Below are 72,089 nucleotides of genomic sequence, written 5' to 3' on the forward strand. Positions count from 1 at the left end.
GTGGCTTGTGTAACCACTGTGGCCTGAAAAACATTGATGGGCAACCCACACATATACACTCCAGGTGGGGTCAGATAATTTTAGAAACAATGAGGGAAAGAGAGAAAGAAGCATTTTTAAGAGAGAGAGAGAAATGAGGCCAGACTTATCAAAGGAGGGGAATTCCAGGTGGACAATTCAGAAAAAAATTGATTTTTCCATACCTACACACCTATCTTCATAAATACATAAGTGCAGGGTTATACAGACAAGGAAGAAGACTGGCATACTATGATGGGTAAGGAGCTGAGGGTTTAAAGAATGAGGCATGGCATGTGTTTGGCCTCAAGGGCTCTGAAAAGGCTTGAGAGTGAAATAGCCCCACTTCAAAAAGCACTCTTCTTTGTAGTTTGCATAGAAAGCAGGGGTTAGGAGGCTAAGAGGCATCTCCCCTGCCACCTGCCCCTGGCAGTGAAACCCCTGGGGACTGCTGAGCCAGAGAGATGAGTAAAGCCTGAGAGTGGCTTTAGAGCAGAGGTACACATAAGGAGGCTAGAGGACCTTCCGGCCCCATGTGCAGCTCTGAGGCTCTAAAAGTGCAGGCTCAGCTTTGGGCTGATGGTGTTCTTGAGTGCATCAAAAACAGGCACACCGGGGAGCTTGGGTGTTTCCTGGACCTCAGGGATTCTCTGGTCCAGAAGGCTCATGGCAGAAGTGTCCTTGAGCATTTGGAGGGTAATGGGTATCCTGGTTGGGCGGCAGTGTGCTTTGAATGCTTGAACCTTCACTGGGTTTTGGATGCCTTGGGTTCCCTCGGGGGCAGGAGCCGAGAAAACACACAGCATCAATGTGGAATCATGAGCTGGCCATTTCCAAGTGCCTGACCATCTGGCCTTTAGGTAGGTGGCAAAGAGTGGTGCTGATGACTAAATGGGGGCGCTTTGGTGGCATGAGTGTGAGCAGTTGGCTAAATCCCTGGGCTTTGTTCACTCAAGGGGCTAGGGATATTCCTTTCTTGCCTTTCGAGATGAGCCTCACTTTTCAGGATGGTGCTAGGGTATGGAGGCTGACCAAAACCAGGATTGATGAATTACGCTGGGTTGGATTGGTATCATCCAGCAAGCTGTCAGGGAGTTCCCTTGTGGCTTGCCTGGCTTAAGAGGTCTCTCCATGTGACTGTTGTGCCTGTGGCAAGAGCTGCATTGGCAGATCAACTTTGGCCAGCTATCATTGCAAAGTTGAAGGGGCACCCATTCATTCATAAATGACAACCACAATCTTAAAACAAAGATCTGAGTTGATAAAGAAGTCAGTGAATACATACATTCCTCTCATAAATATATTTATTTATATATACACCATGTATATTTATTCCTACAGAAAGCTAAGGACTGGAAAGTAAAGCGTCATAACTGCTCCCTGGATCCAATATCTCCAGTGGCAGAGTTGGATAGGCAAGCCTGGGGAGGTCAATCATAGGAGTGGGATTCATTCCTGGGCAGAGTGTATCTGCATGGCCACACATGGGTGCAATAAAATAACTTGGTCATATACAAAAATAAAAAGATACAAATATTTTCACAGAAATAAATTCATACATGCTAGGGATCTGGTCTGGTCTCTTATCACTGTTAGGAAAGTCTTGCCAGGTTCAGTGGAGTCAGTGTGCCTCTTTCTTTTCCTGAGAGTCAGGGGAATCGACCCTGAACACCTTCTCAGATGAACCCTGAGCCTCTAATTTGTTGGGTTTTGTTAATCATTTATTACTTCGTGAATCTCAGTGATTCCTGGGGCTCCATTTTCACTGTAACGATAAGCCATCCAATCGTACCTTGATACACATTCACTTGTCTTGGTTTTGGGCATGCTTTGTGTTCCCATGGAGAACAAGCCAGGGGCACACAGAGCATCAGTGTTTTTAGTGTGGTGCTGGCCATTTCCAATCACCTGACTGTCTGGTGTTTAGGTAGGGTGGAGAAAGAGGGTGGTGCTGATGACTCAATGGGATGGCTTTGGTGGCATTAGTCAGGGAAGTTGGCTAAGCCCTGTGCTTTTTCTCTCTATGTGCTTAGGGATATTTCTTGCCTCTCAAGATGAGCCTCTGTTTTCAGAATGCAGCTCAGGGTACAGAGGTCCTGATGGAAAAACAAGATTAACAATTAACCTAGGTTGATTGATAACCATCCAGCAAGATGTCAGGGAGTTCCCTCATGCTGCCTGGCTTAAGAGGTCTCTCTGTGTTACAGGCTGTGGCTGTGGCAAGAGCTGCGTTGGGCAGATCAAGCTTTGGCCAGACCTCATCCTAATGTCACAAGGGGTACACAATAAATTGATAAATGCAAGATATTTAAAACAAGGAGGTGAATTCATAAAGAAGTATATGAATACATACACGCATATGTAAATATAAGTATTCATATATATACACAGATATGCACATAAGTATTTATTCCTACAGAAAGCCAAGGGAATGGATAGGTAAAGTAATCATAAAGGCTCTCCTGTCTCAATATCTTGGGTCACAGAGGATTTTATGTGTGACCCTAGGAGGTCAAGCATAGGAGTGGATTTATTTCCCATGCAGAGTGTATCTCCATACCACACATGGGTACAGGAAAATAACTGGGGAAGTAAAAAATAAAAGATAAAAATGTTTTTACAGAAATAAATTCATACACTCTAGGTAATTTGGTCGGTCTGATGTTGCTAAGCTAGGAAAGTCTTGCCAGTTTTCAATGGAGTCAGTGTGACTGTCTCTTCCTGAGAGGAAGCCGTCTCGACCCTGACACCTTCTCTGATGAATGCTGAGATGCTTATGTAGTTGGTTTTTAAAAAATCATTTATTATTTGCCATTATCCCTGATTCTCGGGGCTCAATTTCATTTTAATGACAAACCGATCCAGTTGTACATGGATATACATACACCTTTTCTCCCATTATCCTCCTTTTGCTTGAAAAAGAGTGACTAGATATAGGTCCCTGTGCTAAACAGCAGGATCTCTACACTTACCATCTCCACGGGCAAGAGTTTGGATGTATGACCTTACAAATCCCAGTCCTCCCCACACCCACCCCTCCCTTCTGCCACCCCCACATCTCTCTTCCAGTCCATGTGTTTCTTTCCTGTAGAAAGGTTGATGGGTGTCATTTGTCAGAATCCAGAGGTAAGGGGTTTCCTATGTACTTGTCTGTCACATTTGGACATATTTCATTTACTATGAGAGTTTTTCTTTCTATGTGGCTTCCAGTGGCATTTTCTTCACCTTTTTAGGGGGGTTGATTATTGTCCCTTTGGGGAAATGGACATCCACTTCCAAATCCATTCATCTGTCCATGGACATAGAATGTGCTTCCATGTGCTGCTCTGGTGACTACTGCTGCGTGACCATAGTGCAGCATTTAACTTTGCGAAAAAGAACACTTTCAGGATATATGCCCAAGAGTGGAATTGTGGGGTCATTTGGTTGTACTTGGTGGATGTTTCAGATGACCTAGATCCTGTGCTCCTTAGTTGTTGTACAGATTTACCTACACACCCTCAGTGTAGGAGGGCACCTTCAATGCCTAATCCCATCCAGGATTGTTTAATTGAAGATGTCCTAATGATGGCCTTTCAAGGGGGGCGAGTGGGTACCTCAGCTTCATTTTTATTTGCAATTCACTCTTAATGAGTGATGGTGTTCATGTTCCTGGTGCTTGTTCCCCTTGGTATATCTAAATTAAGGAAAGGTATCTTCAGGTCTTTTCTGCATTTTTCAGTTGGGTTGTAGGTATCGTTTTGATCTTGGGTGGGATCTATCAGTTTAGCAGTTTTTGTTGGAAGGCTAGTCTGACTTGGGTGTTGGGATCTGGATACAGTGCCTGCATATTGTGTGGCAAGTGCATAAACATTGATAATTTGGACAGCAGCTGTGCCAATCACTGGGCATTGCCTCTCATGAGGTCTCATGAAACTCCATCCTTTTCTTTGCATGTGAGCCTCTTCTCTTATTTCTATGCATCTGATATGCAGACATGACCTAAATCCAGTTTGGGAATTTAAGGCTGGTTGATTGATTGATATAAAGAAAGCTCTCCCTGAGATCCATCCTGGCACCTTGGGTAAAAGATCTGCCTTTGCTCTTGGTTTGGTTTGCTACCTACTGTAGCTTGAAAAACATAGATGGGCAAAGCACTCACTGCATGCTCCAGGAGGGGTAAACATATTTAGAATGAATGAGGGAAAGAGAGAAATATAAGGAGAAAAAAAAACTCAAGAAAGAAATGAGGGCAGACACAACAAAGGAAGGAATCCATGTGGAAAATTAAGAAAAATCAATCTTTCCATACCTACACACATATCTTCCTAAACATGTAAGCACATGATTATATAAAAAAGGAAGGAATCTAGAATGACATGATGGGTAGGGAGCTGAGGGCTTAAACAGCGAGGTCTAGCATAGGTTGGCATCAGGACTCTGGGAGATTTTGAGAGTGAAATAGAGCCACATCTAATGGCACTTCTTGATATTTCAAAAAAGCGGGGGAAGGAGACCTAACCCACATCTTCTGCCCCCCCCTTCCAGTGCAGCCCCCGGGTCTGATGAGCCAGAGAGAGGAGGAAAACCCAAAAGTAGCTTTTAGAGTAGAAGTCCATGTGAGGGGGCCAGAGGACCTTCTGGCCCGAGGTGCAGCTCTGAGGCTCTAACAGGTGAGAGCTCCAAGGCTCTAAAAGTGCAGGCTCAGTATTTGGGCTGATGGTGTCTTGAGCAGATCCACAACAAGCACCCAGCTGATTATCAGTTGTTTCCTGGATGCCAGGGACTCTCTGCTAAAAGAAGGATCACGTCAGAGAGTGGGAAGAGGTGTGCTTGAGCATTTGTAGGGGGATGAGTAGCCTGGTTGGGTGGCAGTGTGCTGTGAGTGCTTGAAGCCTTCACGGTGTTTCAGCATGCCTTGGGTTCCTCAGGGGCAGGAGCTGAGACCCAAACAGCATCGGTGGTGGTATCATGAGCTGGCCATTTCCATGCCCCTGGCATCTTAGCATTTAGGGTAGGTGGAGAAGGAGGGGGGTGCTGATGAATAAATAGGGGGGACTTCCATGGCATGACTGTGGGCAGTTGGCTTATCCCTGTGCTTTTGGCTCAAGGGGCTTAGGGAAATTTCTTTCTTGCCTTTGGAGATCAGCCTCACTGTTCAGTACAGCATCAGGGTATGGAGGCCTGACCAAAACCATTATTGATGAATTAACCTGGGATGATTGGTATCATCCAGCAATCTGGCATGGAGTTCCCTCCTGGCAGCTTGGCTTAAGAATCTCTCTGTGTCACTGCTGTTGCTGTGGCAAGAGCTGCATTGGAAGATCAAACTTTAGCCAGACATCATCCCAATGTCGCAAGGGTCACCCAATACATTCATATAAGCAGATGTTGAGAACAATGAGCTGAATTGATAATGTAGTCAATGAATTCATATATACATATATAAATATAAATCTGTCTTCATATGTATATACACTAACACAGATATATATCATATATATCTCTACAGAAAGCTAAGGGAATGGATAGGTAAAGCAGTCATAAAGGCTCTTCTGACCCAATATCTCAGGTGGCAGAAGGTTTTATGTCAAGCCTGGGGAGGTCCAGTGTAGGAGTGGATTCATTTCCTGGCCAGAGTGTATCTGCATGTCACACATGGGTACAGAAAAATAACTGGGGAAGTAAAAAAATAAAAATATAATAGTGTTTTTACAGAAATTTCATACAAGCTAGGTACACCTTCTCTGAGGAACCCTGAGCTGCTAATATTGTTGGTTTTTTATATCATTTATTATTATCAATTATCACTGATTCATGTGATCATAAAACAATCCCATCATACGTGTATGAACATAAACCTTTTCTTACATTATCCTCCTTTTGATTCCAAAAAGAGTGACTAGTTATACGTCCTTGTGATAAGCAGCAGGAACTCTATGTCTTGCAGTATTGAACATCTTGTGGTATGAGAGTTTGTCTTATCATCTATGTGGCTGCCAATGGCATTTTCTTGCCCCCCCCCTTTTTTGGCTGAGTACTCTTCCATTGGGTATTCTATTCTCTATGGATGAGCGATGGTGTTCCTTGTCCCAGTGCTGGATGCCATGTGTATATCTAGTTGAGGGAAAGTTCTATTCAGGTCTTTCCCCCCTTTTTTTCATTTGGGTTGTTGATTGTGTGTTTCTTTTGTTTTGTATCAGTTGTTGAACTGTTAATTCTGGAAGCCCATCCTGGGCTGGGTTTTGGGATGTGTATAAAGTACCTGTGCCATGTACATGGTCAGATGCAAAAACTGATATTTGGGAGAATAATTGAGAGAATTGTCTCTCAAGAGGTCTCATGAAACTCCATCCTTTTATTTCCGTGGGAGCCTCTTCTCTTCTTTCTATGCATCTGGTATGAAGATGTGACCTAAAGCCAGATTGGGCATATTCAGGATGGTATATGGACTGTTAAAAAGAAAGCTCTCCTAGAGATCCCTTCTGGCGCCCTCAGTAGAAGTTCTGTTTTTAGCACTGTGGTTGGTTTGGTAAACACTGTGACTTTAAAACACCGATGGGGAGATATTTTATGCACCCTCCAGATGGGGTCAATACATTTAGAAAGACAGAGGGAAAGAGCAAAACCAAAAAAATAATTTAGGAAATAAGGACAGATTTTACTCTGTGAATGAAAGAATCGCAGTTTGGAAAGTTATGAAAAAAATCAAATGTTACATAACTACACACCTATATTCATAAATACATAAATGCAGGGCTATATAAAAATGGAAGAAGGCTGGAATCACATCACTGGTCGGGAGAAGAGGGTTGACACAGCCAGGCATTGCCTCCAGGCTCTGAAAGCCTTTGAGAGAGAAAGAGCCCACATGGAAGGGCACTTCTTTGTCTCTCCTGAAAGCAGGAGATGGAGACCCAACCTGTATATGGGCCACAGAATTGAAGCCCTGGGGAGTGCTGAGTCAGAGAGAGGAATGAAACCCCAAGAGAGGCTGTTAGAGCCAATGTCCCACGAGGGCGCCAGAGTCCCTTCTGGCCAGCAGAGTGCAGCTCTGAGGCTCTAACAGGTTAGAGCTCCAAGGGCTCAAAATGTGCAGGCTCAGAGATGGAGCTGATGGTGTCTTGACTGGAACCCACAGCAAGCAAGCATATTTTTGGGTGTTCCCTGGGCACCAGGGTCTCTCCTCCCCAAGATGCCTCATGTCAGGACAGAGGGCACAGGAGTCTCTTCAGGATTTGGAGGTGGATTGGCAGCCTGGCTTGATGCCAGTGGCCTTGAATGCTTGAAGCATTCCCTGGGTTTTGGCATGCCTTGTGTGCCTCTAGAGGCAGGCCCCAAGACACACACACAGCATTGGTTTTTTATTGAGAGCTGGCCATTTTCAAGCTGCTGACCATCAGGGATTTATGTAGTGGAGAAAGAGGGTGGTGCTGAAGAATCAATGGGGGACTTTGGTGCCATTAGGGTGGTCAGCTGGGCTAATCCCTGTGCTCTTTTCCATCAGGAGCCTGGGGGAAATTTCCTTCTTGCCTTTCTACCTGAGCATGGGGGGTTTGAACAGAGAGGCATGGCTGATCCAGAAATACCTGGCTTGAGACTCTTTTCCAGAATTGGCAAGGAGTGAAGCTTGACTTCAGGAACACTTGGCTTCTGGTTGTGCAAGGTAAAAGTGTTTAAAAACTGTGGTTTTTTGGGATGGTCTGTGATCTTCCCTGGGCCTTTTCTCTCCAGAAATCTCCTCCTCCACAAGCTTCATTATTCCCTGCCACCTGAGCCTCTTCCTCCTCTGTCAACCCCAGTGACAAAGAATGCAGCCAAATCCAGGTAATGTGTAGAAATGCTGGTGATCCTTGGTTTCAAGCATGGGTTCCAGGCCTGAAGGGTGCTGCCTGATTCAAATCCTACATGCATGACTTCAAAGGTGTGTATTTTGTCTGAGCTTAAAGAGTGGGTGTGGGTCAGTGTGGGGATAATTCCCTGCTGAATTTGAGATAGTCATAACCACACCTATAATGTATTTCAGGAGGCAGAGAGGGAGAGAAGGAAATTTCACTGGCAGGAACAGCAGGCCAGAGCAGAGCAGGGTTCTGCTGAGGGATGCAGAGGAAGGGCTGGGAGCTGCTGTTAGAGCCCATGTCTCAACAGATGGCACTAGAGCACCAGCAGAGCCCCACCTGCAACCTCCCTGGCTGGACATTCAGATTCAAATATAAAGTTGGAGATGGACTGGGGAAGCCAAAAGGGGGCCCAGAGCTGGTTCTGGGTTACAGGGCACCTCCAAATCTCTGGGAAATTTGTCTCATCTCAAAAAAAGGGCCATAGTTCTGCAATACATGTCAGGTTCAATTCCTCAATGCTCACATGGCCCAATGGCTAGGGAATTTGACAGGCTGATTTGGGCTGAGTCTCTTTTGTTTCTTTGTTTTTTGCTTTTTAGGGCAACACTCACAGCACTTGTAAGTGCCCAGGCTAGAGGTCAAATTGGAGCTACAGCTGCTGACCTATACCACAGCCGCATCAACATGGGATCAAAAATATGTCTGTGACCTACACCACGGCTTGCAGAAATGCCAGATCCTTAACCCACTCAGTGAGGCCAAGGAAAGAATCTGCAACCTCCTGGTTACAAGTCGGATTCATTTCCACTGCTCCACAATGGGAACTCCTCCTGGAACAACTCTGGACCCAGAGACCACCTGGCTTGCTTTTTGCCCGTACAGTTTGCTAGGATCAGGCTGGTCCTTGTGAAATTGAGCTTTCAGGTAAATGTATTTATTTTGAGTGTACTGTGTCATCCCAGTTGTTTTGGGGGTCAAGATGTGCTCATACCCATGCTCTTCCTCTCTAGAGATTTCCTCATACTTTTTCTTCCCTCCCACCTGAGACTCTTCATCCTCTGCCAGACACTAGTAACAAGTAAGCTATCTGCAACAAGATAATGTGAATAAAGGCCAGGTGGTTCTTAGTTTCATGCTGATTCCTAGGGCTTGAGAGAGCTGATTTTTTCAGAACCTGCTCACATGTCTTATTAAGTGGGGTCATTGATTTCAGTTTGTGTGATGTCATGGGGGGTGAGTGTCTTTCCCAAATGTGAGATAGTCATACCCCAGCCCATAGTATGTTTCATTGCTCCAAAAGGGAGAACAGTAAGGACATCCTGCTGGCAAGTGCCCCAGGCCAGAGAAGACCAGCTTCTGCTGAGGGAGGCAGAGGAAGGTCTGAGAGATGCTGTTCGAGCATATGTCCACCAGAGGACGCCAGAGCAGAGCGGAGCACTATGTACCTGCTTGTTTGTTTCTCCAGGCTCAGAAGGAATTGGAGTTTCACTCATGGATCTTCAAGGGTGATTCCTGGAGCCTGGCATTTGTATTCCTGATACCGCTCACCCTGAGCTCAATTGGCCTCAACTCATTGAGGGGACAGAGTTCTGCCACCACAAGTCTAATTGAATTCTGGTCTGTTGGGGTGACCACAAGATGAGAGAAATGGACAGGTTTCCTGGGGTCTGAGTGTCCTTTGCTTGTTTGGAGGCAGTTCTGGACGCAGAAACACCTGGCTTCAATGTTAGACTTGCAGATCGTTCAAATAATCCTGGTGGGGAGTTTGGCTTCTGGAAAGCTGGGATTCCGGTCATGAATGCAGTGTCCACCTGTGGTGGTTTTGGGGGTATGGGCTGTACCCATGGCTGGGTTTTTCTCTCCATATTTCTGCACAACTTTCATCTTCCCTCTGCACTTGCCTGAGTTGCTGCAGCCTCTACAAGACACATATTTGAAGGAAGTTCTCTCAATCCATGTAAGGTGAATCACAGCTGGGTTTTTGAGGACTCCAAGCAGACTGCCAGGGAGGAAGGCTGCCAATTGGAAGCCTGTTGCCCTGACATAATAGCAGGGTTTTTTATTTCAGGGAGTGAGCTAAAGTAATGTGGGTTGAGTGGCTTGGCAAACTGTGCGAGTGTCATGCCCCTGTATATGATGCATTTGAGTGTGCTGAGTGGGAGTGGAGGAAATAAATCTCACTTGTGATGAGTTCCTGTTGTGGCTCAGTGGTTAACAAATCTGAATAGGAACCACAAGTTTATGGTTTTGATCCCTTAGTGAGGAGCTCAGTGGGTTAAGGATCTGGCATTGTCATGAGCTGTAGTGAAGGTCGCAGATGCTCCTCAGATCCCCTGTTGCTGTGGCTCTGGCGTAGGCCAGAAGCAACAGCTCCAATTAGACATCTAGCCTGAGAACCTCCATATGTCACCAGCGTAGTCCCTAGAATAGACAGAATGACAGCTGCAGGGAGCTGAGGCAATGCTTGGACTCAAAAAAAGGACCTTGCCTGATGGCAAAAAAACCTGAAGGCATGTTCCTAACCAGGGAAGGGAGCTCACCTGAATGGTACATGCCAAAGGTGGGCCTCTGGACAGGATAAAAGCCTGCCTGTGTGGTACAAGCTGAGGACAGGCCTCAGGTTACACAGCTCTCATTTTGATATTGATGAAAAAGAATTGGGGCTTTCTTGGTAAAACAATTTCCATGTTTGCACTGGAGAACATGGATTGTTTCTCAGGTGACCTACTTTTTCCTGTTGTTTTATTTGTTATTCAGGTTTCCTCCAGCTATCCTGATTATTTACTTATTATTCTTATTTTCCATTCTTATTTTCCTGTGGTGATTTGTGATTTAACAAAATTACAATAATAATATAATAAGAATTTCATTCTATGGGACTCTCCCCTATTTAAATCCAACTGAATTAAACATAGTGTTTATCTACTAACCAGTTATACAGTAAACTTTAGAGTTAGGATTTTAATGAGGTTCATAGAAGTGAGACATATATTATTCTTGATCAAAAAGAAACCCAGGAGTTCCTGTCGTGGTGCAGTGGTTAACGAATCCGACTAGGAACCATGAGGTTGCGGGTTTGGTCCCTGCCCTTGCTCAGTGGGTTAACGATCCGGCGTTGCCATGAGCTGTGGTGTAGGTTGCAGACGCGGCTCGGATCCCGCAATTGCTGTGGCTCTGGCGTAGGCCGGTGGCTGCAGGCTCCGATTAGACCCCTAGCCTGGGAACCTCCATATGCCGTGGGAGCGGCCCAAGAAATAGCAACAACAACAACAAAAAAGACAAAAAAAAAAGAAACCCAGCTGTGAGTTTTTGTCCTTGTCTTTAGAAACTTTTAGTGGCAGCTGGCTAAGTTGATTTGTATTTTCTCACAGTCTCCCTTGCCAAGGACACTTTGAAGATAGACACTATTCTAAAGACAGGATTTTTTTGTGTTTATAACTTCTTCAGCTTGTGGGAACTAGGTGGCCATGAGATGGTTTGTACTGGGTCTCCTCTTTCCCACATAATACGCTGTGTCTGTTTGTCCTTGAATTGTTCTCACTAAATTTAGTTAAAGATTTTAAAACATGACATATTGCTGCTGTACATGTGATCAAAAAAAAGCCTAATAGTTAACCAATGTACTTTTAACACTATGAAGTAATTTGTAGTGAAAAACTGTCTATATAATTAACCACTTATGCCAATAAAATTTGAGCAGTCCAGCGCCCTAAAAGAAGGGACAAAGAGGCTGTCTCCGTTCTTTTGCCTATGCTGTCCATCTCCGATTGGGATGTATACTCCCTGGCTGCCAGAGCTGGGAGTAAGAAAGGGAAGGAAGGAGAGAGAAAGGGAGAGAAAGGTAGGAAGGAAGGAAGGAAGAAAAGAAAAGAAGAAAAGAAAAAGGAAAGAAAAAAGAGAAGGAAGGAAGGAACGAAAGGAAAGAAAGAAGGAAAGAAAAGAAAGAAAAAAAAAAAAAAAAAAAGAAAGAAAGAAAGAAAGAAAAGAACAAGAAAGAAAGAAAGAAAATAAATAAATAAATAAATCTCACTTTCAAGTGCTCCAGGTGAGTGTAGAGCAGGTTCTTCTGTGGGAGTTGGAGGAAGGACCAAGATTTGGTGTTAGGGCCCCTGCCCAGCAGATGGTGCCAGAGTGAGAGCACAGTTCCTGCCCCACCCAACCATGTCCTCTCCACAGCTCCATGGCTGCATCAACAGGCTCAGATTCAGAGTGGAAAGTGATTGGTGGAGGCCCAATACGTTCAGATATTTTCCTTTGGGTACATGGTTCAGTGGACACCATGGCCCAGTGTGCCTCAACTCAGAGAAGGACTGAGTTCTTCCACCCCATCTCAGGTTCAATCTCTGGACAATCATGTGGCCCAATGTCTAGAGAGTTTGTCAGGCTCCCTGGGGCCTGAGTGCCCATTGCTTGTTTGAAGTACCACACTGGACCCAGAAAATCCAGAAATTCCAAACATGAAGTGTTTTGGAATCAGGATGCTGTGAAATTTGGTTTCTAGAAAACTGGGGCCTTTTGTTATGAATGCAGCATATCAATGCACTTGTATACTGGGGGCAGGTCTCAGCCTGTCCCTATGCCCTTTCACTCTAGGGATCTCTACATCCTCCTCTTTCCCACTCCACCTGAGCCACCTACACCTCTTTGGGGGACCCTTGTGCCAAGAAACCTACCTTAATCCAGATCAAGTGAATGAAGCCTGGGATTCTGGATCTCAAGGTGGGCGCAGGGCTGAGGGATGCTGATTGAGGCCAGCCAGCTCTGTTGATTTACCAAGTAGGGTGTCTAATTTAGGGAGTGGGATGGTCTCAGTTGGGGTGAGTGCTCTGGCCAACTTTGAGATAGTCCTATGCCTGCCCATCATGCATTTCAATGCACTGCCAGGGAGAGAATCAGGAAATCAGGCTGGAATCTACTCAGGCCAGTGCAGACCTGGATTCTGCTGGGGAAGGCCCTCGGAGTTGCTGTTAGAGCAGATTATCACCAGATGGGGGCAGGGCACCAGCAGAGCCCCTCCCCCTGAGCTTATAGACCTCACCTCAAGCTCAGGGGCAAGGTTGGAGATGTGCCCCTGGCACCACAAGGAGGTGCCCCAGAGCCTTCCATTTTGGTACATTTTGCCCCTGAAACTCTGGCCAATTTGGCCTCCTCTGAGGGTGGGGAAATAATTCTGCCCTCACATCTATGGTAATTCCTTCCTGGTCAGTTGGCCAAAGGCTAGAGACTTTGACAGACTGGCCTGGGTTCTGAGTGCCCTCTGACTGTCTGGAGGCAGATCTCTGGATCCACAGGTACCTGGTTTGAGGCTTGGGTGTTCAGTTTTCTAGAATCATGATGGAGTCCAGCTTGACTTCTGGAAAAAGTGGACATCAGGTTATGAATATGACCAGATGATCCAAATGGCAGTTATCTTGGGATATACAGTGCTGGTCTCTGTGCTTTTTCTCTCCAGAGATCTCCTCCACAACCCACTCCTTCCCTCCCATGTTAGCCTCTACTGAATCCAGTGACAAGGAACCCACCCAAATCCAGGTAATGTGAAAAAGGTTGGGTGATCTTGATTTCAACTTGGGTCCAAAGTTGACGGTTACTGACTGAGTCAAAAACTGCTCACTTGATTTCAATAGGGGTGGGGGGGGCTTATTTCAAGGAGTGGGGTTGTGTCACACCTGTGGGTAATTGCCCTGATTGATGCCCTTGAGACAGTCATAACCCACTTGTCATGTGTTTCAGTAGGCAGAGAGTGAGAGGAATAAAAAGTCTTGCTGGAAGGTGTGCCAGGCCAGAGCAGAGCAGGGTTCTGCTGAGGAGGCAGAAGGGCTGGGAATTGCGATTAGAGCACATGTCCACCAGATGGTGACAGAGCACCAGTGTAAACTCCCTCTCCCCTCACCTGAGTCTCCACAGCTCCCTGGCTGCCCCTTAAGACTCAAATATATGTTGGAGATAGGTTGATGGAAGCCCAATGTGGTGCCCGGAGCTGAGGCCTGTTTATAGGGCATTTCTAAGTCTCTGGGCAATGTCCCTCCTCTCAGAAGAGGGGATGGAGTAATGCCATCACATCTCAGGTAAATTCCCTCACCGTCTGGTAGCCCAATGCCTAGAGAGTTTGACAGGCTGTCTCAAATTTGAGTCCCCTTTGATTGTTTGAAGGCCCAACGCTGGACCCAGAATTCCCTGGCATGAATTTTGGCTATCCAGTTTGCTCATGACAGGCTGATCCACATATAGTTGAGCTTCTAGAAGCTGGCCTTCTGGTTGTGAGTGTACTGTGTCAACCCAGTGCTTTAGGGGGCAGGCTGCACTCATACCCATGCTCTTTCTCTCTCCAGATCTCCTCAAACTTCTTCCCTCACACCCCGAGTCTCTTCCTCCCCTAGGAGTCTCCTGGTGCATGGCACTGACCAGAAACTGGGTAATGTATATAAATCTGGGTCATCCCTGGCTTCACACTGGATCCAAGGGCTGAAGGGTGCTGGTCAATGTGGAGCCTGCTCTCATGACTTACAAAATGGAGTGGATTTCAGGGTGTGGGGTGGTGGTGTGTTGGGTGAGGGTCTTGGCTGACTGTGACATTGCACCTGACAGGGAGAGGAGGAAGAATATCATGCTGGCAATTGCCCCAGGCCAGGGCACACAGAGACATTTGCTGCGGGACACAGAGGAAGGTCTGAGAGTTGCTATTAGAGGACATGTCCTCCAGAGGGCGACAGAGCACCAGCAGAGCCCACTGCATCTCTGCATCTCGAGGCTCAGATTGGATTGGAAAGGGACCCATGGAATCCCAAGGAGGTGCCCAGAGCCTGGGGTTTGTTTTCATGGTGCTCTGACACTGCAGCCAATGGGACTCCATTCAGTGAGGGGATGGAATTTTGCGATCACGTATATAATTAATTCCTGTCAGTTAGGCAGCCAGAGTGTGAGTGAATTTGACTGGCTCTCCGTGGTATAAGGGTCCTTTTCTCGTTTGGAGGCTGGACCCAGAGAAACTTGGCTTGAATCCTGGACATGCAGTTTTCAAATCAGCCTGGCATGGTGTTTGAAGTCTAGAAACCTGAGTTTCAGGGTGTTAAGGTCGTATGTCTACACTTTCAGGGTGTGATCTGTGCTTATGTTTTGATTCTTTCTCTCCAGGGTTCCCCAAAAGCCTCTGTCTTCCTTTCTGTAGCTGAGCTGCTTCAGCCTCTGTGGGACACCCATTTGAAGGAACCTGTCTAAATCCATGTAAGGTGAGTCATGGATGGGTTGTTTAGGAATCCAAGCTGAGTGCTTGGGAGGAAGGCTGCTGATGAAAGGCTTATTGTCCCAACTTAAATAGGAGGGTTGCTTCTTTCAGGGAGTTGGATATAAAGTTGGGTTTTGGTGACTGGCCTGGATGACTGTGAGATTGTCACTCCATCATATATAGTGCATCTGAGGGGGTCTAGAGAGATGTGGGCATGAAAATCCCATAGCAAGAGTCCCAGGGCAGAGCAGCGTTCCTCTGTGGGATGGAGAGGAAGAGCTGGGATGTGCTTTTGAATGCCCCAGCCCACAAGATGGCACCTGAGCACTAGCAGAACCCCTTCTGCATCTCCAGGACTGCACTTTCAAACTCAATATATGGTTGGACGATGGTTTAGTGGAAGACAAAGAAGGGCCCAGATCTGGAGCTGGGTTTCTGGGCACCTTCAAGTCTCTGGACAATGGGCCTCATCTCAGGAGATTGGCTGGGAGTTCTGCCATCTCATCTCCGTTCAATTCCTACATGGTCTGGTGCCCCAATGGCTAGGACATATGACAAGCTGTCTGGGGTCTGAGTCCCCTGCTCTGATTGGATGCATAAATCTGGACCCAGAATAACCTGGCTAGAATTACAGCTGTACAGTTTGCCAGAACCTGGCTGGCACACATGGAGTTGGGCTTTTCTAGAAAGGTGGCATTCTGGTCATGAATGTACTTTGTCATCCTGGTGTTTTGGGGAGGCAGGCTGTGCTCTTTCTCTCTAGAGATCTATTTTTTCCCTCCCATGAGACTCTTCTCCTCTACCAGACACTGTTCCAAGGAAGCTCCTGCAACAAGGTAAGATGAATCAAGCCTGGGTGGCCCTTGGCTTCTATCTGGATCCCAGGGCTTAAGGGTGTCGATTGATTCAGAGCTGGCTGAAGTGACTTACAGAGCTGGGTCTTTGATTTCAGGGTGTGGGCTCGTGTCGTGAAGGTTGAGTATCCAGGGGACAGTGAAGAATCCTACTCCCACCGCAAGAGTGGATTTCAGTGTGCCTGAGAGGAAGAGGAGTAAGACATCTTGTTGGCCTCTGCCCCAGGTCAGTGCAGACCAGAGTTTTGCTGTGGGAGGCAGAGGAAGGGCTGAGAGTCGCTGTTAGAGCACATGTCCACCAGAGGGCACCAGAGCCCCTCATAGCCTCTCTGCAGCTCCCTGTTTGTATCTCCAGGCTCAGAAGGGGATGGAAGAGGGATGCATGGAACCTCAAGGAGGGGCCCAGAGCCTGGTGTTGGTTTGCAAGGTGCCTCTGACACTGTGGCCCCATTTGCCTCAATTCAGGAGGGGACACATTTCTGCCATTAAATATCTAATCAATTCCTATTTGGTTGGGTGGCCCCAACTTTAGGGAGTTTGATATGCTCTCTGGTCTGTGTGTCCTTTGCTTGTTTGCAAGCAGAACTCTGGACCCAGAAACACCTGGTTTCAATGGTGGATGTTCAGTTTTCTAGAATCAGCCTGGTTGGGAGTTCGTCTTCTGAAAAGCTGGGCTTCGGTGACAAATGGGGTGTGTCTGTGCTGTTGTATTTTGGGGGTGGGTGGGCTATGCTCATGGCTGGGCTCTTTTTCTCCAGAGATGCCTACAACCTTCATATTTCCACTGCCCTGAGCCACTTCCATCTCTGCATGACACCCATTTGAAGGAAGCTCTCTCCATCCACCTAAGGTGAATCACGCTGGGTTGTTTAGTGTTCCAAGGTGAGTCCTGGATAGGTAGGCTGCTCATTCAAAGCCCACTGGCCTGATTTAAATAGGAGGGTTGCTGATTTTAGGGAGTGGATAATGTGGATGGGGTGAGGGGGCCTGGCTGACAATGAGATAGTCTCTCCCCACCCATCATGCATTTGAGTGTGCTGAGAGGGAAAGCAGTAAGAAAGTCACCTGACAGCTGCCCCAGGTCCAGGCAGAGCAGGGTTCCTCTGTGGGAGCAGATGAAGGGCTGAGACTTGCTGTTAGACATTTGTACTTGGGTACTTGGTGCCTCCTATGCTGCAACCCAATGTACCTCAGCTCAGAGGAGGATTAAGGTTCGGCCACCATATTTCAGGTTCAATCTCTGCATGATCAGGTGGCCCAATGGTGGGAGAGTTTGACAGGTGGCCTCTGGCCTGAGTGCCCTTTGCTAGTTTGAAGCATATCACTGGACCCAGAAACCCCTGCCTTAAATCTTGGGCATGCAGTTGTTTAATCAGCCTGGCATGATATTTGGCTTCTGGAAATCTGGGCTTTTGTCAGGAATGCAGTGCATTAATGTGGTGGTGCTGTGGGGGCAGGTCTCAGCTCCTCCCTGTGCCTTTCTCTAGAGAGCTCCACCTCCTTCTTCCTCCTGTTCCACCTGAGCCTCTTCCTCCTCTGTGGGAGACCCTGTCAAGGAACCTCCCTCAATCCAGGGAATGTGAATGATGCCTGGGAGGTCCTGGATCTCAAGCCAGGTGCAGGGCTTCAGGGTGCTGATGGAGGCCACCTGGTTCCACTAACTTACCAAGGTGTCTGATTTCAGGGAGTGGGGTGGTCTCAGTTGGGGTGAGGGCCCTGGCTGACTCTGAGATAGTCCCCCCCATCATGCCTTTCAGTGCGCTGTGAGGGAGAGGACTTAGGAAACCAGGCTGGCAAGGGGCCCAGGCCTCTGCCTGGAGCGCAGACCAGGCTTCTGCTGTGGGAGGCAGAGGGAGGCCTGAGATTGTTAGAGTGATGGCCACCAGATGCACCATAGCACCAGAGTGCCCACCCCCTGCATCACCTGGACTTCACCTTCAGGCCCCCAGGCAAGATTGGAGATGGGTCCTTGGTCCGGTGGCCCAATGGCTAGAGACTTTGACAGGCTAACTCGGGTCTGAGTCCTCTTGGAGGTTTGGAGGCACAACTCTGGACCCAGAAATACCTGGCTTGGATTTTGGCCCTACAACTTGCTAGAATCAGGCTGGTCCCTGTGGAATTGTACTTCCAGAAAGGTGGCCTTCTGGTTGTGAAGGCCGTGTCAGTACAGTGGTTTTGGGTGCAGACTGTGCTCATACCTGTGCTCTTTCTCTCCAGAGATCTCCTCAAGCTTTTCCTTCCCTCCCACCTGATCCTCTCCCTCCTCAGCCAGACACCTGCTGCAGGGAGGTTACCTAAAACCAGGTAACTTTTACAAAGGCTGGATGGTCCTTGGTTTCCTGCTAGGTCCCAGGCTTGAAGGGTGCTGACTGATCAGGGGCTGCTCACATGACTGACAAATGGTGTCATTGATTTCAGGGTGTGGGGTGAGTTCTGGCTCTGAGATTGTCATACCCCAGCCCGTGCGTCTGTGCACTGAAAGGGAGAGAGTAAGGAAATCACACTGGTGGTGCCCCGGGCACGCAGAGCAGACTTCTGCTGTTGGAGGCTGTCAGGGTTCAGAATTGCTATTAGAGCAGCACATTCTGGTCAAAGGGCTCTAGAGAACCCCGGAGACCCTCCTCTCCTTCAGGCTGAAATACATGGTTGCCCATTGTATGATGAGACCCCATGGAAGTGCTTGGGGCTGAGATGGGGTTACAGGGCGCCTCTTATCATCTGGCCAATTACTTTCACCTCAGGATATTGGCATAATTCTGCTCTCACATCTTTGGTTCAAATTCAGTGTGTTTCTCTGATAAATGACCAGAAATTTGACAGACTCTCTGAGGGGACAAGCAAATACCTGGTTGAATCTCGAATGTTCAGGTTTCTGAAACCAGGCTGACATCACACCCTCCTCTTGTGTGTTCAGTTTGCTGAGAGGAAGAGGAAGAGTACAGTCACACCAGTCTGTGCCCAAGACCAGTGCTTAAAACATCAATGTCCAATCTTTAACACTGTTGTTTCTGGATGCAAAGGTCTGCCTCTGGAGAAACAGGGCCAGCTGACCCAGGGAGCGTGTCACACTCTGGCCCTGGGGCACCGATCTTGCTGACATGCCCACCAGATGCTGAGGGCACAGTTGTGTCCTTTCCCTGAGGTGAGTCCATTCTGGCCAGAGTTGTCGAAGCTCCCTGCTTCCAGCCCCAAACCTATGAGCATGTTCTGAGTGTCCCACAGTCCTTCAACTGCAGCTCTGAGCCTGGAGTCTCAGCCAGGCATCTGCACAGGGGCTCTGCCTGAGCTGGGGTTCAGCCTGGCAACCTTCAGTCTAACACCATCTCTCAGCCCTTCCACCTGTTTCTCAGCCACCCTTCCATCTGTTTCTGGGCCTTGGGCCTGGGCTGCTTGATTTCATTTCTCCTCAGCTGTTGACCCACACAAATATCTAGATACTGGGGTATTTCCTCTCACAGCCTCCCTGAGCGCTCACTCCAACTTACCCCACCCCAACACATAAACCTCTGTATCCCCACCATTGGGTACAGAGCCTTCTTAAATAAGTCCCAGATGCCTTCACTCTCAGATCTTCTCTTATTTGTGCTCCTTGAAACAACAATTGCAGACAGGATATAGAGGTTCAGATGGAAGGGGAAGAAAGAATTGGGGAGAACTCCTGAAAATAAAGCACAGGGATTCCTGTCTGCCCCTCAAAATAGCACCACTTTCACAAGCTCCATTCATGACCACCAGCCCCTTTGGACACGTGATGCCTTTACTGAGGCTGCAGGCTTGGTAATTGCAAGGCCAAGATTCAAACAGATATTGTGGGTCCAGTGTCCTTGCCCCTTGAGAAACAGAAACAAACCAACCCCAGAGAACACGTCCACCTCTCTGGCGCCTGGGCAGCCAGAGCCGGATGGACCTACCCATCAGATGCAGAAAACACACGTCTTTCTTCCCTGATGTGAGTCCATTTGTGCCAAAGAGTCAGTGGTGCCCTGTGAGCCATCTTAACACATCCTGGCTCCCACTAACCCCTCTTGGCACCAACTGTAGCCTGAGGTGAAGCCAGGGGGCTTCAGATGGGCTTTGTCTGTGCTCTGGCCCCTTCAGGAGGCCATCTCCTCTATACTGACTCTCAGCCTTTCCTCCTGTTTCCCTCAGCGGCCCCCCAGGGCTCTCCTGGCCTTGGACAGCTGCCAGCTTGATGGAATTCCTCCTCACCTTCTAAGCCAAGTGAAGTACCCAGAGAGAGGGGCAATTCTCTCAAAGACTCCCAGCACGCACCCCCCACCCCACCTTAATGCATTAAAATCCTTTTAATTACCCTACTTTAATTCCCGAGAACCACCTTTAAGTCTGCTCCCTGAACCAGGGCTTGGGGACAGGAAAACGAGGCCCAAAGAAAGAGAGGAGGGAATTTGGGCGAGGGGTCTTGAAGCGCAAAGCCTAGCGATTTGCACAGTCACCCAGTGGAACAAGCACCACTGTTAGGTGCTCCATTCATGACCACCAGCCCCTTTGCCTCATGACAATGACCTGGGGGGTGGGGCTTGGCAATTGCAAGGCCAAGATTCAAGACAGACATTTTGGTTCCAGAGTCCTGCCTCTGAGAAACAAAAAGCAATCCATCCCCAGAGAACCTGCCAAACTCTCTGGCCCCTGGGCCACCCAGGCAGGCTGTAAATGCCCATCAAATGCTGAAGGCACAGCCTGTCCCCTCCCTGAGGTGAGGCCTTTTGGGACAGAGTATTGGAGGCACCCCAAACCTGATGCTGAGCTCCCACATTCCTTCTTCCACTCGGGCTCTGAGCCTGAATGTGCTGCCAGGCAGCTGCAGGGTCTCCACCGTGGCTCCGTGTGGCCTGGTGACCATCTGCTCTAACCCCATTTCTCAGCCCTTCCTCCCCGTTCCCGCAGCAGCCCCTGAAGCTACACGCTCCTTGGGCCCTGGCCGCTTGATTTTATTGCTCCTCAGCCACCCAGCACAGTGAAGTACCCCAGACGCTGGGTCATTCTCAGTCTCCTAGAGCCCGCACGCAGCCTACCTGATCCTCGGACATTCAAACCCTCTGCCTTCTGACCCACTGCGTCTTGATCTTTAAATCAATCCGCTTTCATTCGCAAGACCTACCTTCAAGTCAGCTCCTTGCGATACATAGGTAGAGGCCAGGAAAAAAAAAAAGGCTCAGATGGAAAGTGAGGTTTGGGGAGACAGGGTCTTGAGGAAGAGACCCAGGGCTTCTCCAGCCCCCCAGAATCAGCGCTGGCTCTGAGCTCTGCTCACAAGCACCCGCCCCTTTCACACGGGACGACCTCAGGAGGCCGGCGGCTCGGAACCTGTACGTCCGGGACTCAGGACACATATTTGTGAGTCCAGAGTCCTGCCTCTGAGAAAACAAAGGCTGTGTTTCCTCCCACCAACAGCTCGCAGCCTTCACTTCTCATTCCCTCGGCGGCTAAGCAGGACCTGCTGGCCTCTGCTGACCCCTGCCAGCTGGATGTCCTTCCTCCTCCCCTTTTACGCAAGGACTGCCCAGCAGCCGGGGCCTTTCCTTCTCACAGGCGCCCAGCGCACTCACCTGGCCGCCTCTGCCCCAAGCGTGAGAGTCCCCGCCTCCTCCTCTTGCTTCCCAAGCGCCTTGTTTATTTCAACCACCTGCGCTCAGGGCGGCTCCCAGAAACCCGCTTAGAATCGGGGAAAAGCTCAGATGGAAGCACAGTTAGAAACGCAGGTAGAACTCTTGAGAGATAAGGCACATAGATTGGGACAGCTGCCACCAAAATATTGCCCCTTTAACATGCTCCATTCACAAACACCCACCACCTTTTTTTTTTTGCTTTTTTTTAGGGCCACACATGGAGATTCCCAGGCTAGGGGTCCAATCAGAGCTACAGCTGCTGCCTATACCACAGCAATGCAGGATCCAAGCTTTGTCTGTGACCTACAGCACAGCTCACAGCAACACCAGATCCATAACCCACTGAGAGGCAAGGGATCCAACCAGCAAACCTCATGGTTCCTAGTCAGATTCATTTCCACTGTGACACATTGGGAACTCCCACTTTTTTTTAACATAACACTTCATTGGAGTTCCTGTCATGGCTCAGTGGCTAACAAATCCAACTAGGAACCATGAGGTTTCAGGTTCAATCCCTGGCCTTGCTCAGTGGGTTAAGGATCTGGTGAGCTGTGGTGTAGGTTGCAGACACAGCTCAGATCTTGTGCTGCTGTGGCTGTGGTGTAGGCCGGCGGCTGAGGCTCCAATTCGAATCCTAGCCTGGGAACCTCCATGTGCCACAGGAGCGGCCCAAGAAATGGAAAAAAGAAAAAAAAAAAAAACTTCATAGAGGCTCAAGGCTCCTGCAAGCCCAGGATTCAGACAGATATTTCAAATCTGGAGTCCTGCCTTTTGAGAAAGAAAAAGCAATTTGACCCCAGAGAACTTGGCAAACACTGGCCCCTGGGCTGCCTGACTGGGCTTGACATTCACATCAGATGTTGAAAGCACAGGCATGTCCCCTCCCTGAGGTTAGGCAATTTAGGCCAGAGCATCCAGAGGCACCCTGTAACCAACACCAACACTCTGGGCACCTCCTGGGGGTCCTGCCAACCCATCTTCAACTTCAGCTCTGAGGCTGGAGGTGCAGCCAAGGAAGAGCAGAGGGACCTCCCTGTGCCCTGGTGCTGTCTGGTGGCCCTCAGCTCCAACATCAACTCACAGCCCTTCCACCTGTTTCCCTCAAACAGAGCCCCCCGGGGGGGGCTGCACTGGCCTTAGACCCCTGCCAGCTGGATTTCATTCCTCCTCACACTCTGAGTGCTACACTCTGGCCTCGCTCAGTGGGTTAAGATCTGGTGAGTTGTGGTACAGGTTGAAGACACTCCTCAGATCTTGTGTTGCTGTGCTGTGGTGCTATGAGTGCTCCTAGTGCTATGAAGGGCACTACAGACTGGAGTTTCTCAAAGTCTCCCAGAGCACTCAGGCCAACCTACCCTACCCCAGCCCATTAAAACCCTCTGCCTCCCCACCCACTGGGTCTTGAGTGTCTTCTCAGAATCAATCATCCTACCTGAATCCATAAGAACTGCCTTCAGGTCTGTTCCCTGGAACTGGAGTCAAGAGAAAAAAGAGACTCGGATGGGCAAGAAGGATGTTTGGCGAGGACCTTGAGAGGAAAAGCACAGAAATGTAGCAGCCCAGCAAAACCCACCCCTTTTCCATGCTCTGTTCACAACTACCAGCCAGGTTTTTTTACATGACACCTTCTTGGAAGCTGGAGGCGTAAAGATTCCAAGTCCAGGATTCAGGACAGATATGTGTGGTCCAGAGTTCTGCCCCTTGAGAAAGGACAACCCGACCTTAGAGAACCTGTCAGACTCTCTGCCCCTGAGGGCAGAACTACACTGGAAATACCCACCAGGATGAGGGCACACGTATTTCCCCTTCCTGAGGTGAGGCAATTTCGGACAGAGTGTCAGAGACCCTGGAATTAAGCCCAACTCTCTGGGCATGTCCTGGGGTACTTACCAACCCGAATTCAACCCCACCTCTGAGCCTAGAGGTGTGGACATGGAGCTGAAGATGGGATCTGCTTGTACTCTGGCGCCATCTGGCGGCAGGCCCCTCTAATGACAACTCTTCATGCTTCCTGTTTCCCTCAGCAACCCCCAAGAGGGCACTGGCCTTAGTCACCTGCCAGCTTGAGTATTCCTCCTCACATTTAAGTGCCACGACTTGCTCTGCAGACTGGGGGTATTTCTCAAAGTCTCCCAGAGCACTCATCCCAATGAAACCCACTGCAATACCTCAAAACCCTCTGCCTCCCTGACTACTGGGTCTTGAGCACTTTAAGTCAATCAGTGTTCTTTCATTCATGGAACCTGCCTTAAAATCTGCTCCCTGTCAGAGGTTGGAGGCCAGAAAAAAAAGGGCTCGGGGGAAATAGAAGAAGGAAGTTAGGGATAATGTCTTGAGGGAAAAAGCACAGTGATACAAACTGCCAGCCACTAAAATGGTCACAACATTTCAGCCCTTTTTCCACATGACAACTTTACAGAAGCCAGTGGCTTGAAAATTATCATTCTAGGATGCAAGACAGATTGGTGGGTCCAGAGTCCTGCTTCTTGAAAAACAAAGGCTGGTCTGACCCCAGAGACCTTGGAAAACTCTCTGGCCCCTGGGCTATCTGACCGGGTTGGAATAGCCAATCTGATGCTGAAGGCACACTTATTTTTTCCTCCCGAGTTTCACCAATTGGGCCAGAAAATCAGAGGTGCCCTGAAATTAGCCCCAGACTCTAGGCACCCAACTTTCACCCCATCTCTGAGCCTGGAGGTGAGGCCAGGGAGGTGCAGGTGGGCTCTGCCTGTGCTCTGGTGCCACCTGGTGGCCATCTGCTCTAACACCAACTCTCAGCCCTTCTAGCTCAGCCCCCCTGGGTCTGCCCTGGCCTTGTACACCCTCAGCTGGATTTTGTTACAGATCCCTCTCAACCCAAGGAGATGCCCTACAGATGGAGTCATGACTTTCTCAAAGTCCCAGTGCACACCCCACCCTAGCCATCCACTACCTGGAATCTGTCAGAGGCCCCACATTTTCAATACTGAAGAGGATTTAAAACAATCAGCACCCTTTAGGCCTGTGAGCCAGACTTAAATCAGTAAACCTCCACCCCCATGAATGTTACAGGTTTTCAGATAGGTCCCACTAACAGGGTTCTGGCTGAGGAGGAAGAGGCTCAGATGGGAGGGGAAGCAGGACACTTGGGGAGTACACCTGAGAGAAAAAACCTCAGGGACCCCAAAGCTGACCACCAATCTACCATGAGGTTTCCACGCTCCATTCATGAAGACACACACCCCCTTTTTCTTCTTTTTCTTCCTTTTTTTCCCCTTTTAGAGCTGCAGGGTCATATGGAAGTTCCCAGGCTAGGAGTCAAAATGGAGCGATGGCTGCTGGCCTACACCACAGGTCAGAGCAATGCCAGATACTTTAACCCACTGAGTGGGGCCAGGGATGGAACCTGCATCCTCATGGATACTAGTTGGCATCATTTCTGCCTTGCCACAATGGGAACTCCCAACAGACCCCTTTTCCAAATGACAACCCACACAAGTCAGAGGTTAGCTAATTGCAAGCCCAAGGTTAAGACAGGTTTTTCTAGGTCCAGAGCCCTGCTCATCATTAAAAGCAAAGGACAGTCTGACCCCAGGGAATGTGTCAAACCATCTGGCACTTGGATGCAGGTGGGCTCTGCCTGTGCCACCCAAGGAGACTAGAAAGGCCCATCAGACTGGAAGGCATGGGTGTGTCCTGTGCCTGAGGTGAGGCAGTTGGGGAGTGGGGGGAGTCAGAGTCTCTTGTAAACAACTTCACAACTCTTGGTGGATCCAGGTAGTTCCATCAACCCATCTTCAACCCTGTATCTGAGCCTGGAGGTGTGTCCAGGGAGGGGCAGTTGGGATCTGCACCTTCTTACACAATGAAGTGAACAAGCAAAGCCCTTTGAGAGTTGGGTGTTTCTCCAAGTAAAAAACAATGACACACACTCCTTCCTATATCCCACACCAGACACAGTAAAAGAGGTGAACCCAAGCCAAACAGGTGACCAGACTTAAATGAAACAGCATCCTGCTCTTCATTTCTGTGTCTTGGCTTGAGGTAAGAATTTTCACCAGGGGTGAAAGGAGGGGAGAGGCTCAGATGGAAGGAAAAGAAGAAAATTTTCAGAGGTCTTTCAAGAGACAAGGCACTGGGATGGGTGCAAAATGCTACCAAAGAACCCCTGCCTTTGCACTCCCCATTCATGACAACCGCCAAGCTGCCCAGATGCCAAAAGCAGTGCAAACCAGATATGGGAACTCTGCAGGACCAGTGTTCAGTCCAACACACTTTTTGGGCTCTGATGTCCGCCTCTGCAGAATCTGAAGGCAATCAGAATTCTTTTATGGACGTTCCCAGGGTAGGGGTCCAATTGGAGCTGTAGCCACTGGCCTACACCAGAGCAACAACAGTGCAGGATCTGAGCCATGTCTGCAACCTACACTACAGCTCATGGCAAAGCTGGAGCCTTAAACCACTGAGGGAGGCCAGGTATTGAACCCGCATCCTCATGGATGCTAGTCAAGTTTACTAACTGCTGAGCATGATGGGAATTCCCTGAAGGCAGTCAGAATTTTTTTTTTTGTCCTTTTTTTTAGGGCTGCACCTGTGGCATATGGAGGTTCCCAGGCTAGGGATCAAATTGGAGCTGTAGCCGCTGGCCTATACCACAGCCACAGCAATGCCAGATCCAAGCATCATCTGCAACCTACACCATAGTTCATGGTAATGCTGGATGCTTAACCCACTAAGGCCAGGGATTGAACCTGCAACCTCATGGTTCCTAGTCAGATTCATTTCCAATGCTCCATGATGGTAGCTCCCAGTCAGAATTCTTGACAGCATGTCCAGTCATCTGGACCTCAGGCTCCCTGAGCTGTCTGAAAGTGACCCAGAGATGACAAGGTCCTTCCTATCAGGTGAGTTAATATAGCCCGAGAGTGAGAGGTGACCTGTAACCTAGCCCCCCTCACAAGGCAGACACCAAGGACCCAAACCACGGACTCAAACTGCACCTCTGGGCTGGGACATGCCAATGCCAAGCCTGGGTGTGTCAGGCTCCTCGTCCTCTAGTGGCCATCACAACTCCCAGCCAGCCTCTCCCACATTTCTGTCTCCTGACACCACCTGGTTCTGCGGGCACTGCCCTTAAGCACCTGGGAGCCTGGTGTGGTCCTCCGTCTCTCTCAGACTCTGAGGCCTGTGGAGGACAGTATCTCCCTAAGTCCTCCACATGCCTCCCTGCTCCCTGTGTGTCAGCCCTCCTTTGAATCCATCAGGGGGACACACTTGAGTCAGGCATCCTGATTTACCCACCCTGCCTCTCTTCACCAGCCTTTACTCTGTGTCACCTGGATTCAGGTAAGATGTGCCCTCAGTGGTGCTTGAAAGGCAGGAGAGGCACAGACGGAGGAAAATCTAAGGAACAATGCAGAGCACCCCCAAGAGAGAGGGCTCCTGCATAAGGACAGCCCCCCACCACAAGACATCAGCTTTTACACACACTCTTCATTGATGACCAGCAGCCCAGCTCTCCAGAGGCCAAGCCCCTGCAGGCCCCAAACCCCAGCCGGCCACCTGCGTGCTAACACTCCTACTTCTGGAGAACCCAAGGCCCTGCGGACCCCAGTGGCACATACAATGATGTGGGCTTTGGGTTAGCTGAGTTGACTGAATGTGACCATGACATTTGGGGGGCAGAACATGTTCCCTTTTACCGGGTGTGCCAATCCAGACTGGAGAGTCACCTGAGACCTGTACATAACCTCTTTTCGAAGGACATCTCCTGGGGGATCCACCCATCCCCACTTGAAACCCATCTTTGAACCTGGAGGTGATACTACCAAGCCTCTGCTGGGCTTGAAATGTGTTTTGGCGCCCTCTGGTGGCCATTCTCTCTAATGACAACTCACAGCCCTGCCTCCAGCTTCCTGAACAGGAAAGAATGCCCTTGGCTTGTGCTCCAAATAATGGATTTAATCCCTCCTCTCACTCTAAGAACAATCCTGCTCATTCTAGGGGCATTATCATTCTCTTAAAGTCAGCTATGGCACTCACTCCTCCCAATCCTTCCCCACTCGTCTAAATCCTTGAGTCAAACCCATCCAAATTGTGAAGATTTCAATGAATCCTGTTCCCCACTCTTCATTTCTGGGTTTTGGCCAGAGGTTTGTTTTTCCCCTCCAGGGCGAATTAGAGGAAGGGAGAGGCTCTGAAGGAAGGAAAAGAAGAAACTTTTCAGAGAATCCTCAAGAGACCCATCTCTGGGATGAATGCAGCCTGTGGGCTGATCAAGGGAGCACGGCTTTAGTGCATTCAATTCATGAGCACCCACCAATCTGTCCTGAGGGCAAACCCTGCAGACTGAGAGCACTGAAAGCATAGTCCTCAGTCTCATGCCTTTTGGCTGAGATGTCAGCCTCTGCAGAAGCCAAAGGCCATCAGAGATCCTGCCCAATCATCTGGAATTTAGGCTCCATCAGCTGTCTGAAAGTGACCCACAGATTATAAGAGCAGGACAAGTCCTTCCTCTCAGGTGAGTTAATTTAGACCTGTAACCTAGCCCTCCTGGCAAGGCATGTCCCATGGGGATCCACTTCACCCAATTCCGACCTCACCTCTGGGCTGGGATTTGCCAATGCCAAGCAGCTGCTGGGCCCTGTCAGTGCTCTGTCACCTCTGGCAGCCAACCCCTCAAATAACAACTCAGAGCCCTTCCTCCTGCTCCTGCCCAAAACCATGGATGCACTGCACTCTCCTCCTTCAGCTGAAGGCTGAACTCCCTCCTGCTCTCATCCTAATTTCCACCTTGTGCTTACAGAGGCCAGAAGTCTCTCTCAAAGTCTCCTGGGACTCTCCACCATCCAGCCTATCCAACCCAATACACTACATCCATCAGCCAATCCCACTTCAAGTCAGCTCAACAGCTGGAAATTCATAAGCCTGAATTAATACATGTGACCTGCAAGCTCTGGTTAGTTCCTCAGGAATAATTTGCAGGAAGCAGTGGGACAGGTAGACAAAGAAAAAAAAGAAACTCAAGGGAACAATTTGTGACTGAAATCCCTGGAAGGAGCACATCCTGGCCACCCCAAAGCACCGCTTCTACACACTCCACTCAGGTTCTCAAGCACTGCTTTCCAGATGCCACCTCTGACCAAGCCCCATTTTGGTAAAGGGACACACACAGGCTCAAACAAAGTACCTGTGAATTCTGGGTTTTAATGCTGCAGAACCCAAAGGCTGTAAGACCACCCCACCCCAGAGAGCCTGTCAAATCATCTGTAATTAGGGCTTCATGTTCCCTGTGGAAATTATCCATAGTCATAAAGCAGGAACTATGCACCCACTCCTGGGACATGTGTTTGGCACCCGAGAGTCAGAAGCAACCTGTAACTCAACTGACTTCACTGGGCAAGTCCTCCAGGTGCCACCAGCACCCACTCCAACCACATTTCCTATGCTCAAGATGCCAACACAAAACAGCATCTCAGTATGTTTGGGCTCCTCCTCCTCTAGTGGCCATTACCACTCTTGTCCACACTCTCCCTCCTGACCACACCTGGTACTGTTGGCACATTTTTTGTGTACCTATAAGCTAGAGTTGGTCCTCCTGTCTGGTTCACTCTCTCAGAATAATCTAAGGCTTTATGGAGGTGGTAATTCTCTGAGTCCTCCATATGCCTCCAAGCTCCCTGTGTCATCACTCCTTTGAGTCCATGAAGGAAACACACCGAGTCAGGCAACTGCCTTTACATTATTCCCCACAACACCCCACATCTCCAGCCTTTGTTTTCTGTCACCTGGCTTCAGGTAAGATGGAGAAAAAGTAAGGCGCATTGCAGAACGCCCTCAGGAGAGGGCTCCTGCATAAAGACAGCCTGCCCGCCACAAGACATTGGCTGTACACTCGCTCTTCAGTGATGACCAGCAGCCCAGCTCTCCAGACCCCTGGACTCTGGGAATCTGCATGTCCAGTAATCCAGCCACATGCCTGCCTGCTCAGAGTTCTACTTCTGGGGAACCCCAAGGCCATAGGAGCCCTGATGGCCTGTCCTACAACATGGGCTTTGGGCTGGCTGGGTCGACTGAAGGTGACCCTGATATGTGGAAGGCAGAACACTTTCCCTTTTACGGGGTGTTCTACTTCAGACTCGAGGGTCAGCTGTGGCCTGTATGTGACCACCTTTTAATGGACACTTCCTGGAGGATCATCTGGCTACAGAGCTGTATGAAAGGTGGAAAGGGCAGCACAAGTCCTTTCTATTGGGTGAGTCAATTGAGACTTGAGAGTCAGCAGCAAACTGTAACCTGGCCCTCCTTGCAATACTCTCAGGGGGATCCACCTCCACCAACAAACACCACTTCTGGGCTGGGATTCACCAATGCCAAGAAGCTGCTGGGCTCTGTCAGTGCTCCTTTGCCTTGTGGTGATGAATTATCAAAAATTCAGAGCCCTTCATCCTATCCTGACCAAAGCCACACTAGCACCACGATTGCTTTGTTCACCTGAAGGTGCATCTCCCTCCTGCCCTCCTTCTAAGTACAACCGTGTGCTTTACAGGGGCCAGAGGTCTCTCAAAGTCTCCTGTGACTCTCCCTCCTCCTCCCTGCCCATCACCACTACCCCATGTCATCCAGCTAATCCCACTTCAGTTCAGCTCACCACCTGTAAATACATCTGGTTGCCTTAATACATGCAACCTATTCCTCGCCATTGTTCATTTTTGTGGGTTACTTTTAGCAAGCCACGGCTCAGTTAGGAAAAAAATAGGAACCACAGGGAGGAATTTGAGACTTAGACCCAGGAAAGAGCACATCCTTGAAGCCAAAAATGCCACTTCTACAACTCTCCATTCATGTCCTCAAGCACTGCTTTCCAGGTGCCACCTCCCACCAAAGCCCCATTCTCTAAATCAGATGCCCAAGGCTCAAACGAAGTACCTGTGGATTCACAGTTATAGTGCTGGAGAAACCAAAGACTACGGGTCCAAATGCACATGCTCCCTAGATAGATGGTCAAATCATCAATACTTAGGGCTCCGTGATCCCTATGGAACTGACCACCTGGTCATGATGGAAGAACTATGCAGCCACCCCCAGGGGATGTGTTTGGGTCCTGAGAGTCCAAGGCAGCTGTAACTCAACTTTCCTCACTGGGAGATCCTTGGGGTGCCACCAGCACCACCTCCAACCCCATCTCTAACCCTGGAAGGGCCAACACTAAGCAGCATCTAGGTAGTCAGAGCTCCTTGACCTCTAGTGGCTATTCCCACTCCCAGGTATTCTCATCCGAAACTTCTGCCTCCTGACCAGACCCAGTTCCATTGGCACTGCTCTTGAGCACCTGGGAGCCTGGCCTGGTCCTCCTGTTGCTTTACTCTCTCAGAATCTAAGGCCTTATGGAGGGTGGTATTTCACTAAGTCTTCCATGTGCCTCCCTGCTCCCAATCTGTCAGCACTCCCTTGAGCCCATCAGGGGAACACATTTCAAGTCAGGCAACTGGCTTTACATTACTTCCCAGAACATCCTGCTTCACCAGTCATTCTACTTTGTCACCTGTTTCAGGTAAGATGTGCCCTCAGTGGGGCTTGCAAGGCAGGAGAGGCTCAGATGGTGGAAAAACTAAGGAACATGGCAGAACACCCTCAAGAGAGAGGGCTCCTGAATAAAGTCAGCCTCTCTCCAAAAGACATTGGCTTTTACACTCACTTCTCATTGACCAGCAGCCCAGCTCTCCAGAGGCCAAGCCCCTGGACTCAGGAAGACTACGTGCCCAATACTCCAAGCAGCTCTGCTTGCTCAGAGTTCTATATCTGGAGAACCTAAAGCATGTCTGAACCCTGATGGCCCATCCAATAATGTGGGCTTTAGGCTAGCTGACTCAACTGAAAGTTACCCCCATTTTTTTTTTGTTTTTTGTTTTGCTTTTTAGGGCCACACCTGTGGCATATGGAGGTTCCCAGGCTAGGGGTCATATCAGAGCTGTAGCTGCTGGCCTGTGCCACATCCACAGCAACACAGGATCTGAACCACATATTTGACCTACCCCAAGCTCATGGCATCACCAGATCCCTAACCCACTGAGCAAGGCCAGGGACTGAACCTGCATCCTCATGGATGCTAGTCTGATTCTTAATTGCTGAGCCATGATGGGAACTCAGTACCCTGATATTTTTAAGACATAACACTTTCCCTTTTACTGGGTGATCCAATTCAGACTGGAGAGTCAGCTGTGGCCTGTACATAGCACTTTTTGATGGACACCTCCTGCAGGATCCACCCATCCCCATTTGAACCCCATCTCTGAACCTGCAGGTGCCACTACCAAGCAGCTCTTGGACTTGGACCTCCCTTCATCACCCTCTGGTGGCTTTCTCTCTAATGACAACTCACAGCCCTGCCTCCTTCCTTCTGAACAGAGCCCCTGGTTGGACTGCATTTGGCTTGTGCAACCAATAGTAGATTTAATCCCCCCTGTTACTCTTAGAACAACCAAGCACATTCCAGGGGGGGAATTATTCTCTCAGAATCAGCCATGGCACTCCCTCCTCCTAATCCTCTCCTCTCCTCAAATTCCTTGAGTCAAACACCCTTCAAATCATGTGACCAGATTTCAATGAATCAGCTCCACAATCTTCTTTTCTGGAACTTGGCTAGATGTAATATTTTCCACTCAGGGTAAAGGAAAGATGGGAGAGGCTCAGAAGGAAAAAAAGAATCTTTTCTGAGAACCCTCAAGAGACCAGTCTCTGGGGCAAAGGCAACCTGGGGCCTGAGCAAGGAACCACTGCTTTTGCACTCTCCATTCATGACCACCTGCCCAGCTGTCCAGAGGACAAACACCGTGCAAGCCTCCTCAGGGTACCCTGCAAGCCCATATTCAATTCCATGCCTTTTGTCTCAGATACAGCCTCTGTAGAATCCAAAGGCAGTCGGAACTGTAGGCTTTAGGCTGCCCAAGCTGTCTGAATGTGACCCACAGATGGAAAGGGGAGGACTTTCATTCAGGTCAGTTAATTTAGACCTGAAAGTCAGAGGCGACCTGTAACCCAGCCCTCCTCAGAGGGCATGTCTCCTGAGGATCTACCACCGCCAGCCTCCTGGTTCAGATTCTCCTATGACAAATAGCTGCTGGGCTCTGCTGGTGCTCCATCGCCCTCTGGTGGCCAATATCTCTAATAACAACTCAGAGTTTGCTCCTTCTGAGCAAACCACTCAGAGCACCGCACTCGCCTTGTTCACCTGAAGGCCAAACTCCCTCCTAATCTCCCTCTAATGACCCACCCATGTGCCTTACAGATGCCTAGAAGTCTCTCTCAAAGTCTCCCCTCCTCCTCCCTATCCAACACCGCTATCCTATATCCACCAGCCAATCCCACTTCAAGTCAGCTCACCAGCTTTGCAGTCATCCTCCTGTCTTAATACCTGCGACTTAGTTCTCATTATGTTTCATTCCTCATGGGTAACTTACAGGATGCTGAGGCTGAGGGAGAAAAGGAAAAAGGAGCTCTAGGGAGGAATTTGAGACTTAGACCTGGGAAGGAGCACAACCTGGCCAGCCAGAAATACTGCTTCTACACACTCCACTCAGGTCCACAAGCACTGCTTCCCAGATGCCACACCGACAAAAGCCCCATTCTCCTAAATGGACATGCCCAAGGCTCAAACCAAGTACCTGTGGATTCAGGGTTATTCTGCTGGAGAACCCAAAGTCTTTCTGACCACCGATGCCTCCTGGTCCAGACAGGCTGTCAAATCATCTGTAGATCAGTCTCCATGATCCCCAAGGAAAAGACCATGTAGTCCTGTAGGAAGAACTATGAACCCACTCACAGGAGAAGTTTTGGGGACCCGAGGGTCAGAAGCAACCTGTAACTTGACTTCCTCACTGGGCACATCTTTGGTCTGCAACCAGCACCACCTCCAAACCCATCCCTGAGCCTGCCAGTGTCAACACGAAACATAAGCTGGGCATGTCATAGCTCCTTGTCCTCTAGTGGCCAGAACCACTCTCAGCCACTCACATGTCAAACTTCTCCTTCCTGAGCACACCTCAGGAAGGTGGCACTGCTCTTGAGCACCTGGGAGCCCGATTTGGTGCCTCCCCCCCCCAAACAATCTAAGTCTTGATGGAGGGTGGTATTTTTCTTCTCAATCTTTGACCTGCCACCCTGTTTCCTGTCTGTCAGCACTTTGAGTCCATCAGCAGAACATACTTCAAATCAGGTGACAGGTTTTACATTGTTCCCCATCACGCCAGGCTTGGCCAGCCTGTATTTTTGTCACCTGGTTTCAGGTAATGTATTCCCTCAGTGGTGTTCGAAAGGAGGGAGAGGTTCAGATGGAGGAAAATCTAAGGAATTTTGCAGAACACACCCAAGAGGGAGAGGGTCCCTGCCTAAAGACAGCCTGCCCACCTCAAGCTGTCAGCTTTTACACTCATCCTTCATTGATAACCAGCTGCCCAGCTCACCACAGGTCAAAACACTGGACTATGGATAACTGCATGCCCAATACTCCAGCTGCCTGTGTGTTCACAGCTCTACTTCTGCAGAACCACAGGGCCATATGAACCCTGAGGCCATGTACAATAAAGTGGGCTTTGGGGTAACTGAGTCAACTGAAGGTGACCCTGATATTTGGAAGAACACATTCCCTTTTACCAGGTGAGCCAAATTGGACTGGAGAGTGTTCTGGCCTTTTCAGTAAGCCTTTTCGATGGACCCCTCCTGGGGGATCCACCCATCCCCAACTCAAGCTCCATCTCTGAGCCCGGAGGCACCACTACCAAGCAGCTCCTAGGCTTGGGCCATGCTTTGGCCTCCTTGTGGCTATTCTCTGAAGGACAACTCACAGCCCTGCCTCCTGCCCCATGAACAGACCCCCTGGATGGGTTGCCCTGGGCTAGTGCATTCCATAGTCCATTTAATCCATCTTCTCACTTGAAGAACAAGCCAGCACCATACAGGGGGTGGTTTTCCTCAAAGTCAGCCATGGCACTCACTCCTCCCAATCCTTCCCCACCGCTCTAAATCCTTGAGGTGAACCCATCCAAATCTGGTGACCAGATTTCAATGAATCTGTGTCCCACTCATCATTTCTTGGACTTGGCCAGAGGCAAGATGTTCCCCTCAGGGGGAATGAGAGGAGGGGAGAGGCTCAGATGGACAAAAAAGAAGCAAATTTTAAGAGAACTCTCAAGAGACCTGTCTCTGGGGACACAACCTGCCAACCAAAGAAGCATTGCTTTTGAGGATTCCCTTCATGTACACCCTCCAGCTGTACAGAGGTCAAAACCGTGCATGCATGATCTGGGAGCCCTGCAAGCCCAGTATTCAATCCCACACATTTTGGGATCAGGCGTTAGCTTCTGCAGAATCTGAAGTCAGTAAGAACCCTTAGCAGCCTCGCCAATCATTTGGACATTTGTCTTCCAGAGCTGTTGGAAAGAAACCCACAGATGTGAAGGATTTATAGGCAGGACATGCCTCCTCTCCATGCATATCCCAGGGGGATCCACCATCCCCAACTCAAACCCCACCTCTGGCCTGGGATTCCCCCATACCAAGCAGCTGTCGAGCTCTGTCGCCCTGGTGGCCATTCTCTTGAATAGCATCTCAGAGCCCTTAACTCCTGCTTCCTGACTAGGGCCATGGGTGCACCGTGCTTGTTTTGTTCACCTGATGGCAGAAGTCCCCGCTACTCTCACTCTAAATACCACCCTGTGATTTACAGAAGGCCAGATGCCTTTCTCAAAGCCTGCTGGGACTCTCCATCCTCTTCCTTATGCCGCAAAACTACCCTACATCCACCAGTGGATCCCATTTAACATCAGCTCACAGGCTGGACATTCACCTGCCTGCGTTAACACACACAACGTAGTTCTCTCTGTGGATCGTCCTTGGGAGTCAAATATAGGAGGCCATGGCTCGGGTAGAAAAAGAAGAAAGGGAGTTCCCGTCATGGCTCAGTGCTTAACAAATCTGACTAGGAACCATGATGTTATGGGTTTGATCCCTGGCCTTGCTCAGTGGGGTTAAGGATCTAGTGTTGCTGTGAGCTGTGGTGTAGGTGGCAGATGTGGCTTGGATCCTGCATTGCTGTGGCTGTGGTGTAGGCTGGCAGCTACAGCTCCAATTTGGCCCCTAGACTGGGAACATCCATATGCCATGGGAGCGGCCCAAGAAATGGTAAAAGACAAAAAAAGAAGAAGGAAGAAGGAAGAAGAAAGGAAGAATGAGGAGGAAGGAGGAGGGAGGAGGAGGGAGGAGGTGGAGGAGGAGGAGGAGGGAGGAGGAATTCTAGGGAGGAATTTAGGACTTAGATCCCAGGAAGTACCATATACTGGCCAACCAAAATGCTGCTTCTGCACATTCCACTCAGGTCCACAAGCACTGCTTTCTGGATGTCACCCAGGACAAAGCACCAGTATCCTAAAGAACATGCCCAAGGCCCAAACAAAATACCTGTGGATTCAGGGTTATACCAATGAAACCCAAATGCTTTCAGACATGCCCCCCCCAACCAGCTCCAGCCCTGATAGCCTGTCAAATCATCTGGTCTTAGGGCTTGGTGACCCCTGTGAAATGACCCCTAGTCATGAAGGAAGAAATACACACCCACTCTCAGGAGATGTGTTTGGGAGCTGAAGCCAGAAGAACTCATACCTCGAATTTCCTCACTGGGCACATCCTCAGGCTGCCATCAGCACCACATATAACCACCTCTCTGAGCCTGGTAGTGCCAACACCAAACAGCAGCTGGGCATGTCATAGCTCCTCATCCTCTAGAGGCCATTACCACTTCTGGCCAGTCTCGTCCCAACTTCTGCCTCCTGACCCCACCTTGTTCCACTGGCAATGCTCTTGAGCATCTGTGAACCAGATCTGGTCTTTTTCTCTCTCAGAAAAATAAAAGTGTATGTGGAGGGTGGTATTTCTCCCTCTAAGTCTTCCATGGGCTTGCCTGCTCCCATCTCTCAGAAATCCTTGAGTCTATCGGGGAACAAACTCTGTGTCAGGTAATGGGCTTTATACTAGTTCCCCGCCCCACCCCCACCCCCTCCCCGCTTCACCAGCCCTTAGTCTGTGTCAGTTGGCTTCAGGTAACATGTTCCCTCAGTGGTTCTTGAAAGGAGGGAGAGGCTCAGATGGAGGAATAAATATTTAAGGAACTTTGAAGAAAACCCTCAAGAGGGACGTCTTGGCATAAAGACTGCCTGCCAGGTAAAAGACATCAGTTTTACACTCACTCTTCATTGATGACAAGCAGCAGCCCAGCTCTCCAGAGGCCAAACTACTGACTCTGAAAAACTGCATGCCCAATACTCCAGCCAGCTGCCTGCGTGCTCAGAGTTCTATTTATCAGCCATCTGGACTCTGCAGACCTGTCTAACAATGTGGGCTTTGTGCTAGCTGAGCCAACTGAAGGTGACCCTGATATTTGGAAGGCAGAATCCTTTACCGGGTGTGTCAATTCAGACTGGCATGTCAGCTGAAGCCTGTAAGTAACCCTATTTCAATGGACACCTCCTGGGGATCCACTCATCCCCATCTCTAAGCGTGGAGGTACCACTATCAAGCTGCTCCTGGGCTTGGATGATGTTTCAGCACCCTCTGGTGACATTGCCTTTATTTTTGGTTTTTAGGGCCACACCTGCAGCATATGGAGGTTCCCAAGCTAGGGGTCTAATTAGAGCCACAGCCACGTCAGATCAGAGCCATGTCTGCAAACTACACCACAGCTCTCAGCAACGCTGGATCCTTAACCCACTGAGTGAGGCCAGGGATCAAACTGCAACCTCATGGTTCCTAGTTGGATTCATTTCCACTGCACCACAACAGGAGCTTCTGGCAGACATTCTTTCTAATGACAACTCACAGCCCTGCCTTCTGAACAGACCCCATGGATGGACTGCCCTTGGCTCCTGCACCCCTTGGCATATTTAATCACTCATTCTCCTCTAAGAACAAGCAAGAACCTTCTGGGGGGTTGTTTTTCTCTTAAAGTCAGCCATGGCACTCACACCCTCCCCACCCCTCTCAGTCCTTGAGCCAAACCACTCCAAATCAGGTGACAGGACTTCAGTGAAGAATCCTCCCCTCATCATCTCTTTGACTTGGCAAGAGGTAAGATTTTCACACACGGGGGGGGGAATGGGAGGAGGGGAGGATGGAAGAAAAGATGAAACTTTTCAGATAACCCTCAAGAGATGAATCTCTGGGATGGATTCAACCTGCCAACCAAGGAACTGCTGCATTTGTGCTCTCCATTCACCACCACCTCCCCAGCTCTCCAGAGGCTTAACATCATGCAAGTCTGATCTGCAAAAGCACTGCAAGCCCAGTATTCAATCCCATGCCTTTGGGCTGAGATGTAAGCTTCTGCAGAATCCAAAGGCAGTCAGAACTCTTCAGAGCCTGTCCAATCATTGGGATTTTAGTCTACCTGAGCTGTTGGAAAGTGACCCTCAGATGGGAAGGGCAGGACAAGGTCCTTCCTATCAAGTTGAGTTCATTTAGACCCAAGAGGTAGAGTCTACCTGTAAAGTAGACCCTCACACAGGGCATGTCCCTTGGGACCCACCACCCCCAAATGGAACACCAACTCTTGTCTGGGATATGCCAGTGCCAAGCAGCTCCTGGGCTCTGCATGTTTTCTCTCACCCCCTGACAGCCAACCTCTCAAATAACAACTCACAGCCATTCCTCTGGCCTCTGGACCAAAGCCATGATGCACCACACTCACCTTGTTCACCTGATGGTTGATCTCCCTCCTACTCTCACTCTAAGTACCACCCTGTGCCTGACAGGAAGCCAGACGTGTCTCTCAAAGTCTCCTGGGACTCTCCCCCTCCCCCCATCCAACTCCACTACCCTGTGTCCACCAGCCTGTCCCACTTCAAGTCAGCTCACCAACTGAAAATTCATCACATGCCTTAATACATGTGATATAGTTCTAGCTATGGTTCATTCCTCCTGGGTAACTCACAGGAAGCGGTGGCTCAGGTAGATAAAGAAGAAAAGGAATTCCAGGAAGGAATTTGAGACATAGCTCTCAGGAAGAGCATATACTGGAAAGCCAAAAATCCTGCTTCTACACACTCAATTCAGGTCCACAAGCACTGTTTTCAGATGCCACCCCCAACAAAAACCAATTCTCTTAAATGGACATGCCCAAGTCTCAAAACATGTGGATTCAGGCTTGTACCACTGGAGAAACCAAAGGCTTTCAGATAATCCCCAACCCCAGAGAGTCTGTCAAATCATCTGGTCTTAGGGTGTCATTACCCCTATGCAAATAACCCCCTGGTCATGAAGGTAGAACTACACACCCACTCACAGGAAAGGTGTTTGGGGTTGCAGGAACAGAAGTGACCCATAACTCTAATTTCCTCACTGGGCATATCCTCAGGCTGCCACCAGTGTCACCTGCAACCCCATTTCTTCTTTCTTTCTTTTTTTTTTTTGTTCTGTCTTTTTGCCATTTCTTGGGCCGCTCCACGGCATATGGAGTTTCCCAGGCTAGGGATCTAATTGGAGCTGTAGCTGCCAGCCTACGCCAGAGCCACAGCAACGCCAGATCCAAGCCATTTCTGCGACCTACACCACAGCTCACAGCAATGCCAGATCGTTAACCCAATGAGCAAGGGCAGGGATCGAACCCGCAACCTCATGGTTCCTAGTCGGAGTCGTTAACCACTGCCCCACAACGGGAAATCCTGCAACCCCATTTCTGCGCCTGGTAGTGCCAACACCAAACAGCAGCTGGGCATGTCATAGCTCCTCATCCTCTAGAGGCCATTACCACTCCCAGCCAGTCTCATCCCAAACTTCTGCCTTCTGACCCTGTCCAGTTCTCTTGGCACTGCTCTTGAGCACCTGGGAGCCTGATTTGGTCTCTCTCTCTCTAAGTCTCTCTCTCCCTCAGGCTCTGTCTCTCTCAGAAAAATCACAGGCCCTTGTGGAGTTGTCATTTCCCCCAAGTCCTCCATATGCCTCCCTGCTCCCTATCTGTCAGGACTCCTTTGAGTCCATCAGGGGAGCACAACTTTGTGTCAGGGCAACTGGCTTACAGTACTTACCCCACCACCACCCTGCTGTGCCAGCCCTTATTCTGGGTCACCTGGCTTCAGGTAAGATGTTCCCTCAGCGGTGCTTAAAAGGAAGGAGGGCTCAGATGGAAGAAAAAAACTAAGGAACTTTGCACAACACCCTCAAGAGAGAGGGCTCTGGCATAAAGTCAGCCTCCCTCCAAAAGACATTGGCTTTACATCACTCTTCATTTGAAAAGCAGGAGCCCAGCACTCCTGAGGCCAAACCCCAGAACTCTGGAAAACTGCATGCCCCAATACTCCAGCCAACTTCCAGAGTGCTCCTAGTTCTACTTCTGGAGAACCCCAGGGCTGCATGAGCCCTGGAGGCACATCCAATAACACGGGCTTTGTTTGGCTGAGCAACTAAAGGTGACCCATATATTTGAAAGGCAGCATGATTTTCCTTTTACTGTGGTGAGCCAATTGGGACCGAGGAGTTAGCTGCAGCCTGTAAGTAACACCTTTTCAACAGACACCTCCTGCAGGGATCCACCCATTCCCCACCTCAAACCCATCTCTGAACCTGGAAGTGCCACTACCAAGCTGGTGCTGGACTTGGCTGGCATTCCCAAGCCCTCTGGCAGCCCATGTCTCTAAAGATGACTCACAAGCCTTGTCTTCCTGAACAGAGCCCCTGCTTGGACTGCACTGGGCTTGTGCACCCAATAGTCAATGTATCTCTCCTTTCACAGTAAGAACCACCAAGCACCTTCCAGGGGCTTATTTTTCTCTCAAAGTTAGCCTTGGTGCTCATTCCTCCAAATCCCTTCTTATGTCTCTAAGTCACTGTGTGGAAACCACTCCAATCTGGGGAGCAGATTTCAGTGAATAAGCCTCCCCCTCTTCATTTCTCGAACTTGGCTTGAGGTACGATTTCCCTGTCAGGGGTGAATGAGAGGGCATTAAAGGCTCAGATGAAGGAAAGGAAGAAAAATTTCATAGAACCCTCAAGAGAGGAGCCTCTGGGATGGATGCAACCTGCAGACAAAGGACAGCTGCTTTTGCACTCTCCACTCACAACCACCCTTCCAGCTGTCCAGAGGCCCAATGACATGTATGCATGTTCCACCAAAACACTTGAAGCCCAGGATTCGATCCCATGTCCTTTTGTCTCAGATGCAGCAGAATCTGAAGGCAGTCAGAACTCTAGACAGCCTGTCCAATCATCTTCACTTTAGGCGACCCAGCTGTCTGAAAGAGACCCTCAGATAGGAAGGGCAGGACAAGGTCCTTATTATCAGGGGAATTAATTTAGACACGAGAGTCAGAGGCGACCTGTAACTTAGCCCTCTTCACAAGTCATGTCCTGGAGGTGGTGTGGGGGGGTGATCCACACCCCCCCAATCAAACCCCACCTCTGGCCTGGGAAAACCAGTGCCTAGCAGCTGCTGGGCTTGACGTGCTCTTTGGTGCCCTCTGGCGGTCATTCTCTCTCATGACAACTCAGAGCCCTGCTTCTGCCTCCTGAACTTCAGAACCCTTGGATCGACTGCTGTGGGCCTGTGCACCTGATACTTGATTTAATCCCTCCTCTCACTCTATGAACAACCAAGCGCCTTCCATGGGGTTATTTTTTTCTCAACTTCAGCCATGGCGCTCACTCCTACCAAATCCTTCCTCACTCCTCTATGTCATTGAGCTGAACCCGCTCCAAATCAGGTGACTGATTTCAATGTATCAGCCTCCCTCTCTTCATTTCTGGGACCTGGATTGAGGTCAGATTTTCCCCCTAAGGGGTAAACGAGAGGAGGGGATAGGCTCAGATGGAAGGAAAAGAGGAAACTTTTCAGAGAACATTCAAGAGTTGAGTGTCTGTGATGGTTGCAACCTGCTGACCAAGGAACCTCTGCTTTTGCACTCGCCTTTCACATTCGCCTGCCTGGTTGTCCAGATGCCAAAAAGTAGGCAAGCCTGATCTATGAACACTGCAAGCCCAGTGTTCAGTCCCACACCCTTTGTGCTTGGATGTCTGCCTCTTGGAATCCTAAGTCAGTCAGATCTCTTGACAGTGTGTCAAATCATCAGGACTTTTAAGTTACCCAAGCTGTAGGAAGGTGACACCCAGATGGGATAGGGAGGACAAGGTCAGAGGTGAGAGTAAGAGGGCATCTGAAGCTAGCCCTCCTCACAAGTACGTTCCTGTGGGATCCATCGTCCCCAACTCCAACCTCAACTCTGGACTGGGATTTGCCAATGCCAAGCAGCTGCTGGGCTCTGTTGGTGCTCTGTCAACCTCTGGTGGCCAATCTCAACAACAACTCAGAGCCCTCCCTCCTGCCTCCTGGCCAAAGCCAAGAATGGACTTCTCTCCCCTTGTTCCCTGATGGCTGAATATTCTCCTATTCTCACTCTAATTATCACTGGTTCCTTATAGAGGCCAAAGGTCTCTCTCAAAGTCTCCCAGGACATTCCCTCCTCCTCCCTATCCAACATCACTACCCTACACCCACTGGCCAATCACACATCAGGTCAACTCACCACCTGGACATTCGTCTGCTTGCCTTAATCTACTTGATCTAGTTCTATCTATGGATCATTCCTCGGGGGTATCTGACAGGATGCAGTGGATTCAGGTAAAAAAAAAAAGGAGAAAAGGAGTGAATAGAAGTGATGTTTTTGGCTGGCAAGGATGTGCTCCTTCTTGAGATCTGTGTCTTACATTACACCCTAGGGTGTAAGACACCTCTACACACTCCATTCAGGTTCATGAGCACTGCTTGCAGATTCCACACCTGACCAAATCCCAGTTCTTGAAAATGAACATGCCCAAAGCTCAAACCAAATACCTGTTGATTCAAGGTCCTACCGCTGGAGAACCCAAAGGCATTCAGAATCTTCCCCCTCCCAGGTAGCCTGTCAAGTTATCTGGTCTTAGGCCTCTGTGACCCCTATGCACATGACCACTAGTCATGAAGAAGAACAATGCACCCACTCTCAGAGGACCTGTTTGGGACCCAAGAGTCAGAAGAAACCTGTAACTCGCTTTTCCTTGCTGGGAACATCCTCAGGGTGCTGCAAGTGCCACCGAAAATCCCATCTCTGACCCTGAAAATGCCAAAACCAACAGCAGCTGGGTATGACAGGGTTCCTCGTCCTCCAGTGGCCATTTCCACTCCCAGCCAGTCTCATCCCAAATTTTTTCCTCCTGACTCCCCTGGTCCCACTGGCACAGATCTTGAGAACCTGTGAGCTCAATTTAGTCCTCCTCCTCCTCCTGTCTCTTACAGAAAAATCAAAGGCCTTACGGAGAATGGAATTTCTCTAAGTCTCGCTATATGCCCCCCTGTGCCCTATCTTCAGCACTCCCTTGAATCCATCAGGGGAGCACATTTTGAGTCAGGAAGCTGGCTTTATATTGCTCCCCCCCCCCAACATCGCCAGCCCTTATTTTGTGTCACCTGGCTTCAGGTAAGATGTTCCCTCAGTAGGGCTCAAAATGAGACCAAGGCTCAGATGGAGGAAAAAGCTATGGAACTTTGCAGAACACCCTCTAGAGAGAGGGCTCTGGCATTAACATAGCCTTCCCTCTAAAAGACATTGGCTTTGGAGTTCCCGTCATGGCGCAGTGGTTAACGAATCCGACTAGGAACCATGAGGTTGTGGGTTCAGTCCCTGCCCTTGCTCAGTGGGTTAACGATCCGGCGTTGCCGTGAGCTGTGGTGTAGGTTGCAGACGCAGCTCGGATCCTGCGTTGCTGTGGGCTCCTGGCGTAGGCCGGTGGCTACAGCCCCGATTCAACCCCTAGCCTGGGAACCTCCATATGCCACAGGAGCGGCCCAAGAAATAGCAACAACAACAACAACAAAAAAGACAAAAGACAAAAAAAAAATAAAATAAAAGACATTGGCTTTTACACTCACTCTTTATTTATGACCCAACAACCCAGCTCTCCAGATGCAAAACACCTGGACTCTAGAAAAGTGCATGTCCAGTACTCCAGCCAGTTGCCTGGGTGCTCTGAGTTCTAATTCTGGAGAGCCTCACAGCCAGCTGAGCCCAGAAGTCCCACCCAATAATATGGGCTTTAGGCTAGCTGGGCTGACTGCAGTTCAGCCAGGTATCTGGAAGGCAGAACTCTTTACATTTATTTATACTAGATGAGTCCATTTGGACTGGACAGACAGCAGCAGTGGTACTTTAACCAATTTTTGCTGGGCCCCTCCTGGAGGATCCACCCATACACATTTCAAACCCCATCTCTGAGCCTGGAGGTGTCTATACCACTCACCTACCAGGCTTGGCCAGCACCTTGGCGCCCTCTGGTGGCCATTATGTCTAATGACAGCTCAGAGGCCTGCCTCCTGCCTCCTGAGCAGACCCCTGGAAGGACTGCACTGGGCTTGTGCACTGGGTAGTTGATTTAATCCCTCCTCTCATTCTAAAACAACCATTTTCCTCTCATAGTCAGCAAAGGTGTTCACTCCTCCAAATCCTTCCCCTCTAAGTCATTGAGCTGAACCCACTCCAAGTCATGTGATCAGATTTCAATGAATCAGCCTCCCCATCTTCATTTCTGTCACTCGGGTCGAGGTAAGATTTTCACCATCAGGGGTGAATGAGAGGAGGGAGGGAAGAAGCTCAGATGGAAGGAAAAGAAGGAAACTTACAGAAAACCTTCACGAGATGAGTCTATGGGATGGATGAACCTTCTGAACAGGGAAATGCTGCTTTTGCACCCTCCATTCACAGCCACCCACCCAGCTGCTCAGAGGCCACACACTGTGCAAGCCTGTTCTGGGAGCGCCGAAAGCCCAGCATTCCATCCCACACCCTTTTGTCTCAGATGCAGCCTCTGCAGAATCCAAAGGCAGTCAGAACTCTTCATGGACTGTCCAATCATCTGGACTTCAGGCTACCTGAGCTGTCAGAAAGTGACCCGCAGATGGGAAGAGCAGGACAAGGTCCTCCCTATCAGGTGAGCTAATTTAGACCCAAGAGTCAAAGGAGACCTGTAACCCGGCCCTCTTCACAGGGCATGACCGTGGCTGATCCACCACCCCCAAGTCAAACTCCACCTCTGGGCTGGGATAGGCCAATGCCGAACATCCGCTGGGCTCTGTTGCCCTCTGGTGGCCAATCTCTTGCATGACAACTCAAAGCCCTTCCTCCTGCCTCTGAAACAAGTCCATGGGGCTGCCCTGGCTTGTACACCTCAGAGCCAATGTAAATCATCCTTTCCCTCGAGGAACAATGGTTTCAGCTCTCCTAGGCAAACACCATGCAATCCTGGCTCTGGAAAACTGCATGCCAAATTTTCTGACCAACTACTTGTGGGTTTAGAGTTCTCCTTTGGGAGAACCCCAAAGTCAGCCAGACCCCTGATTGCCAGTCCCAGGGTGTGGACTTTGGTCTACCTGAGCTGACTGCAAGTGACCCAGATGCGTTGAAGGTGGAACCATTTCCCTTTTACCTGGTGAGCGAATTTTGACTGGAGAGTCAAGGGCAGCCTGTAACCTTCCCCGCCTCACCAGACACCTCCTGAGGGAATCCACCCCTCCCCATCTCTGAGCCTGGAAGTGCCAACATCAAGCAGTTGCTGGGCTTGCCCAGTGCTTCAGGGCCCTCTGGTGGCCATTTCCTCTAATAACAACCCAGAGCCCTCCCACTCCTGCCTCCTAAACAAACCCATGGACTGCACTGGGCTCGTGCACCTCAGAGCTGATGTAATTCCTCCTTTCCTTCTAGGAACAACCAAGTGCCTTCCAGGATGGGGGTATTTCCCTCTCACAGTCATCCATGGCACTCACTCCTCCCTATCCCTTGGCATTCCTCTTAGTCTATGAGCTGAACCCACTCCAAATCAAGTAACTGGATTTACATTAGATCAGCTTCCCCTCTTCATTTATGTGACCTGTCTTGAACTAAGATTTTTTTTCCCCCTTGGGGTGAATGAAAAGAGGGAGAGGCTCAGGTGGAAGAAATAGAAGGATATTTTCAGAGAACCCTCAAGAGACAAGTTTTGGGAAATGTGCAACCTTCCCACCAAGGAACCTATGCTTTTCCACTCACCATTCACGACCACCCACCCAGCTTTCCAGATGCCAAACATGGTGCAGGCATGGTCCTGGAGCACTGCGTGTCCAGTAGCCAAGCCAACTGCCTCTGTGTTCAGTTTTCTGCCTCCGCAGAACCCAAAGGCAGTCACCACTCTTGCCAGCCTGCCCAACTGTCTGGACGTTAGGCCACCTGAGCTGTCTGAGAGCGCTCCACAGATGGGAAGGCAGAAGAACAGGGTCCTTCCTCTCAGGTGAGGTAACTATCCTGGGGAGTCAGTGGTGCTCTCTGTCTTACCCCTGGCTCCCTAGGCATGTCCTGGGGGATCCACCCGCCCCATCTTCAGCTCTGGCTCTGTGCTGGCACAAGTTAATCCCAAGCACCTCTGGGCTTTTCCGGTGCTCTGGCAACCATTCTCTCTAATAACCACTCTGAGGACTTCCTTCTGCCTCCTGACCAACCCAGGGGTGGACTGCACTAGGGTTGTGCACTTGACAGCTGATTTCCAACCTACTCTCCCTCTAACAACAACCACATCCCACCTGACAGAGGGCAATCTCTCTCTCTCTCAAAGTCTCCTATGGCACTGCTTCCTCCTTTCCCAACACCACTGCTCTACGTCCATCAGCTGATCAATCACACTTCATGTCAGATCACCAGCTGGAAATTCATCTGCTCACCGTAAAACATGTGATCGTGTCTTAGCGAATGCCCTTTCCCTGGAGATGAATGAGAGGAAGCATTGGTTCAGGAATAAAAATGAAAAGGCGGAGAAATTTTGGAGATATATCCCACTGAGGAGAACAGCCTGACCAGACAAAACACTAGTGCTGTTTCACACTCCATTCAGATCCTCAAGCACTGGTTTCCCGTGCATGTAACAGAAGGCTGATTTGGGACAACTGCATGCTCAGGAATCAAGCCAGATATTTTGTATTCTGGGTTATGATGCTGGAGAATCCAAAGGCAGTGAGGCCCCAGGCAGCCTGCCAAACCGTTTAGTCTTAGCGCTCCACCAGCACTATGGAAATGACCCTTAGTTGTAAAGGAAGAACCACGTACCCACTCTCAGGAGAGGAACTTTGGACCCAAGAGCCAGAAGCAACCTGTAACTCACCTTTCCTTGCTGGGCACATCCTCGGGGTTCCACCAGCACCATTTCCAACCCCAGCTCTAAGCCTGGGAGTGCCAAACTGCAGGTGGGCAATGTCAGGGCTCCTTGTCCTCTAGCGACCGTTACCTCTACTGACAATTCAGATCCCATCCTCTGCCTCCCGATGGCAAACCGTTCTGTCTGCACTGCTCATGACCATCTGTGAGCCTCATCTGGTCCTCCTTTCTTTCTCAGAAAACTCAAGGGCCTTACAGAGGGTGGTGTTTCTCTCTCAAAGTCTCCCATATGCTTCCCTGCTCCCTATCAGCAGCCCTTGAAGTCAATCAGCCAAATGCACTATGAGTCAGATAATTGGCTTTAAATTATTTCCCCTCTATCCTCCTTTTAGCCACCCTTTATCTTATGTGATCTGGCTTTAGACAAGATTTCCCCTCAGGGGTGCACAAAAGGAGGGAGAGGCTCCGATCAAAGAAAAATGTGGAATACTCAGAGAACACTCAAGAGACAGGTTTCCAGGATGGGCAGAGCCTGCCCTTCAAAGGACCCCTGTTTTATACTCTCCACTGATGACCACTGGCCCTGCTCTCCAGATGCCAAACATCATGGAAGCCTGATTCTGGAAAACAAAATGCCCAATACTCAAACAAACTGCGTGTGTTTCAGAGTTCTACCTCTGGAGAATCAAAAGGCAGTCTGAACCTTGAAGAGCTGTCCTTTAATGTGGGCTTTGGGCTAGCTGTGTCACTTGAAAGTGACCCAAATGTGGGAAGGTGGAACAAGTTTCCTTTCACCAGGTAAGCCAACTTGGCCTGGAGAGTCAGTTGTTACCTGTAAGCAACCCCTCCTGGCAGGACATCTCCTGGGGTAACCACATCTCTGAGCCTAGCCGTGCCAACACCAAGCAGCTGCTGTGCTTGGGTGGCACTTCAGCGCCCTCTGGCGACCATTCTCTCCAATGACAACTCAGAGCACTTCCTCCTGCCTCCTGAACAGACCCCTGGGTGGACTGCACTGGGATAGCTGATGCTGTTCCTCCTCTAAGAACAACCAAGAGCTGTCCAGAGAGAGTATTTTCCCCCTCCAATTCAGCTGTGGCAGTCACTCCTCCCAATCTTTCACCATTCCTCTTAGTCCATGAGCCACGGCCCCTCCGAATCAGGTAAACTTTTAAAAATTAATCATACCCCCTCCTGATGTACGTGACTTTTCTTGAGTCAGATTTTTCCTCAGGGGGTGATCCAGAGGAGGGAGAGGCTAGTATGGAAGAAAAAGAAGAAATTTTTCAGAGACCCCTCAAGAGACAAGTCTGTAGGATCGTCGCAGCCTGCCCACCAAGGAAACTCTGCTTTTACACTCTTCATTCATGACCGCCAGCCCAGCTTTCCAGGCCCCAGGCAGTGTGCAAGTCTGATCCTGGAGCGCTGCTTGCCCAATATTCAAGCCAACTCCTCTTGGGTTGGTTTCCCTCCTCTTCTCACTCTAAGAGCCACCACAGGCCTTATCTGTGAGCGTCTCTCTCAAAATCTCCCAGCACAGTCCTTTCTCCCTTTCCAACACTACTAGGCTGGTTGGAGCTTGCCCTGCCTCCAGGACAGGCCCCAAACTCACCCTCCCCAAGGTCACTGGAGTTACCCCTATCTGGTATCGAGGCACATATTCAGGTCAAGACTGGCAAACTGATTTTATACTAATGCTCTGGGCACAAGGAAATTTTAGATATTTGTGGGTTTTGACTGACACCTTCTCAGACTGGATGGAGTCATTTCCCACCTGAACTGAGACTGCCTTGGAGGTTTCTTTCTTTCTTTTTTTTTTTTTTTGTCTTTTTGCTATTTCTTGGGCCGCTCCCACGGCATATGGAGATTCCCAAGCTAGGGGTCAAATCAGAGCTGTAGCCACCAGCCTCCACCGCAGCCACAGCAACACGGGATCCGAGCCGCATCTGCAACCTACACCACAGAACACGGCAACACCAGATACTTAACCCACTGAGCAAGGGCAGGGACAAAACCCGCAACCTCATGGTTCCTAGTCGGATTCGTTAACCACTGCGCCACGACGGGAACTCCTGCCTTGGAGGTTTCTAAGAACTTTCTCAAGAAAAGAATTCCCCTTTGGTCCCCTAAGTCCATCAAGAGGGACAATGGGCCTGCCTTTGTTCCCTGAATTACTAAGGGAGTCTCTAGGAATAAAATGGGGTTTACCCTCCACTTGGAAACCACAATCCTCTGGAAAGCAGAACAAATCAAACCTCAAAAGAATCTCCTAGATTTCCCACTGTGGCTCAGAAGGAGAAGGTAGTTCTGGATTGTTTTATGGTGTAAAGCTGTGATTATTTTCCCCTCTCTGTATGGCATATTTCTATTAGTCCATATTCCCCAGGGTCGTCTCAGAGCCAGTTCCTTCAGGAATGTGCCTCCCATACACGGTCTCATATGGACTCAACATGATTTTCCTTTAGGGACTATTCACATTCGTACAAGTACTATAGGGAAAAGGGAGATCAAGCGTTGGTGAGTGTCTTGACATAATTTGAATGTTTCCCTTTATTATTTATTTCACTGGAGTGTGTGTGTGTGTGTGTGTGTGTGTATATATATATATATATATATATATACACATACAGAGAGAGAGATATGGATTCATTTTTTTCCCATATAGGTTATTACAGAATATTGAGTATATTTCCCTGTGCTCTACAACAGATTCTTGCTCATTATCTATTCTGTACAGAGTAGTGTGTATATGCTAATACTATTGTCCCAATCTGTTCCCCCTCCCCATGGTTTCCCCCTGGGTAACCATAAGTTTGATTTCAAGAGCTGTGTTCGTTTGTATTTTATATAGAAGTTTTGTATAATTTTACTAGATTCCACATAGAAGTTATCACATAAGATATTTGTCTGATTTACTTGGTATGTTAAACTCTAGGTCCACCCATGTTGCTGCAAATGGCATTATTTCATTCTTTTTACAGCCAAGTAACATTCCATTATATACACCACATCTTTAGCCATTCCCCTGTCAAAGGACATTTAAGTGGCTTCTATGTCTTGGATAGTGTCAGTAGTTCCACAATGAATATTGGGGTGCATATAACTTTTCCAATTATGGTTTTCTCCAGATATATGTCCAGAAGTTTCTTTTGTTTTTTTGTTTTTCTTTTTAGGGCTGCATCTGAGGCATATGGAAGTCCCCAGGGTAGGAGTCAAATAGGAGCTGCAGCTGTTGTCCTATACCACAGCTACAGCAATGCCAGATCCCAGCTGCATCTGCAGCCTGTGCTGCATCTTGCAGCAATTCTGGATCCTTGCTTAAATGATGCCCAGCTTGTGCACAATGCACACTAGGCTGGTAAGTTCTAGGAGCCCAGGTATAACCATTCATAATATCACCCAGCACTGAGATAAAGGGGCAAAAAGATTCCCTCCAGCAGGAGTAGGGATTGCTCTTTGGTGGCCCCATGGGGAGGTTCTGCATACCATGAAATCACTGTACAAATCCTTACACGAGCTCCTGAGGACTTGCCTAAAAGCATGAGGGATGCTTTATTCCCTCATGCTTTATTCCATACTTCTCTGGACTCAGTAGAAAATATTGCACTTGACAGTAGGCTACCCCTTGACTACTTCCTGGCTGAGCAAGGGAAATTCTGCATAGTTATTAATAAAACCCACCACATGCATGGGAATAACTCTGGTCAGATTGAGGTAACTATAAGAGATGTATAAGCAAGCTCAAAGGGCACAAAGATATACCCCCAAAGGTCCCAATCCAAGCTCCGTCCAGAATATGGTCAGAGAGAGCCTTTCTAGTTTAAGCTGGTTTCTTCCATTTCTTGGCACACTGACTGCAATCAAACTTGTGCTCATCTTCAGGCCTTGCTTCCATAACTGCCTTGTCAACTTCGTTATCAAAGAACTTGAATCCCTCAAACTTCAGATGATACTAACACAAGGGTACAAGAACTGAGAGTGCAGCCTTGTGAAGCTCAGACTTATGTTAGGCAGGGCAGGGACAGTTCTGTGCCTCCAATCCAGGGGAAACCTATGCCCATATTCAGCAGGAAGCAGCCCCAGAAGACAGACCTTCCCCTCAAGAATGGGGAGTAGTGATGAGGAAAGGGGGTGTTGTTGCCAGAGCCAACAGCAGATCCTTGCCAAAGCCTGCAAAACCCTCCTTGAACTGGAGTTATCATGTATCAAGAAGTGAAAGGTCTGGAGACAAGAGGAGGAAAGCTATAGGAAGAGACAAACCAGATGGAACCAGATGGAATCAGGATGATGATGACTCTGACCTCCCCCAGACTCCGAGTCTCATTCAACACAGATTTTGCCACATTAGCTACTAGATGACACACCTCCTGGTGGTCCTCCTGGTGGTCGTGACAGGAAGATGCTGGACCAAAAAAGGATAAAAGGGGGGTGGCACCCATTTCCAGGAAAGCCCTGGCCCTTCCCTGCAGAGTAATGGGCAGGCCTCCCTGTCATTAGCCTCACTCCTCTTCCCTTTATATTTACTCCTTAAAATCAAAGACATTCACTAACTTGGCTGGGAACTTCAGCTGTGAACTAAGGTCCTACTTATCCATTCTTTGCCCACAGAATAAAACCTGGGCATCCACCTCAGCTTTGGTTTCATTTTTTGGTTTCAGTAAACCCAAACTAGCATCTATTATATGCTTTTTCTTTTTCTTTTTTAGGGCCACTGGTGAGGCATGTGGAAACTCCCAGGCTAGGGATTGAATTGGGGTTATAGTTCCTGGCCTGCACCACAGCCATGGCAATGTGGGATCTGAGCCATGACCTACACCACAGCTCATGGCAACTCTGGATCCTTGAACCACTGGGCAAGGCCAGTGATCAAACCCTGCTTCTTCATGGGTATGATTTGAGTTTGTTACCACTGAGCCACAATGGGAACTCCCCTATTCTATAGTTATTTTCATTCTTGTCCTTATACTAATGACAAGGATGATTGAAAATGACCACCTTAAAAAAAGAGACATTGCAATATATTTATGACCCTTGTTTGTAAATCAGAGAAAGTAGAACAACGCATCTTCCTAGACTCAAGGAAGAAGCTCTAGCTCCACCTTCAGCTCCCAAATTTGGAATTCAACTTAAACTCTTCCCTGAACCATTTGCATGTGGGACATTTACACTATCTTTACGTGCTCTGTAAATACTAAAAATTTTATCATAAAACTGACAGTGCTATGTACATTGTGCATCACATTTCCTTCCACATATGTAAGCACAATACATATGCTTTATTACACATAATACATGATCATGTAATTATGTATCAATTATCTCCCTCATGTGTATAAGCAGTGTACTTCAGCCTACGTTATTACAGGACACACTAAACAGTTCAATCCAGGAATTCCCTCATGGCCTAGTGGTTAAGAACTTGGCATTAAGACTGCTGTGGTCCAGGTTACTGCTGTGGCTTGGGGTTGATCCCAGACCTGGGAAATTCTACATGCTGCAGGTGCCACAAAACGAAAGATCAGTTCAAGTGCTTATTAGATTCCACTCACTACAGAACATTCATGGGGTAACTGAAGTGATTGATAGTATATAGGACTATATTTATTAATTCTACATATCACATTATGTCCAAACATTTTCCAGTCAACACACTTATCATAACCAACCAGAACATAATCAGAAAGCCTTGATAAATCATCAACTGCCCACAAATGTGCCTCTCTCCTAGTTCAGGGCCCAAGAATCATGGGGATTTCTATAAATGATTATCTACCTATCCATCTATCCATCTGTCCACACTTGTGGCATGCTGAAGTTCCAGGGCCAGGGGTCATTCCCAAGCCACATCAGTGACAATACCAGTCTTTAACCACTAGGCCACCAGGAAACTCCAAAGGAATTATATCTCGCATTTGGTACTTATTTTGGGGCCATTTTCCCCTTAACTTCCCACTGCTTCTCCTTAACTAAGACATCCCAGTGGACTATCATATCAACTTGTGTTCACACATAATCTGGCTCTATGCATTTGGTATTTTTAATTCTGGAGGGGGCTGTGACTCAGCTGTGGCCATCAGATGCCTTATCACAGTCAAGTAACTTGGACCTGGGGTTAAATTTTATAGTATTTACCAACATGATTAACCATAATGTGTTATTGAGTCAAAGGTCACAGGACATGGAGTAATTACACACACACACACACACACACACACACACACACACACACAGGCTTATCAGTTAAATAGCTTCCTTAATCAAACCCTCCTACCTCCCACTCAATCTCATACTTCATATGCCATTATTGCCTGGCCAAACCCCCCAACAAGGCACAGCATACGACTACATAAGAATCAAGTAGCCAATCTAACAAAGATATTGCCACTCACTACTTCAGTGACAGAAAGTTAGTATAACTACTACAAAGCCTCCTAATAATACAGATCAATTAGATATATAAGGCTTAAACAAAATGATGTCCCCCTCTAGCTGTCATGCACCTCAAACAAAATAAAGTGCATTTTAATAATCTCCAAAAGAAAATATATTAATATTTCAATGCTAATTTTAACACAACAGACTACTACACTGAATATTAATATCACATAAATGCATAAATCTTATATGTATAAAGTTCTATTCAACCTGTTGAAGTAGTTTCATACTTAACGTGAGGCACTATCAATGACTAGATGAACTTACTAACTCCATAAACATATGAGGTGTTGTCCCAGATTATTAATTTCTAATAAAATTAGACATCCTCAGGAAACACTCGTAAAGAACAAAGAGCAGGAGTTCCCATCATGGCTCAGTGGTTAACAAATCTGACTAGGAATCATGAGGTTGTGCAGGTTCGATTCCTGGCCTTGCTCAGTTGGTTAGGATCTGGCATTGCCATGAGCTGTGGTGTAGGTTGCAGAATGGCTCAGATCCTGCATTTGCTGTGGCTCTCGGTGTAGCAGCGGTGGCTACAGCTCCTGATTCGACCCCTATCCTGGGAACCTCCATATGCCATGACAGCGGCCCAAGAAATGGCAAAAAGACAACAACAACAAAAAAAGAAGAATAAAAAAAACCGAGCATAATTATCAGACATAAAAATCTTAGATCAATGTGTAACCTATAGGAGGGAAGAAGGGGGTATGTTTTCTACCTCAAAAGCATTAAGTAATTTATACAAAAGTTTTTATGAAAGAAACAACTGAAGCAAGATTTAATAGAAAATTAAGAATAAAGTGCTTAGTTGAATCAAGTCATGAAGCACAGACACTACTGCCCACCACCCTCCTCAAATACAGGACAGTTTTCATAACCTATTAACAAGTACCAAACATAAAAGAGGAAATAAGGAGTTCTTGCTGTAGCTCAGTGGGCTAAGAACCCAATTAGTATCCAAGAATACGTGGGTTCAATCCCTGGCTTTGCTCAATGCATTAAGGATCCAGCACTGCCATGAGCTGCATTATAGGTCATAGATATGGCTCGGATCTGGCATTGCTATGGCTGTGGTGTAGACCAGCAGCTGCAGGTCTGATTCGACTCCTAGCCTGGGAACTTCCAAATGCCACAGGGGCCATGTTAAAAATTGAAAGGAAAAATGAGGGGTGGGAGGGAGAGGATTTGTGATGAGGTGAACATATTGCAAAGTGTGCTTGGATCAATCAAAATGTAGTTTCAAGAAAAGCATCTAGTTTATACTCAGGAGAGTTCATACTGCATGAATTCCTGGAACTAAAACTAGCCACAACTTCTGAAGTTCACCTATTGTAATTAAATTAAATCAAACCAAACATTCATTCAACATCTATTGTATAGAAGCTAAAATCTGGTACTATAAAGTACCATAAAGGGATGATGAAAGAAGCATTAAAAACACCAAAAATGTATCCCTTTTATCTTTTGCATAATGATTTAACTAGAAAACAAAGAGAATGTAGGTTAAAATCCCTGAAACCAGATGAGCTACTTTGGAAAAATATAAAAGAACAAACTCATTTAAAAGGCAAGATAGGAGTTCCTGTCATGGCTCAGTGGTTAATGAATCCAACTGGGAACCATGAGGTTGTGGGTTCAATCCCTGGCCTTGCTCAGTGGGTTAAGGATCTGGCATTGCTGTGAGCTGTGGTGTAGGTCGCAGACACAGCTTGGATCCCACATTGCTGTGGCTCTGGTGTAGGCCAACAGCTATGGCTCCGATTGACCCCCTAGTCTGGGAACCTCCATATGCCATGAGAGCAGCCCAAGAAATGGAAAAAAGACAAAAAAAAAAAAGGAAAAGATAGTAAGAAGATTTTTGACTAGAGGTGACAAGACTGACAAGCCTGTTGACCCCTGGCTTTCCAGAAAAGTTTTGGTTCAACTTTAAATATGACTTAAGAACATAAGTTTTAATGTAAATTTATTTATTTATTTATTTTATTATTTTGTCTTTTTGCTATTTCTTTGGGCCGCTCCCACGGCATATGGAGGTTCCCAGGCTAGGAGTTGAATCGGAGCTGTAGCCACTGACCTATGCCAGAGCCACAGCAACGCAGGATCCAAACCGCGTCTGCAACCTACACCACACCTCACGGCAACGCCGGATCCTTAACCCACTGAGCAAGGCCAGGGACCGAACCTGCAACCTCATGGTTCCTAGTCGGATTCGTTAACCACTGCACCACGATGGGAACTCCTTAATGTAAATGTTATTCTAAAACATTAGAATAACATTTTAGATACAGACTTTTAGACACAAGATACCACTGTATCTGGAGATTAAGCATACACCATAGTTGGCTAAGGTCGACCACGCATTCATCTTAACACCAACAGCAACTAGATAAAACAATACTATTGACTAATTAATAGAAGAAATGCTGTTAATGAGTAACAAGAAATATTTCTCCCTGCATAAGCTTACATCAGAACAGAAAACCCACTGATAGTTAACAATAAAATAAACCTAAACTAACAATAAACCTAAACTAATAATGTATTCAAATATTGTTAACCCAATGCAAGTATGCCTTTAAAAAAGGTTTTAAAAAGTAAAGGAACCTGGCAACCACAAACCATGCCTCTTTATAAAGAACATTGCCTCTAGCACTTCTGGTATTAGAGGCACTGCCTGCCCGGTGATATTTATTTCATGATCACCATATCCTGAGTGTGGAAAGGGAACACAGTCATTTTCTCTCTACACAGGGATTGTGTGACTGGTCAGACTAGAGTTTTACTGTCTCTTTAATCAGTGAAATTTACCTGCTCAGGAAGAGGCAGGAATAGTATGACAAGAAGTCCCTATGAAACTTTAATTAATCAATAAAAACTCCAATAACTGAACTTTAAGGAATAACATAGTTTTTACTAGACTCACAATTTTGGTTGGGGTGACCTTGGAGAATAACGTTTAGGGGTAACAGTGCAATCTTATTCTAGAATTTGACAATAGAGTAACAACCTTGATGCTGGATCTGGACACCCCAGTGGTGTAACTGGGTATAATGGTCTGTTTGCTCAATGACTGGAGTCCTACGTGTTAGACTGGAGTGGTCCTGGTCACTGTATCTATTATAGATTTCTCACTGTGAAAGGATGAGAGAAGAAAGACCTAATTTTCAAAATGCCTTCAAACTAAATGATGATATAATCTACATTCAATTGATTTACACATGCTCCAATGCAGAACAGGGTGTGTTAGGGTTTGCAGAGCCTGGCAACTGCATAAAACTTAAAATTCTATCCACAGTAGTTCAAGTCCTCTTCCTAAGAATATGCTTATAATAGGCATTCTTTTACTAATTACCCAATTTTACTTGCTATAGCATTCCTTACAGTAACCGAATTAAAAATCTAGGCTATCTACAAACCTGGAGAGAGCCAAACAATATCAGCTCCTATGGATTATTATAACACATTCCTGATGCAGTCCAATTATGTATTAAACAGCCACAATGGCCACCCTACCATCATCAATGTATATTTATTGCACCAGGTGCTCGCCCTAACCCTGGCTGTCACATAACGAGTTCATCTTCCCATGCCCTATCCACTAATTAATATAAACCTAGGTGTACTGTTTATATTAGTTATATGAAGCCTCACAACTTATTCAATCCTCTGAGCTGGATGAGTTTCAGATTCAAAACACACACACACCTGGAACTCTGTGGGCAGTAGAAATCTCATATGAAGTAACACAAACTATTATTCTCTTATCAGTCCTACTGCTAAATGGACCATTTACACATTCACCAGTAATTATTACACAAAAACACCTATGACTGAGTTTCCCATCCTGATACCTGCCCAGAATTTGATTATTAAAGTAGAAATCCGGTGGAGCCCCATTTGATTTAACGGAGGTAGAATTTAAACCTCTGTTTAGTTTCAATGTAGAAAATGCAGCAGGCACATTCACATTGTTCTTCCTGGAGACTATGTCAATATCATTCTCATCAACATTTTCACAACAATCCTATTTTTCACAACAATCCTATTTTTAGGAGCATTTCACAACCCCTATAAGCCAGAATTGTGTTCAGCCGATGTCATCATTAAAACACTCCTAACAATCTCCTTTCCATGAATTTGAGCATCCTACCCATAATACTGATACGATCGACGTATACATCTATTATACATTTTTTACTGTTAACATTATGAGAAGTGTACCAAAGTATGTGAGCAGTTTCACCACCTATCTTCACATCAGACATCCCCCCACAAACATGAGACATACGTCTGACAAAAGAGTTATTGAGAGTGAATGATAGACGTTTCCTAGAATTGCAGGAATTGAGCTGCTGTTAAGAGTTTCACATGCTCCTTGTCACCACGTTACACCACATGCTACAGCAGGTCTACTAAGTGAGCTATTGGGTCCATACACCCAAGATGTTCTAGACGTGTTGTGTTACATCTTCATGTACTAATAAACCATACTGTTTTTGCTATCATTTTACTGACCATTATCTCAGGGAGCATAATTGTAGTAACAGGCTCATAATAGTTAACATTATCCTCATTCTAATAAAAAAATTAAACCCTAAGCTGTAGAAGCATCTAACAGATATTTTCTGAAACAATCCGCCACATCAATACTACTTATGACGGCTGTTACTGTTAATCTCATATACCCTGTCCAGTGAACACAATAAATTATAAAAACCTTTAGTCCAACAGCATCCACAATCAAAATAGCTTTTGTCATAAAATTAGGATCTTCCTCATTTTATTTCTGAGTCCTTGAAATAACACAAAGCAGTTGATGAGCAGTAGGCCTGATGCTATTAATGCGACAGACTTGTATCCAAATCTCACCACCCATCATCACACTGTTGGTTACAGCTGTATTATGAATCATAACTGGAGGCTGCAGGGAACTCAGCCAAATTCAACTACAAGAATTATGGGCTCCTCATCAACTGCCCATATGGAATGAGTAACAGCTATTATTATGCATAATCCAACCTTAACCATCCTAATGCAATGATTTATATAATAACAGTCTTCTTACCATTAACACACAGATTATGTGCCCCAACAGCGTCATTATCACACACGTGTAACAACACACCTCCCATCACAACCCTCAGCTTCGTAACTAGAGCATCATCAGGAAGGCTCCCACCACGAGGGTTTTTACCCAAGTGAATACTTATGTGAGAGATAGCAAAAATGAGGAGTTCCCGTCATGGCTCAGTGGTTAACGAATCCGACTAGGAACCATGAGGTTGTAGGTTTGATCCCTGGCCTTGCTCAGTGGGTTAAGGATCTGGTGTTGCCGTGAGCTGTGGTGTCGGTTACAGATGTGACTCAGATCCCGAGTGGCTGTGGCTCTGGTGTAGGCCAGCAGCTACAGCTCCAATTGACCCCTAGCCTGGGAACCTCCATATGCTGTGGGAGCAGCCCTAGAAAAGGCAAAAAGACAAAAAAAAGAGAGAGAGAGAACAAAAATGATAACATCATTCTACGTACACTGATAGCCATCAGAGAACGACTCAGCATGTATTTCTACTTGTGTCTATCATTCTCCAAATCACTAACTATATTCCCATCAGTAAACATAAAGCTAAAACAACAATTCACTCACACAAAGCAAATAACCTTTCTGTCATCACTAACTGTAACATCCACACCATCACAGCCTTAACACCCATTCTACTAGTAATGGGCTAGGAGTTTAGGTTAGTTTAGACCAAGAGCTTTCAAAATTCTAAGCAAGTACAATTTACTTAATTCTGAAAATAAGGATTACAAAACACTTGAAGATGGGTTTCCACCCCAGGAAATTTTACTTAACAGGTAAATACACTCTCATCTTTGAGAACAAAGAAAAATATGGGAAAGCACCTGAAAATTGAGGCTTCTTTGAATTTGCAATTAAGTTAGTTGATTCATCACAGGATTCAGCAAAAAGAGGGCTCACGCTCTTTCATTTGATTTCTAGCTCTAATGCTTGCTCAGCCGTTTTGCCTGTGTTCATCAACTGCTCTTTCAACAAATCACAAGTGTATTGTCATTGTACTATTTGGTGCCTGAGCTGGAACAGTAGGCAACACCTTAAGTCTATTAATCCATGCTCAGCTAATGCTAATCTGGAGCCTACTTGGAGATGACTGAATCTATAGTCATAGCAGCCCCTCGCATTTTTAATGTTACTCTTTAGTTTTACCCATTATGATTGGAGGTTTTGGAAGTTGTCTTGTCCCACAAATACCTGGGGCAGCTGATGTAGCATTTCCCCAAATAAATAATACTAGCTTTTGACTACTTCTCCCTCAATTCTTACTCCTACTCATATCATCAGTAGTAGAGCTGGTTCTGTACTGGTTGAAATGTACATCCACCTGAAGCTAGAAGTATGGGACATGCAGAAGCCTCTGTAGACCCAACCATTTTTCTCCTTGCTTTTAGCAGATGTTTCCTCAAATCTTGATGCTATTACTTTTATGACTACAATCTTTAATATGAAACCACCAGCCATTATTCCAATACCAAACACCATTATTTGTTTGATCTGCCCCAGTTATAGCCTGTATTACTATAATTATCACTCTCAGTCCTAGCAGCCAGAATTACCATACTGTTAGATCAAAATATAAATACTACTTTCTTTGACTCTGCAGGAGGAGACCCATTCCTATACCAACATCTATTTTGATTCTCTGGTCACCCTGAAGTCTATATTCATAGCCTACCAGGGCTTGGAATAGTCTCACATATCATTACATACTATTTAGGACAAAAACCACCTTTCAGATATATGGGAATGGCTTGAATCATGTCCATTGGTTTTTTAGGGTCTGTCTTGTGAGGGCCATCATACATTTGCCACTAGGGAGAGATGTCAGCCCATGAGCTTACTTTACATCAGCTGCCATAACTATTGCCATTCTTACAGGAGTAAAGATATTCAGCTTATTAGTAGCTCTTCAGAGAGGGAGTAGAACATGATCTCCCACTACATCGTGAGCTTTAGGATTTTTATTTTTATAACAGGTGGTTTGACAGGAATTATCTTTGCCAATGCGTTCAGGGACATTGTTCTACATATGATGTAGTAGCACACTTCCATTATGCAATGTCAGCGGAGCCGTCTTTGCTATTATAGGAGGCCCCATATGCTGATTTTCACCGTTCTCAGGCATATGCTTAACTAAACATGAGCCAAATTTCACTTCACAATGTCATCTGTAGGAGTAAATAGGACCTTCTTCCCACAGCACTTTCTTGGCCTTTCAGGGATGTCATGACATGACTCCAACTCCCCTGACATGTACACAACATGAAATGCTTCCCCTCTAGGCTCATTCACTCAGTAACAGCAGTAATGGTACTTATGTTCATACTTTGAGAGGTATTTGCATCCCAGTGAGAAGCTTCATCAGTGGAAACTCCTACTGCTAATCTAGAGTGGTTACATTCTCCACGTCAGAGGTTTGAAGAGCCTACCTATGTACATTTACATAGGAGTGAAGAGGAGTTTCTCTGTGGCTCAGGAGGTTGAGAATCTGGCATTGTCACTGCTGTGGCTTGTGGTGCAGATTCAACCGTGTCCCAGGAACTTCCACATGCTACAAGGGCGGCCTAAAATAAATCAATGGAAAGAAGGAAGGAATTGAATCCTTGTCAACGTATTCAGCCAACACCATGACTGTTATGTCTTTCTCTACGAGTGTGATTTCATGTAAAAAGTACATAACTTTGTCAAAACTAAATCATAGGCAAAAATCCTGCATATCCATTTCACGCAGGCTCTCAAGAGGCAAACATCATCTAATGTGAAAAAATTTTTCATGACCACACATTAATAGACATTTTGGGGAGTTCCCTTGTGACAGAGTGGGTTAATGATCTGGAGTTGCTGCTGCAGTGGCTTGGGTTGCTTCTGTGTTGTGGGTTCTATCCCTGATCCAGGAACTTCCACATGCCACTGATGGGGCCAAAAAATAATTATTTTTGGATAACTTCTCTAATTTTCTATATTATTTCACTAATATTGACAACTGAATGGATTCATACATGTACATTAGATGCACAAGTAGATAATATGAACCATTTACCAGCCAACATCCTCAAATTTTTTTTTCAGTATCTCCATGGCATATGCAGTTCCAGGGCCAGGGATCAAATCTGTAGGCCAAAATTGCAACCTACACCACAGCTGTGAAAACACCAGATCCTTTAACCACTATGCTGGGCAGGGGATCTCACCTGCACTTCAGAAATGCCACCAATCCTGTTGCACCATTGAAAGAACTCCCACAATTCTAATCCTTTTTTTTTTGTCTTTTTGCCATTTCTTGGGCCGCTCCCATGGCATATGGGATGTCCCCAGGCTAGGGGTCTAATCAGAGCTGTAGCCACCAGCCTACGCCAGAGCCACAGCAACGCGGGATCCGAGCCGTGTCTGTGACCTACACCACAGCTCACGGCAATTCCGGATTGTTAACCCACTGAGCAAGGGCAGGGAGCGAACCCACAACCTCATGGTTCCTAGTCAGATACGTTAACCACTGCGCCATGACGGGAACTCCGCACAATTCTAATCTTAATTGCCCGATTATCATTGTAAGTCCTGTACATGATACATGAAATCAGTAACCCTTCCCTAAAAGCTACAGGTCATCAGTGATACTGAATTTATGAATACACAGATTATAAGGATATAAATTTTGACTCCTTTGTAACCTCCACATCAGACCTAAAACCAGAAGTATTAGATTAACAGAAGTCAGCAATTGAATAGTATAGACAGTCATCAAATATTAATTTCCTCTGAAAATGTTTTACATGCATGAACTGTTCCCTCCTCAGGCCTGAAAAGAGCTGCCATAACACGATGCCTAAATTAAAGGACCCTGATATCGACCAGGCCAGTGCTGTGGCCAGTGCTCAGTAGAAGTCATTTTCATGTTCAAGATGGGACAGAGGGTGACAGCGGAGAGGTGGGTGAATCCAGAGCCCATGGTGAACATGCCTTCTGAAGTCCAGGAAAGGAACGGGGCCTCCGGGGCCCCAGGCCACCCTCAATGCTCTTCTGAGTTGGGTAATGGGAACAATCCATGTGGGTGACAAGGTGGCCTGAGAAAGTGTCATGACACTGACACTGTGTCCTGTGTGAACTCCATGCTTTTGGTATCACACCCCATACTCTACGAGTCCCCCCAGCAGGGTCCTTCCTGTCTCAGGACAGAGACCACCTGGCAAGCAGTTGACCTGTCAGCAAACAGCAGAGGGTTCTGTTCTAATGGGAGCCCTGAAGGTGACAACTCATGGACAGAAGTGGCCCGTGGTGTTGGGGCTGCCGGAGGGGGTGGGGAGTGAGAGTTTCATGGTTGTGGAACCTCGGGTTTAAAAGCTGAACTATTCTATGGATAGTGTGAGGGCTCCACACAAAGGTGAATGTACCTGATGCCTTAAAAATGTGAACTTAAAATGGTGATGATGGTGTGACATGTGCTACTGTTCATTTAGATTTAAAAATGATGCCTTGGGAGCGCCTGTCATGGCTCAGTGGCTATGAACGTGACTAGTATCCATGAGAGTGCAGGTTCAATCCCAGGCCTCGCTCAGTGGGTTTGTGAACAGGCATTGCTGGGGCTGTCATGTAGGGTGGCTGCAGCAGCTCTGATTCCACCCCTAGCCTGGGAACCTCCATATGCTGTGGGTGCAGTCCTTAAAAAGCTAAAACAAAACAAAGAAACCCCTGATGTCTTACTCAGATTCCAATTTGAATCCTCTTTATCACAAATATGGGAGGCCCTCATGGTACTTTCATGTGGCACATGGGGATCATTCTTAGGGGGGCTAGTCTGTGCTCCTGGAGCTCCATCCAGGGGAACCCAGGCAGCAGTGACACAAATGGCTTAGACATGTGATAGACTATGATATTAGCAGGATAACACCAAGGGTTGTCACAGCTGAAATTTCAGCCACAACCACTCAAGAGAAAGAGAAGAAAGGGGACCACAGTTTCCTCAGAGCAACACCCTCAATTCAGATGTTTGAAACTTCAGGGAGGACAAGAAACACTGGAGGCAGAGCAAAGACATGAGGTCTCCCCTGAACCAGAGCCTGACCCACACGGATGGGGTGAGACCCACCCAATCCCCAGACCCAGCACCAGGGTGACCTCACAGGTCCCTTTGGCCAGGACGCTAGGGCTGTGCTGAGTGGGCCCCCAAAATGGGAATGAGTCAGGTCCTGGGACCTGCTAAGACTGCAGAAGGACTGTAGGGTCTGTCTCCTCCCCTATTTTCAGTTTGTCCCAAAGAAGTCAGTCTCCACATCTTTTCCCCTTGGTTCTGGGCTATTTTAATTGCTTTTAGCCATTTATGCTAAAGTTGAACACAATACCTTGGTTCTAGCAGGCTCAGGCATTTGTCTTGCTGAAGTGCTGAGAAAACTCCCTGGAAGGCAGGGCTGACACAGGAGGTGCAGGACTGGGTGCTGCTGAGCAAGGATAGGCAACTAGAAGGAGACCCCAGAAGCAACTTCCCCTGCTGCTGGTTGGCCTTACACCCAGACCCACGTGCCCAGCAATCAACTCACCAGGCAAACCTGCCTCCCTCCTCACCCTGTGAATCCTGTTTATGTTTTTAATGGCTGCACCCACAGTATATGGAAGTTCCTGGGCCAGGGATTGAATACGAGCTGCAGCTTAGATTTATGTTGCAGCTGCAGCAATGCCAGATCCTTTAATCCAATGTGCCAGGCTGGGATTGAACCTGCACCACCACAGAGACCAGAGCTGCTGCATACTCTTTGTTTTGAGGGCCACACATGCGGCATATGGAAGTTCCTAGGCTAAGGGTCGATTGGTGCTATGGCTGCCAGCCTATGCCACAGACACAGCAATGCCAAGTCCAAGCCACATCAATAACATACACCACAGCTCGGGCCAGTGCTGGATCCTTAACCCCCTGAGTGGGGCCAGGGATTGAACCTGCATCCTCATGGATACTAATCAGGTTCATTTCCACTGAGCCACTGTGGGAACTCCCTGCAGTCAGATCATTAACCTACTGCACCACAACAGGAGCTCCCTGGTGAATTGGCTTAATTATGAGGGAGCTCACCTGAGGTGCCTCCACCAGCCCCAGGGAAGGTGAACCTACAGGGGTAAGGACTAGGCTCCCCCCACCCCCATAGCAATGACCCTCAGGCAGGGCAGAGAACCAACCTTAGAGCAGAGGCCATGACCAGACAAGTCCACCTCAGCTCCAGATCTGACATTTAAGCACAGACATTTGGACAGAGGCACAGAACTTCCCAGGACTGCGGCCAGTCTGGGTCTCTACCCATGAGCCTATGACCCCCTCAAAGCTCTCAGGATTGAAGCTGGATCTCTACCCAGGTCCCCACATCCTAGTGTGGGCCGAACGTGGTCATGTCTAAAAAACGCACAGTGTAGACAGGGCATGGAGAGGTCTAAATCTACCATGTAGACAACTCAGTTTTTAAAGTAGTTTAGGGCTGCTCTTCTGTGGTTCACATGTCACACAGGTGGGGTCTTTCACCTCTGGACAGGGATTTGCCCTTGGTGGGAGTGGCATGTCCGTTTCTTGGAGAATAAATCAACATAAGGCTCCACATTTCACCTGCATCAGTGAACTGCACAAAATGCCTGTCATTAAGCATTTCAACATGCAAAACAAAAACATTACCCATTTCTCTGGCCATGGTCAGGACTCAGAAGCAGCCCAGGCTCCCACAAGGGAGGAGCAGAAGTGGCCCAATTCCACTATCCCAGGTCCCTGCTAGATCATCCATCCTGCTGACAACTAAAATGACCCAAACACATACACTAGATGCACAAGTAGGGCAACTTGAACCATTTGCTAAGCCGCCATTATAATCTTAACTGTCCTATCATCATTGCAAATTCTTTATATAACACATAAATCAATAATTCTTCCCTAGCCATTACACTATCTGTCATCAATGATACTGAGGCCACAAATACAGATTGTGAAAATTTAAGTTTTGGACTCCTCTATGATACCCACATCAGATCTAAAACCAGGAGGATTATGACTGAAAGAAATCAACAACCAAGGACCGCAGTCATCAAATACATCCTCTGAAAATGTTTTACCCTCCTGAGCTGCTCCCCCTGTACGCCCAAAAACAGAGGCTACCTGAGGACACCTAGATGACAGGGCCCTGATGTCCGCAGGGCCAGGCCTGTGCTGTGGACAGTGACCAGCAGAAGTGTACCCGCTGCCCACTCAGGGGGATTACCTGCCTCTGGCAGTTTCGACGGCCCTCCTCTGAGGGGACCAGCTCACAGGGCCTCTGCTTATAGGAAGATTCATTTTGTGAGCCTTCCCTTCAGTGGGATTCACCCTTCAAACCCTTTCTTTGATGGGCTTTGCCTTACAATCCTGTGTTGGGGTCACGCAGCAGGCATTTCCCCTGAAGCGGGTTTAGGTTCATGTCAGAAGGTCACACTTACCACCTGCTCGTCCACTCCCAGCTCAGACCCAGAAAGACCCCCCCTTGGTCTCCCACCCCATGGCTCTGCCTGGGCACCCTCTCCCCTCCCTCCTGGCCTCTCCCTCCCATGTCCCCTGAGGGTCACCAGGAGCTCCTGCCTGGGGTGGACTGTCCACTCTGTCCTAAGGAAGCATCCATGTCATCAGGTGAAAAAAGCAAGAGGTACTGATGGGGCCTCCCTCATGTGGCACAGTGGCCAGCACCCACCTACTGACCTTGTCACTCTGGATGAGCCTGGGCGGGGGTCCAAGAACATGCAGCACTTTCTGGTTCTCATTTCATTCCAGCAATGCCCCCAGGAGAATCACACTAAACAACTCTGTACCAAATGCAAAGGATGCTTGTTCACAAGCCCCTCCCAGTTCCCAGGGCTTACGAGGGCAGGCCCTGCCCAGGATATGGAGCTCACCTGGGCAATCACCCAGAAGCCCCTGGGGCTGACAAGGGCAGGTCATGCCTTGGATATAGAGCTCACCTGGGCAATCACCCATCATCACCCGGGGCTCACAGGGCAGGCTCCTCCCAGGACATGGAGCTCACCTGGGCAGGCACCCTGACAGCGATCAGCACACAGGAACCGTATACAAAGACTTCACTGCAGACCCCCTCCCCCAGCCGCCCTTGTTAGAGTTGACCCTGAGCACCTTAGAGCAGTATCTGAACTAACAGCAGCTCCTGGGCAGGTCTGTGCCCCTGGACGTTTCTCCGTGCAGCCTCCCTCCAATGGGTCTTCCAGAGGCTTCCAATGCACCAGGGTACTCGGCCCCTGTTTCCACCCACCTCCCCTCTTCTCCCTACTTACAAGATTTCTCTCATGAGGAGAGTCTTCTTGAAATAGTCTCCCACTCATGAGCCAGTTTAAAATTAGAAAATGAGCTAGAGCTGCAGCCCCAAGTCTATCTTGACCCTCAGGACTCCACATGTTCTTTGTACAGAACCTGAGGAGCAAGGCCCATTTCCCACAACCATAGGCACCTGATGGGTTAGGGTTTAGGATTAGGGTTAGGGTTTAGGGGTTAGGGCTTAGGGTTAGGGGTCAGGGTTTGGGTTCTGGTTGGGCTTTGGGATCAGGTTCGGTGTTAGGGTTTGGCTTGGGGGTGAGAGGTAAGGGTTAGAGGCTTAGGGTTTGTGTTTGGGGGTTAGGATTAGAGGGTTAGGGTTAGAATTAGAGTTAGGTTGGGCTCACTGCTCTGAAAGACTTTGAGAGAGATATAGCCCATATTGGCAGGCGCTTCTCAGTAATAAAGAAAGAGGGGGGAAGGAAAGCTTGACCCGCATATTGCCCAAGTCCAATAGACCCTTGGGGGCTGCTGAGCCAGAGAGGGGGAAAGCCTGAGAGTTGCTGTTAGAGCAGATGTCCCCAAGACAGAGCCAGAGTACCTTCTGGACCCCTGCACAGCTTCAAGGCTGTGAGAGCAGGCTCAGAGGTGAGGTTGATGGTGGTTTTGGTAGAACCTCCAGCCAGCAACCCAGAGGTTTGGCATGGCTTTCCAGGCTCTGGTGACTCTGCTCCAAGATGCCTCATGTCAGGCAGAGGAAAACAGGTGTCCCTTCAGCACTGGGTGTGGATTTGCAGCCTGTTCAGTTGGCAGAGCATTTAGAATGCTTGAGGGTTTCTCTTGGTTTCAGATTGCCTTCTGTTCTTCCAGAGGCAGGAGCTTGGACCCACACACTATCTGTTTTGATTCACGTGCTGGGAATTGTCAAGCCCCTGATTGTCGAGGGTTTTACGTATCTGGATAGAGGCTGGTGCTGATGAATGGATGGTGGAATTCGGTGGTATTTTGGCTGGTGGCTGTGCTAATCCTTATGCTTTTTCATTCAAGAGACCTAGTGAAACTTCCCCCTTGCCTTTCCACAGAAGCCTCTGTTTCAGTACCACACCAGGCTATGGAAGCCTAATCAAACCCAGGTCTGATGAATTAGGCAAAGTTTATTGATATCAAAAAAGCTCTCATGGAGTTTCCTCATGGCTGCCTGGTTAAGAGCTTGTCTCTGTCACTTCTGGGATTGTGATAAGAGCTGCATTTGGAGATCACAACATAGCCAGACAAGTCCCCAGTGTCACAGTTGGCACCTGAATAAATGAATAGTCAAAAGAAAGAAGGCAATTGATCAAGAAGTCGATAACTACATATATACAATCCTACAGAGCAGCCAAGTGAGTTGATAGATAAATCAATAGAAAAGGCTCTCCTGGGAGTTCCCATCATGGCTCAGTGGTTAACAAATCCAACTAGGAACTATGAGGTTGCAAGTTCGATCCCTGGCCTCGCTCACTGGGTTAAGGATCTGGCATTGCCATGAGCTTTAGTGTAGGTTGCAGAGGCGGCTTGGATCCCACCTTGCTGTGGCTCTGGCTTAGACCAGCGGCTAGAGCTCCGATTAGACCCCTAGCCTGGGAACTGGCATATGCCATGGGAGCAGCCCAAGAAATGGCAAAGAGACAAAAAAAAAGACAAAAAAAAGGGCTCTCCTGATGTTATGCTTGTGGAGGCAGAGGATTTTAAGTACAAGGCTGGGGTAGTAACAGCTGTGGCATGGTTTCAAATCCAGGCCAGACAATGTTGGCATTCCCCAAGGGGATCCAAAAAAAAAGAGGAAGTAAATAAATAAAGATGTCAATAAGTCATTGAATTAATATACCAGAGATAATTATTACTGGTGATTAATATCTGAAGAAAGAAATAAGGCTACCATGGCACAATGGGTTGAGCAGCAGAGGGAATTCACATAACAGCCTTGGTTAAGTATAGCTGAGTGCTCCGAAATTTTTTGAGAGAGAAATACCCCACATCTTAGGGTACTTCATGACACTTAGATGGAAGGAAATATAAAGTCAAAGCCTCAGGCTTGCCCAAGGCCAGTGCAGCCCCCAGCAGGGATGAGGCAACAGGTGGAAGGCAGGCCTGAGAGGTGCTGTTAGGGCCCATGTCCACAAGATGGTGCCAGAGTACCTCCCAGACCCATGAGCAGCTCCAAGGCTGCAGGCTCCAGGCTCAGAGAAGGGGTAAATGATGCATTTGGCTGAAGCCCCAGCAAGCACCCAGAGATTGAGGGTTGTCTTCAGGGCACCTGGGACTCTCTGGGCCAAGATGCCTCCTGTCAGGCGAGGACACAGGTGCCCTTTCAGCATTGGATGTGGGATTTGCAACCTGGTCGGGTGTCACAGCTGTAAGAAAGCTTGGCAGGTTCAATGGGATTAGACAGCCTGTTGTTTCTCAAGAGGCAGGCATCTGGACTAGGATACCATGGCTTGTGAAGTCGGAGCTGGCAATTTTGAAACCCCAGGCTGAGCGGGGGTTTGTGATCTGGATCAAGTGCCTGTGGGAGGTGAATGGAGGATGGACTGGTGAGCAGCTGCTCTAAATCTTGTGCCTTTTCTCTCAAGAGGTCTCCTGAAACTCCGTTCCTTTCTTTCCGTATGAGCCTCATTTTTTCTCTATATACACCTGGTAGGAAGACCTGATCGAAAGCCGGGTCTGGGGAATTAAGGCAGGTAGATTGATATAAAGAAAGCTCTCCCAGAGATCCCTCCTGGCTCCCTGGGTAAAGGATCTGCCTTTGTCCCTGCAATGGGATTGATAACTTCTCTTCCTTGAAATCCGTCGATGGGCAGACAACACACTTTGCTTCAGCTGGGGTCAAGAAAGAAAGAGAGAAAGAAAGAAAAGAAGAAACAAAGAGAAAGAAAGACAGGTATGCATGAATGGATAATGTTACATTCTTTAAAACATAAGTGCACAAATATATGAAGAATCAAATAAGGCTGTCATGACATGATGGGTATGGAGCTGAGGTTTTGAATGGATTGTTATGGTGTAGGTTGGCCTCAGTGCCTTGGAAGACATTCAGCGGGACAGCTTACTTAGTGGAGCACTTCTCGGTATTTAAAGAAAGAGGGGGAAGGAAAACCAATGGGCATATTTCCCAAGGGCAATGCAGAGACGGGCTGAAATCCTGAGAAGTTGCTGTTAGAGCAGATGTCCACAAGATGGCACCAGAGTACCTTCTGGACCCTGTGCAGCTCCAAGGCGCTCACCTATCCAGGCTCAGAGGTGAGGTTGTTGGTGGGTTTGGTCAAACATCAGCAAATATCCAGAGGTTTGGTATTGTTCTCCAGGATCCGGTGACTCTCTGCACAAGGATGCCTCTTGCCAAAAGAGGAAACCAGTGTCCCTTCAGCACTGGGTGTGGATTTGCAGCCTGATCGGGTGGCAGAGCATTTAGAATGCTTGAGGGTTTCACTGGGTTTCAGATTGGCTTGTGTCCCTCCAGAGGCAGGAGCAAGGACCCACACAACATCTGTTTTGAATCCTGAGCTGGCCATTTTCAAGCCCCTGACTGTCAAGCGTTTAGGTATCTGGATAGAGGCCTGGTCCTGATGTATGGAGGGTGGAGTTTGGTGACATTTTAGTGGGCATCTGTGCTAATCCTGGTGCTTTTTTTGATCAAGAGACCTAGTGAAATTACCTTCTTGACTTTCCATACAAGACTCTCTGTTAAGTCCCACTCCAGGGTATGGACACATGACCGAAACCAGGGCTGATGAATTAAGCAGGGCTGATTGATATCAAGAAAGCACTTGTTGAGTTCCCTTGTGGCCACCTGGCTTGAGTCTGTCTCTGTCGCTGCTGGGCCTGTGGTAAGAGCTGTGTTGGGAAATCAAAACCTGTCAAGACAACTCCCCAGTGTCACAGGTGGCACCCGAATAAATGAATAAATAAAAGTATGTAGTCAAAAGAAGGAGATTGATTGATCAAGAAGTCTAAAAGTACATAATGCATTTCTATATAGTAGCTAAGTGAATTGATAGATAAAGCAATTCAAAAGGCTATCCTGACATTATACTTGCGGTGGCAGAGGGTTTTAAGTACGAGCCTGAGGTAATAAAAGCTGCAGCGTGGATTGAATTCCTGGCCACATTATATATGTATGCCACAGGGGGATACAAAAAAATACATAGTAAATATATAAAGATGGAAATAATCCATAAATCCGTACACCACAGCTAATTATTTCAGCTAATTAATATATGAAGAAAGTAACAAGGCTTCCATGGCTCAATGGTTGGGGCAGTAGAGGGTATTCACAGTATCAACTTTGGTAAGTTAGGCTGAGCGGCCTGAAAGGTTTTGATAGAGAAATACTGCACTTCCTGGGGCACTTCATGGCACTTAGAGACTGGAGCACCAGCTCATCCGCTGATGGACCCGACCCAGTGGCTACAACTGGGACCCTCTGGTCCCTGGTCTTCTCCTGAGGAGGGTGGCTGGCCAGAGTGCCCCGACCGGGTAAGGGACAATGAGATTTTCTGACTTTTCCACGTCCCTTCTCACAAGCTGCCCTCTTTCTGTCCCTTTGAGACCTTCGAAGACCCAAGACACGTCCATTTCCTCTGTTTACTAGGACTCGGATCCGAAGGGTCTCTGTCTCTGCAGGTCTTCTGAGAGGCTACAGTCTTGCACGTAAGACCGTGCTTGTGGGATTTGTGCTTTATGTTCTGTGTTGACGTTGTGACGGCCATTCTGCCGAGTGAAAGAGGAAGGCCTGGAGTTCCCGTCGTGGCGCAGTGGTTAACGAATCCCACTAGGAACCATGAGGTTGCGGGTTCAGTCCCTGCCCTTGCTCAGTGGGTTAATGATCCGGCGTTGCCATGAGCTGTGGTGTAGGTTGCAGACGCGGCTCGGATCCCGCGTTGCTGTGGCTCTGGCGTAGGCCGGTGGCTACAGCTTCGATTCCACCCCTAGCCTGGGAACCTCCATATGCCGCGGAAGCGGCCCAAAGAAATAGCAAAAAGACCAAAAAAAAAAAAAGAAAAAGAAAGAGGATGGCCTGGTTCTGTTCCACCGCTGAGCCCTCTTGGTGAATTCTGGCTGGCTGGAAAGAGGCTAAGACTAAGAAGAAAAAAGAAAACATTTTAACTCTATGGCCACATTATTGTTTAGAGTCCAGAGAAAGTTGGTTTTTGCATGTACAATAAAAAGAAAATCAAGCTTGAGAGAACCTCTTTTCAGGATTCTGAACTTGAGAGAATAAGTCCTTCTAGGAGAACCTGCTTTTCTTGCATTTGCCTTGACCTGGGCTCTCAGGAACACCTGTCTAGACCATCTCTAATTCCTGAGGCTGAAAATGAAAAATTGGGAAAAGTCTTCAAAACTTATTTTTAAGCTAGTGAGTTTTATTTGTAATACCTGACTCGTGACTAAGCTTAGAAGAGGAAGCTATGAGATCTCTGTGTCCGTGTGTATGTGCATCACCTGTCTCACCTTTGGGATGATGTCATCAGAAATTAAATGCAAAGGAGCCCTGCCTATCTGGCTTAAAGGAAACAAGGCACTTACATAAATTCTCAAATGTAGAAGGTAACTGGCTGGAATAATGTTTAG

The sequence above is a fragment of the Phacochoerus africanus genome, unplaced genomic scaffold (genome assembly GCF_016906955.1).
Source record: "Phacochoerus africanus isolate WHEZ1 unplaced genomic scaffold, ROS_Pafr_v1 Scaffold_22, whole genome shotgun sequence".
Taxonomy (NCBI): domain Eukaryota; kingdom Metazoa; phylum Chordata; class Mammalia; order Artiodactyla; family Suidae; genus Phacochoerus; species Phacochoerus africanus.